Here is a 56575-nt window from a genome sequence, read left to right on the forward strand (position 1 = left end):
GAGAAGGGCAGACTTCGGCGCCCTCGCTGTTGACAGAGGCAGACTTAGTCACATTGATGGACAAGAATGGGATTGGTATGCAAGTGCTCGTCTGTGAAATTAATGTTATTGTAACTCGAGTATCCTTAGGAACTGATGCGACTATAGCTCAACACATTCAGACCATAGTCGACAGAGAATACGTCATCGAGCGCATGGAAGGTTCCACGAAACACCTCATCCCCTCAACCCTCGGAATTGGATTGATCGAAGGCTACAATCAAATTGGGTTCGACAGGAGCTTGAGCAAACCCCAGTTAAGGCGACAGGTGCATCTATGTCAACAATCACCAGACCAAATATGTCATACTTATGTTTATGATCTAACGTCAGACAGAGCGCAGTATGGCTCAGGTTTGCGAAGGAAATAAGTCGAAGGGCGACATGCTCGCTGAAAGTATCGATCAATATAAGGAGATGTTTATCACTGCGAAACGCGAGTTCGAGAAAGTTGTCGCGGTAAGTATTCATTATATGGCCAACTTCTGCGCATCCTCCTCATGAAAGCCTTGTAGAGTGTACGTAGGTACATAGAACGTAATGGTGCGCAAAATGCAGGTGGCGGTAACGGTGGTGTTGGTCCAGGCGGCGGAGGGCGAGGTGGCGGTGGCAATGGTGGGGGGAGGGGACGCGGTGGTGGTGGGCGAGGGCGAGGAAGTGGGAGCGGCAGGAGAAGCGGGGGTAATATTGATAATGATGACGACGATAGTCCAGACAGTGATGGGGATGGTGGAGAGGGTCAAAGAAGAGCCCCAAGGAGCGGAACAGGTCGAGGTAGTGTCATTTCCGCTACACGCGGCAGAGCGCGAGGAACTCGTGTGGCGTCTAATCCAGCCCCACACAGTGCTGCTTTGGACGGCGGTATGGATTATATTATTCTTTACTTAAGTCCTGCTAACAATCCTCGACTTCTAGTGGCTGACGATATAGTACATGTGCCCTCACATAGTAGCAACGCCCGAGTCCAGGATGGCAATGGACAGATGTGCTTCTGTGGTGTGCCAGCACTACGGAAAACAATGACGAATGGATCTTCCGTGAAAGGGAAGCAGTTCTTTGCATGTGGCAGAGGTGATACTTGTGGCTTTTTCCAGTGGACGGAAGATAATCCCTCTTCTGTCGTACCCACTAAGAGAACATTCTCCGATCGATCAGTGAGTATAAATGCATGGCGTGTATATGTCGTACTTGACCTGTATCACTAGGCGGTGACTGAAGCTAGACCTTCACCTCAATGTCGATGTAAGGAGGAGGCGGTCCGAAGAACTGTGACTAAGGAAGGCCCCAACAAAGGTCGGCCGTTTTTTGCTTGTTCGAAAGGCATAGACAACGGCTGCAATTTCTTTGAATGGGATGATGGAAAAGCCAGCTCCGGTAGCTCAGGACCTCAACCAAGTACTTCGGTCACTGATCAACGCGGTACACCATCTTCGAAGACATGTTTTAAGGTGTTTCAATAAATATTATGCTGGTTCTGTTATTGTGTTACTCACAGAACTTTTAGTGCGATCAAGAGGGTCACTGGGCAGCCGGTAAGTGGTGTTCTCGAACCATTATCGAAAGAAGGCCTAAGCTTTGAACAGATTGCCCTCAACCTGGTGGTTTCAAGCAAACTAAATCCATGGGAAGTGCATCAGGGACGTGCTATAGATGTGGTGAACCTGGGCACTACAGCACCGGTACGTCTTCAGCTTTTATATGAAGTTTTTGATATCACAATTCTCTCCAGCCTGTCCTAACGGGGCATCATCAGCAAAACCTAAACCAACCAAATCTACTTCTAGAACGAGAACAGCAAGTGGGAGAGGCGGTAGCACTCGAGGCAGAGGAAGTAAACGCGGGAAAAAAGGAGATAAAACCAAGAATAACACTTTCGGTGCCCCAGACGACTTTTAATGCCTGCTACCTTCATGGATTCGCAACACAGCTTGTATGATTGTCTTCGTGTTCTCAGTCTTCCCCATTATACTGTATTATGCATTACTCATTCCGCTGTAGACCTGTAAACTTATGCTGTATCACCATCGTTCGAATGCGCCGCGTGACATCGTGCGGCTCTGGGCAAAGAATATTGATCCTGCAAATCAAGCATCTGACCTTCAAGAATCCTTCTTAGCCTTTTTTACCTTACACATCTGACGGGAAGATAGCTACTAACATTGTGGCATTATCCAGCCCATTTACGAGCGAAATTTTGCCACTGGATGTCTGTTAGTGAGATAGCATATTCAAAGCGCTAGCATTATGCATCACATCGGCGGATCGCAGTAAAATCAGACACCGGGCCGCAATCTCCTTCTATCAAAGTATGTTGGTTCCGAATTCCTGAGTCTAAATGTCGGAAAAATCCGTTTAACCAGATCAGACCCTACGAATGTCTGTAACTTACCTGGGCCACCTGATGATCTGAGCCGTTGGTGATCAGAATCGGATCAGAAATAGAACAGACTATAATCAGGCGGATCAGCTGGGATAAGAAGATAAGAGACACAGATTGTGTCTGATGAGAAACATATCGGAACTGGGACAGAAAACGATCAGGCGGATTAGCTGGGGTAAGAGGGATACGAGCGACAGATATTCTCTGACCAGACATGACCAGATCAAAAGAGAGCATGTATGGGTTGAAATAGATGCCATCAGACAGACTTAGCTCAACGGTTCAAAATGTGACACCTGAGATTTTACTAGTGGTAGTTAACAATAAAAGCAGTCTAGTTGTCAGTTCCCGAAACGTAGGAACATATCACCATCAATCAAGTCATTTAAATAAAACCGGCCTTCCTTCAGATCAAAAGCCTCGATCATATGAGCTCCCCGAATCAGGGACTTAGCCATGACCAGCTTGAAATCTCTCGCTTCATCATACAAAAGTGCCCCCGACCATCTGGTCCTCGGAATTCCATTTGATGGCTTGAATATCTTGACCGACACAATATCAAACGAAGAGGACTGAAGGAAACATCGAAAGACGGTTTGGAGTTGAGCAGGAACTGGCTCCGATGTGTCTGTGTTAATGAGAACACAGTCGAAGCGTGATTCTTTATTGAAGTTGGGGTTGCAGCGAAGGATGTCCCGTCCTTCGCTCCAGTCTTCGTGTGATTGATACTTAAGATAAATGCATTGATATTTCCTGATCTGTGGAACATAGAACAATGTTAGAGCTGTAAAGTATATCTAATATCAGCTTACTGAGATGGGACCATCTCCAACGGCTACATTGCAACTTGAGACTAAAAAACTCCGCAGACGCTTGTCAAATCCTTTGAGGCCCTCGCAATGCTCCATGACTACCGAGCTTGTCAGGTTTGTGGGAGATCCTAGCATCCAGTGGTTATCGGGGGTAGGTTGTGTCGACCTCTGGTCATCATTTCTGCCAGCGTCATCTCCTAAGTCTTGGTCCTCAGTGTCGTTATGGTGGGCTTTATCATAGTTGTCGACGGTCATCCGTATGTGGGCGATGGCTTCTTGGTTCTCGTCAATGCGAGCCATCTGTGGAAACTGAACATCGGGCTTTTGGTACACATAAATATGTTTGCTTACCTGGCTGTCTGTATCTTTCCGGTTTGTCTGCTCGTAGGCTTCTTGCGCCTCTTGGTGAAAGCCCTCGCTGACTCGTGTGTCGTAGTTATCCGTTGCACCCTTCTGCCGGATTTCTGTGAGAATATGATTTATGGCGTGTTGCTTGCTAAAGTGGAAGTCCTTCTCGTAATTGTTTGAAATGTGCTGTATTATAAGAACCATTAGAAAACAATCAAGACACATGTAGAACCGTTACTCACTTCACAACATTGTTCATATTGAATAATATATTGTTTTAGCCGGTGTGTCCTCCCTTCGGTCATACAATTGAGGCCAATCATGAGCCGATATCTAGCATAGGCTCGGATACCATGTACTAATGTTGAGTTCCTAGGGAGAATTTGGACGATGCATGGGAGGATGCACTAGAAGAACAGAAAAGTCAGTGTATAGCGCTAATAAATAATGTATTAAGGACTATGCACCTTGAGTATATCATAAAACACTTGACCATCCGCATATTCGACTGTGGTGACGTTCATGAAGTGTTTGAGTCCAGGCCATCTTGATACATTCCGCATGCTATATATCCCGAGTTTTAGTGAGACGTCAAGTTTGACGTGTAGTTGAAACTTACTTTCTGGCCATATGGCCTTTGTTTCCGTTTTCTGCTAACACTGTGAGGAGGAGCGGCCAGATGTGCTTACCCCATTTTCCTAGATCATCGGAGTGTAATTTATCGTATGAAATGGAACAATATGGGTCTGAGTGGTCGAGTGACCAAAAAAAGTTCTGTAAAAAGCTAGTGAGTGGAAGATAAAAAAAATACGGGGAGAAAACCTTGGTTGCATGTAATCCGTGGGCTTGTAAGATTCGTTCAGCCTCCGTTTTATTTGATGCTGTGATTGAACGCTTGTACACCTTCTCCATGTTGTCAGTTGTGCGACACTGAAAATTTCCGCATAGTTTCGTTAAACTGTCATGGCAGACAAGACATTTCGGGCATGGAAATTTGGCCAGGGCCGCACGCGTAGCTGTTAGCGCACAGCTTTCTTCGCCATCAACAGACTTGACTGGTATTCCTGGATGTATCACTCTATCAATTTTGTCACCACAGGCCATTGCTTCTCCGAAGCGTGCAGGCCATCGTAGTGAGTGGAATATTACTTCGGCAACCTTGTGGTAAACTTCACGCTTGAAGCACTGCCATTTAATGGTATCAGCAGTGTTTCTGTCAGATGGGTCGGCCGGGTCCAAAGGCTGTAAAAACAATGCAATAAGAAGCCCCTGTGTAGCAGAAAAAACGCTTACAATGGGCATATACCCTACAAGAACACCTCCTCCATTTCCCGACGCATTTCTTACCCCCCGCGGCAAAAATAGCGGACGAATAATTATAGGGTGCTTCTTGACCCGCTTAGTGATGTTGCCTTTGTCAAGCCAGAGAGAGATCGGTAGAAAGCAATGCGGTGGTTCTTCTTGTGGAAAGGATTCCTGCATTCAAATTAATCCACATCAGAAAGCATGTAAATGTATATACTATATATTTACCTGTACGTCCCACCATTTGTTGGCTGAATTGAACTCGTCGTATATGCGTTCTTTCAAGACTATCCTACCATTTCGACGGCAATAATATTTGCGGCAAGGATGCCAAAGGATGAGAGGCGCTAATGTCTCATCCATAATCCAGTTGCGATAGATTTTCCACGGATCTCGGTACTGAAACTTGAAGTAATGAGTTTCTCCTAGATAACATGCAGAAACATTTCCTTCTTGAAACTGAAAGAAAGGTTAGAAGAATCGATTTTGAGGGTCGTCTTTGCCCACCTGGACATATTGCGCACGTGCTACTTGTAAAGTCTTCTCGATGTCTGCATAGTTCCGAAATGTAATGTTAGTATTATCTGCCCATCCATGATGTATCCCATATAACTGTGTGTTTACTATTGCTTTACTTAATAATCCCTTGACAGCTGTTTCCGCATATTCAAAGTCGGCACGATTGCGAAAGGGCGCCCACGGTTTGATCTCCAATGCAGAGCCAAGTCCAGCTTCGTGGTTGCCTTGATCAGCTGAAGGGATAACACTGTCAAGGGGAATTATGACTGGGTCGTGCTTCCCACTTTGAGGATGGTGGACAACTTGAATAAAAGTTGCACTTGATATCTGTTGGACATTGGTTTCGTCGTTACCAGATTCTGCTAAGTCAAGACTCAAGTCTGTCAGGCACAGTTGAAAGACAGAATGAAATGAAATATTCCCGCACCGCTGATTGGAGGACCCGCTTCAACCTCGTCATTGACTTGAGTCTGGTCTCCGTCAGCCTGATAAGATGCACAGAACTGTAAATTTAAGAAGTTGAAAAAGAGAGACGTTAACACCTCAACAGTTTTCTTTCTTTTTTGATTTGGCTCCTCGAGTGATCTCCCTAAGCACCGTTTCTCTGAATGGTTTTCTTGTCGTGCCGCTAGCTCTAATTGTTCCTGATTTCTGACCTTGCAGGACTTGATGTGCTTGTCAAAGCGCTGTGTGCTTCGGTGTTGTTGACAATATTTACACCATGGTCCTTTTTTTGCCTCGGTTGTCCTAGGAATATGAGACATAGTGTAGCTAGCTAGTATAGTTGAGCATGGAGACGTCGTTGTTGAGAAAATCATAGATCATGATGTTATCTACAAGTCACGGTTAGCCTGGTGTACGTAACAATTGAATCAGAGTCAGTAACAGATACTCCACACTGTTGCTCGTCTCCAACCAAAACAGTGCAGATGGAAAAAAAACAGAAACATATCAAAGACAAGAAGAAGAAGACCTCTACCAATCAAAAGGCTGCTCGTCAGACTGCTCAAGCTCCAGGAAGAAGAATAGCCTATGCAAAGAGCAGAGTTGTTTCACGCAGACAGGCGTCTAGTACCGAAATGGAGGGCAATAGTGAACGAGAGAGAGGTGGAGATGATTCAGAGGTATCAGACTCACCAGATAGTAACGAGCATCCAAGCTCTGCGCAGAAACCCATCAGTAACACGGAATCAGATAGTGATTTATCACAAATCAGTCTGCGAATGTCACCAGCATCACTGTATAAGGTAGAGACAGTTAGTTTCTTGTCCACAAAGATGTGCTGATGGTGTATATAGGCTGCCCGTAACGCTCAAATTGCAGCTAATGCTGCAAAGGAAGAAGCTAAAACTATGCGTCGTAAATACGACGATGCTATGAATGAGGTACATCAGGATGAGTCTGTTGAAAGGGGATCAAAGAAGGAAAAAAAAACCAAGAGCTCAAGAGATGATGACACGCACCACGAGCAAGTAATCAAGGGACTGGGGCATCAGTTTGAGATAACTCATGCTCTTTGGCTACATGAGCCTACCAAGACTTTTCAAACAACCATTGACGACGAGTATGATAAACTGGACCGTTTTGGCAGCACAGCTGCTAAAGTGCAAGGTCAGCTTCGTGATATTTTAGACATTGTTCCTGCCACATACCATGGTGACCTTCCGAATCACTGGTTAGGCCGTTCAGTGAGTGGTCCAGAATTTTGTAAGCAGTGTTCGAAACTCACCTGATTTTCAGTTCCGTGATGGAATGCAAGAACAGCGGTCAAACACAGCTACTCGTCTTCGATCTCGAGGTGCCACCATTTTTAATTGCACGGAGGAAGACTTGAGGATATCCCGCAAACGATGTGCAAAGTTTAGCGAAGATATTGGGCGGGTAGAAAATGCAAACGGTACCTCGACGTATCATCCATGGAACGTCAGTGTCCTTCATCGTAACTACAAGGGACGCTTCGACATCCAAACAGTTTTTTTGAATCCAATTCTTCAGAAAGTGAGTCAATAACAGCTGAAAAAAAATAAGAACTAAAAGCCAACCAAGCAGACAATGAGCTGTATCATACGAGGGCCTGCATCCGTAATTGCAATGAACGAAGGCGAATCTTCCCGTGCTGCAAGAAACAATGAAACGATGGATCTAACATGGGGATTAAACCATACAACGCCTGGCATGGTCGCAGCTTCTGCTGTCCTTGTGAGTACTTCTTGAGCTCATAGAGAAATCTGACTAACATACAGGGATTTATTTAGGCTCGTTGGGCCTTATCTCCAGACGAGTGCCTCAAGGAAAAGGGGAACGAATCTGGCATTCGTTGGCACGATGATTTTGACAACTACCTGGAGTACCTTTTAAGCGGCCTTCAAAAACAAAAAAAAAGTGTACTCAATATATTCCGAGAGTGGGATCAAGTCCTTTTCCCCAATACAAGCCATGGACTCGCAGGCCAACTGAGCAACACAGACAGGGATCAATTAATGCAAAGTGTGATGGCTGCATTGAATCATGATGAGGATGGATATGAACAGCCCGAAGGCCATAACAGCCATTCTGAACGAGGCTCTGGGGGACTCAACGAGGGTGGGAACAGCGAAGATGGAAGCGATAACTTCGAGGAGTGAAGGCACATGTGTATAGATAGTGCCTCTGTTATTAGATAAGATACAAATACTAGCGAATTGATGTTATCAATGGCCAGACCTTGAATGACTGATTGGCTTTGTAATCTTATCAATGATCAATCGATCAAGCTTCAATCAAGCTTCAATCAAGCTTAAATCTGGACGACTCAAACTGTAACTGAGGTGTCGATAACGCCAAGTCCAAACACGAGTTCAAGAAACTGTCCAAGACTATGGGAGACAAGTTGGACAAAGAGAAAGGCAGGTTCGTACAGTCTTTACTAACACAATCAACAATAATGATACAGCAGTGATTTGTACCCGCTCTACTTTGACACAAACTCATGGAGAACACCCTTCAGCACTTCAGTCTGCTCGCGGATCGCCCCTCCAACGTCTTCTTTCAACACTTTTCCCACCTCATCAAGATTCTTTTCGATGTTCCGCAATGTCTCTTCCAAATCTTGAGAGACTCGACTGTCTGGTGCTTCTGACCTTGCAACTCTCCTCCTTTTCCCTGGGTTAAGCGGTGAGAGCTCCATTTGTGATACGAGGAATTGACGCGCCCCACGACCGGTCCCAGGAGTCAATGGGGGAATAATATTGACCATCTGCTGAATGGTACCAACGGTGAGCCCAAATTACTGTGATCTCAATATGTGTACCTCATTGTCAATGGTATCTTGATCACCTATGTGACGCTTCAAAGGGACGGTGCCTTTTCCATCACTTTTTCCTGTTGTCTCGGCAACATTTACCACAGAGTTCTTTCAATCAAACTGGTAAGTCACAAAACATAATTCTTGTGTATTGAATTTCTTACCTCTTTGTTTGCCGCATTAAAAGAATTGACCAGGTTCACACCAGGCGTAGGAAGTTTATCAGCACTCGCTGTGTCATCTACCCGGGATTTAGTGGGTGTCGAAAAACTCGGGGTACTTTGCTGGTATCGTTCAAGCCGATTGTACTTATAACGCCCTTTTCTATCCACAGGACAACCCTGACCAAATCCACCACCATCATGGTATGATATCACACCGTCAGATGTGTGCGTGCTTGTGGAGCCCAATCTCAGCACTGGAGAGTCTTTGGTTGGCGGAGGCGGCGTAGGTGTACGAGGTGAGACCAGGGGACTTGTTGCAGCTACAAGCCCTGCATTATTTTCCTTCTGCTTTACTGAATATGTGTCTCCATGAATTTTCAGCCAGTGTTGCTCGAGTTTACTGGGACCTTCGGCAGCATGTGCAAGAACTGTGGGAGCAGCATTATTATAAGTAGATGACTTTGAGCTGTTTTCTGACGACGACGTCTCTTCAATACAAGGCGTGGAACTACGTCGTCGTCGCTTTCCTGTGTATGATGGCATGGGTTGTTGGATTATGGGTCCAAGTGTATTGTTGGGCTCCACTTCCAGTGAGCGAGGATACAGTATCTCTTGATAATTAACTAATCATGACGTTTCTAGCTCCACCAGCGCCACATGTTGTGTATAAGGAGGGCGAGGCTCCCGCCTGTCGTTCACATGCTTTCTCCCTTTTGAATACCACCAACACGAACACTTGATGTTGCAGGCCTTTGAGTCTTCAAACTTACAAGGTATGTCATCAGGCTACACGATGCACACTCATTTATTGATAACTCAAATATGCTTGCAGAGCCAATCAACCCTGATGTTTAAACGAGGAAGCCAGCAGCCAACAAAGAACACGGCTAGGAGCCGCACTACTCAGGTATGTATTATAATCTTTCTGACTTTGGCATCAGCCTCAATGTTGTCTTCCGCTATAGCAGCCATCAAGCAGTCAGTCTCGCTGGCTGTTTCTGCAACACTAGGAGCAAAATTTCCCCTTCCGATGCCTGGACCATCCCATATTAATGCTTGCATTATCACTCAACTTGCTACCCATCTGAGGAATGGGATGAGAATCATGAATCAACGTGTACGGTATTTACTGATACTAATGGCTTAGTAATATACAAATCTACCTCGGGGATATCACTTTAACAACTAGTAGATACTATTTACAACGAAATACTATGGCTTCTATTGTCTCTTTTTACTCTAAGCTTTAAAATTGAAAACCGGCAAAAAGCAAACAAAAGCATATATTAAAAACTCCGTATTAGGCCGAACCAGGCGCGATAGGACTGTTGAGCCTTACTGATACCAGGTCAGCGTTGTCCGTGTCCTCTGCCTGAATCGACGGATATCATTGATCACAGCACTCAGGCTGAATTGACAGGTCAGTCTGGTGAGCTCGATCAGCGTACTTCGGCACTTCAGCGCGATCAGCCGTGTCAGCACGATCAACCATGTCAGCGCGATCAACGTGGCTAGCGTATTCACACTCATCACGCGTATTATCCTTACAGGCATCTGATCGAACCTGTCCGCAGCGTTTTGTATCTAATATGTTATCCAAATTTCTTACAGCGTTATCAGGTCGCATTCGGCCAAATCATGAAAAACGGATTTTTGCGACAAACCTACTTCGAAGTCGAGTGCGATTGAGTAAATATGGATTGAACTGACCGCCTACTATAGCTGTAGCCAGTAGTAGGTGCAGTAGCTACTCGGTTCTGGTCGGTATCAGTTCTCATGACCTCACAGGCCTCACATCTGAGCGAGAATTTAACATTTGATTCCGCGCGCTGGTCAAGCGATATGGTCGGCAGGTACAGTGTTACGGATGTTGGCGGCCCCAAGTAACTTAGTAATTTAAAAGCCCCAACTTGAAGCCCTCCCAGCGACACTTGTGATTTGGTTTCGTTTCCCTTTTCAATGGCCAAGCTCCCGCCCGCATCCTTGTCCAACAACGCAATGGACGAAGATGGTGCATCCATTCAGGATAGCGAAAAGGACATCCCGATTGAACTGACCTCCCAGGAGCGTAGGCGGATATTGAGAAAGCTTGACTGGCACTTGCTGCCTTTCGTGTCTTTGCTCTATTTGCTGTCTTTTTTGTAAGTTTACAGCACGTTACAAGCATTCAAGTCCTAAACATAGCTTCAGGGATCGGAGTAATGTAGGCAAGTATTCTTAGTTGACTTGCTCGAATGGGTAACAAGATCTCGAAACGCCGATCATCCAGGTAATGCCAAGGTTGCTGGGATGGCGGCAGACTTGAATTTGGTGGGACTGAGATATAACACAGCGTCGGCCGTGTTCTATGTGAGTCACCTTCTAATTATGTTCATCATCAACTCGTTGATATTCTTGCTAGATTCTCTACTGTTTGGCTGAAGTACCCTCGTAAGGATGTAGCATAAGTTATACATCACAGATTTAATAACTGTGTTACAGGAATATCGCTCTCAAAGTGTTTCGCCCATCTCGATGGAGTATGTCTTCTAAACATGCTCTCTTTGTCTTGCTGACTGTCATAAAGTTCCTCTGATCATGGTGGCGTGGGGTCTGGTCATAACTTTAATGTGTCTTGTTAATAGCTATTCTTCTTTGATAGTGTACGTAGTCCTATTTTCTTTTCGGACTGTTGCAGCTAACTCGGTTCGCAGCTGTCGAATCTTCTTAGGTTTAACAGAGGCTGGACTGTTTCCTGGAGTGACCTATTATATTTCACTATGGTATCCCAGAGCAGAACAAGCAAAGCGAGTCGCAATATTCTTCTCGGCTGCTACTATTGCAGGTGGGTAGTTCTGTGATTGGTCGTATATGATCGGAAAGATTAAGTAGTTGCCTTTTGTCAGGTGCATTTGGAGGTCTTTTAGCGTGCGTACATTCTATTCTTACCACGTACTGTGTTGACATCTCGTGATTAAGTTTTGGAATTGAACGAATGGAAGGGTATGTCGCTTGAATTACCTAGGGTGTTAAGTGTCATGACATAAAGTCTAGAGTCGGGGGATTACACGGCTGGCAATGGATTGTGAGTGAAGATGTCTCTATCGGCTACAACATGCTCATTCCTATCGATCTTAGTTCTGCTTAGAAGGCCTAGGTAAGTCGGCCAGATACACCTACACGTAATTTTCAATATGTTGATGTCATAATAGCCACTATTATTATTGCAGTATTGTCGTTTTTCTTCATGCACGATGTAAGTGAAACCATGCTTCAAAATACCTTCGCTCATATATTGTCTCATTTCAGTACCCAGAAACTGCAGCGTTCTTGACTCATAAGGAGCGGATCACCGTTGTAGAAATGTTGAAGAAAGACTCTCGCTCCCTTGCAACCCATTACGACAAAAACTTTGTGTTCCAGGCCATAAAGGACTACAAAACGTATATGCATCTTGGAATATTCATCGGGTATTTTTCTTCCATTTTCTCATTTTCTCCCTGCATTCATGCGTGTTCTTTATGTTCTTTTCAGCATTTTAGTCCCAGTTTATTGCATTGCTTTGTTCATGCCCACGATCATCAACGAGCTTGGCTACTCCGCGGCGAACGCTCAACTTTTATCTGTCCCTCCCTTCGTTGCGGGTTGCATATTCACCATTGTCGTTGGCATCATATCTGATAAGCATCAATTGCGGGGACCATACATCATTGGCTGTGCGCTTGTGTCCCTTATAGGATTCATTATCTTGTACGTGGAAGATAGGCCTGGTCCATCTTACGCTGGTGCAATTCTAGCTGCCGTCGGCGTCTTTCCAACTGTGGCAGTCGAACTAGCTTGGGTTGCCAGTGGTGCAGGTGGCGACATGAAGCGAGGAGTTGCGATTGCTATGGTTATCGGTATTGGCAATCTTGGAGGGTGTGTTACAATTTCACCTTTTCTTGAACCTACATATAATGACAATAACTTTTCAAGCATATGCTCCTCATTTGTCTATATCGACCCTCCTCGTTTCCATATCGGACATGGAACGATGATGGGATTCCTCGGCCTCAGGTATGCGTATCCCAACTTCATGACACACGCGCTTGATTACACCTCCCTATATCCTCTAGTATAATTTTGAGCGCGTTAAAGATGTGGAACTATACCAGACTTAACAAAGAAAAAGAAGCTCTCTGTCTTGCCGAAAATATAAGCGATACGCAAGAAGACCAATTCAAGGACATGGGCGACGAGAGCCCGTTATTTAGGTATGACCAACGACGACGTCGTCATGGATTTGCTAACTATGTTGAAAACTAGATATATAATCTAAAAGGCCTCATTATCAATGGGTCTACATAGCACACTACGAGTAGCACCGTCAGTCTGCCGTCTCAGGACTAGAAAATATGTTACGATAATCCTTTAGCTTTTCTTCAGCACGAAATTTTCTCTTTTCTTATTTTTGCGGTTTCTCGCTCTCAAGGCAGGGCTGTGCGTAATGTACTTTTTGTCGATTTTTGTGATTTCCAAATATCTAGTGGCACGTCAGTGCCACATATCAAATACATGTCAACACTCTGCAAACCAAACCTTGCTCGCGCTAAACCACCTTCTTCCCAACTTTTCTTTTGTCCCCTCGAAATTCTGATTTCTTCTGCTCTGTGTGGGTCTTGAGTGATTCGCCACAAGTGGTCAGGATGCATTTGTACAATTTAACACTGCAACCTCCTTCTGCAGTGACCCAGGCTATTGTGGGCAACTTTTCTGGGGTCAGACAACAAGAAATCATCGTATCCCATGGAACTCGTCTTGAACTTCTACGACCAGATGTGCAAACCGGGAAGTTGTCTACCGTCATTGCCACGGACGTGTTTGGCTCCATCCGTTCTCTCGCTGCTTTTCGGTTGACGGGTGGTACGAAGGGTGAGCAATTGTACGTATGCGCTTCATCTTCGTGCATTTACGCTCTATTTTCTCAGACTACGCAATAGTAGGGTCAGACTCGGGCCGCATTGTTATTCTGGATTATGATCCACGTACTTCAAGTTTCGTTAAGCTTCACCAAGAAACTTTTGGAAAATCCGGTTCGCGGCGTATTGTTCCTGGTCAATATCTTGCTACGGACCCAAAGGGACGCAGTGTCATGATATCTGCGATGGAAAAAGCCAAGCTCGTGTACATCCTCAACCGAGATGCTGCTGCGAACTTAACGATTTCATCACCTCTCGAGGCGCACAAAAATGCAGCAATTATTCACCATATAGTTGGTCTTGACGTCGGATTTGAGAACCCCTTATTTGCTGCTCTGGAAGTTGATTACACTGAATCAGACCAGGATCCAACTGGTGAGGCTTTTAACAACGCCGAAAAAGTTAGTCATTTCGCGATTCATCTATTGAATCATCCTTACCTGTCTAAATTCCAGATGTTAACATATTACGAACTTGACCTGGGCCTTAATCATGTTGTTAGAAAGTGGAGTGAACCAACCGATCCCCGGGCTAACCTGCTTGTGCAAGTTCCTGGTGGACAGTTGGCATCTTCAGAGCGCTTTGATGGCCCTTCTGGCGTGTTGGTTTGTTGTGAAGACCATATTATATATAGACATATGGGTGTTCCTCAGCATCGCATTCCTATACCGCGACGACGACATCCGCTTGAAGATCCTGAACGAGGCATTATTATCGTAGCCGCTGTGATGCATAAAATGAAGGTTGGTCATGGGTTACTACGTATTTTTAATTTGGTCTCATTTCTTTCTTTCTATAGGGTGCTTTCTTCTTCCTTTTGCAAAGCGAAGACGGTGATCTGTACAAGGTGACCATCGAGCATGAAGATGATGAAGTGAAAGCATTAAAAATCAAGTATTTTGATACTGTACCTGTGGCATCCAGTCTTTGTATTCTCAAATCTGGTTTCCTTTTTGTTGCGTCTGAGTTCGGAAATCAGTAAGTCTGGTTTTGCTGACGACTCGCCTGAAAATGAATAACTGACTTCTGTTTTCCAGTTATCTTTACCAATTTCAAAAATTAGGTGATGATGACAACGAGCCAGAATTCAGTTCCACGTCTTACCCTTCGTTCGGCATGGCCGAACCTTCAATGCCCTTGCCTCATGCACATTTTCATCCTCGTGCTTTAGATAACCTTGCACTCGCTGACGAAATGGAATCATTAGATCCAATACTGGACTCGAAGGTCATGAATATTCTACCCAACTCGGATACTCCACAAATTTTTGCCGCCTGTGGGCGTGGGGCACGTAGCTCACTTCGAATGCTAAGGCATGGTCTCGATGTTGAAGAATCCGTTAGCTCTGAATTGCCAGGTATTCCCAATGCTGTCTGGACTACTAAACGGAAAGAGGACGGTAAGTTTGCGACCGCACCTATAAACTGTTAATTGCGCTCTAACGTATTTTTTAGATCCCTTCGACTCGTATATTATTCTCTCATTCGTGAACGGTACTCTCGTCTTGTCTATTGGCGAAACCATCGAGGAAGTTCAGGACACTGGTTTCCTTTCGTCTGCTCCGACATTGGCCGTTCAACAAATTGGTGCCGATGCCCTACTGCAGGTACATCCCCAGGGTATTCGTCACGTTTTGGCCGACCGACGCGTCAACGAATGGCGTGTTCCCCAAGGCAAGACTATAGTCAGTGCGGCAACCAATAAAAGGCAGGTCGTTGTTGCCCTAAGCTCCGCTGAGCTGGTTTACTTCGAGCTTGACTTGGATGGACAACTCAACGAGTACCAAGATCGCAAGGCAATGGGCTCCACTGTGTTGGCTTTAAGTGTTGGTGAGGTTCCTGAAGGCCGCCAGAGGACTCCTTATCTTGTATGTGGTTGGTTTCTCAGTATTTATATCTTGTTAACGTCTATTTACTATTCCAGGCTGTTGGGTGTGAGGACCAGACTGTCCGTATCATTTCTTTGGACCCTGAGAGTACCCTGGAAACCATTAGTTTACAAGCTTTAACCGCACCTCCTTCAGCCATTTGTATTGCCGATATGCTGGACGCGAGTATCAACAAAACGCAGCCAACTATGTTTGTGAATATCGGCTTACAAAATGGTGTGTTACTGCGCACGGTACTCGATCCAATCAATGGCCAGTTGACCGACACGAGGACTCGGTTCGTGCTTAAAGAAAACCTTATATACCCTTACTGATCTGTAAACAGCTTCTTAGGGACAAGGCCCATACGCTTGGTTCGCGTACAAATTCATGGGAATCCTGCCATCCTTGCACTTTCATCAAGATCCTGGCTTAACTATACACACCAAAATCTGATGCACTTCACACCACTAATTTTCGAGAACCTTGATTATGCATGGAGTTTTTCTGCAGAGCTCAGTCCAGAAGGGCTTATTGGTATCGCCGGTAGTGTATTACGGTGAGTATCTAACATTCATTAAGTTCACAAAGAAGAGGTTGTCCGAGATGTAAACAAGAGACCGTAAACCCTTATTGGGACGATGTCGAAGAACTTTTAATTTGTACCAATTGTTCCTACTGAGACAACCTTTTTTCTTTCTTGGATCGAATACTGTTTCTGCGGTGGTTCTGATCAATCGTATTCTTTTTTCTCTCCAGTATATTCCAGATTCCCAAGCTGGGTACAAAGCTGAAACAAGACACGATACCTCTTTCATACACTCCGCGCAAGTTCATATCACATCCAACAAACCGATATTTTTACCTCATTGAAGGTGATCACCGTGTTCTGGGGGAAGATGCGGCAGCTAAAAGATTGGATGAAATGGTATGTATAATTAAACCTCTATACCGGCATGTCAGTACTGACATAGGCCTGTTAGAGGCAGAGGGGTAAAATGGTAGACGATAATATGCTTGATTTGCCACCTGAAGTCTTTGGTCGACCAAAAGCTCCGGCTGGAACATGGGCATCTGCCATTCGGATCATTGACCCTGTTGAGGTATACTTTTTATTTCATCGCCCCAGTGATAGCTGTCTCTGATATATATGACGCAGGCCAAAACGCTCAGCATGATAACTCTAGATAGTAACGAGTGTGCTTTTTCTCTTGCTATTGTGCCATTTTCCGCTCGTGGAAACGAATTGCATCTGGTGGTTGGTACTGCAGCAGATACATTCCTTGCTCCTCGGTCATGTAGTAGTGGATTTTTGCGAACATACAAGTTTACAGAGGATGGTACGGGCTTAGAGTTGCTACATAAGGTCAGCCTTAGCCTTCTTACTTTACTATCGAATTATGCTTACAATGATGGCATAGACTGAAACAGATGATGTTCCTCTGGCATTAATGGCTTTCCAAGGTCGCCTGGTGGCCGGAGTAGGAAAGGCTCTTAGAATTTACGATATCGGGAAAAAGAAACTTCTACGAAAGGTTGAAAACAAGGCAAGAGCTGTTAGCTCATACATATTATTATTCATAGTAACACATATAGTAGACTTTTTCCACAGCTATCGTCACGTTGAACACTCAGGGCTCTCGAATAATCGTTGGCGATATGCAAGAGTCAATATCATTTGTCGCTTACAAAGCTCCTGAAAATCGTCTTTTAGTATTTGCGGACGATAACCAGCCTAGATGGATTACTGCGACGACGATGGTAGACTACACGACAATCGCTGCGGGTGACCGCTTTGGCAATATTTTTGTCAATAGGCTTGACCCGAAAGTGTCGGAGCAAGTCGACGACGATCCTACTGGTGCAGGCATCCTCCATGAAAAGGGATTACTTATGGGCGCACCTCACAAGACCAAGATGCTTGCTCATTTCCACATTGGTGATCTTGTTACTTCTATCAACAAGGTCTCGTTGGTTGCTGGTGGTCGCGAGGTACTGTTGTATACCGGACTGCACGGCACAATTGGTATTCTCGTCCCTTTCGTGTCGAAAGAAGACGTGGACTTTATTTCAACACTGGAGCAACACATGCGCACTGAGCAGGGAAGTTTAGTCGGGCGAGACCAGCTTAGTTGGCGAGGCTACTACACGCCAGTCAAGTCGGTGGTCGATGGTGATCTTTGCGAGACGTATGCGCGATTACCTGGCACAAAGCAGAGCGCTATTGCTGGTGAACTCGATCGGACGGTGGGTGAGGTGCTAAAAAAGCTTGAACAACTGCGCGTAACTGCCAGTGGGTTCTAGGTGTTCATGAATGTAGAATCAACTAACTCTGTATTTTATTATTTGTTGTCTGATGTTGCATATAATAATGTGATGTATGTCGTAGCATCACATATTCGATCTGTGATGACGTTTGTTGACCGATCTCCAGCCTGTCAGTGCGATCATATATATAGCCTGTAACGTATTCGCAGCCAAGGTACCGTTATTCCTTGTTGTCTTCCACTCATATTCCTTTCCAAACACCAAAAATCTATCATATCATCATGCTGAGTCGCAGCGCGCGTGGTTTGAATGTGTCGTGTGTTCGTGCAGCTCAAGCCTCGAGGCCTTTCGTAATGTCTCAAAGGACATTGATGACACTCAAACATCACAAAGTATATCTGAGCCTGTTTTACTTCATGTGAACCGCGTTTTCACTTTCTTTTTTACGTGACGCATATAGTACACTGCCCATGCTTCAGCAGCTGGTCAAGGGCGCAATGGGGAGGTCAAGTCCGACGATGACGACGGGTTGACACTGCGCCTTGCAATGCCCAAGTCATTGGGAGGGAAAGGTGACGGACAGAACCCCGAACAGCTTTTTGCCATGGGTTACGCATGTAAGTAATCCCTCTCGGGTCTCCTGCAGGCGCACGAGTCTAAAATATACATCCCCCTAAATATCTATGTCTATATCTGGGTGCAGCATGTTTTTTGGGTGCACTACAGATGATGGCCGGAAAAACGGGAAAGACGGATGCCGCAAAAAACGCGGTGATTTACACGAGCGTGCATCTCGGCGAGCCAGAAGAATTAGGCGGCTTTGGTATCGCCGTCGATATCAAAGTCGAAGGTGTAGAAGACGAAGAGCTCATCAAGGCTGGACATGAGGTGTGTGATTTTTCGATAGATCTCGCATAGCAAGCCCTATGCCGGCTATTGTTATATTTTTATGACTGACTTTTATATGCCTAGGCTTGTCCTTATAGTCGGGCGCTCAAGCACGGCGCGGTGGTTAACGTGTCCAAGGCGTAGACAGCGATCAGGGCTTTTGACATTGACTACATTAGGCACTCGACTGTTTTATGATAGGCAACTGCAACTTTGTTAGTTCATTTCTCGATAAGTGAGAAAAAGCCGCATGGCAAGCATACTGAAAAGGTGAATCAAAAGTTCAGCTTCAAAAAATATGATTACGATATTAACTTATGCGAATCCTGGATAGCTACAATACTAAGTGTACAAGTTACAGATGCGAGTCACCATCACAACACCCAGTAATCGTACACTAGAAGATGAGATGAGTACAGAACGAAAACATGCAAATACGATTTCCAAGAAGCAGCGTCCTTCTAGAGCGCGCTCCTTTGCCACTTTTCCTCGACACCATCTGCCATCGACAAGTATGGCATCAAGTCAGAAGTCAAAAATTCGCTCGGCCACTGCTGCCTGATCTGACTCTTCAGATACGACGTCGTTATCCTTAAGTCGCTTTCTTTAATGCCTGAAACAAGCTTCTTGATAGTTGGTGCTTGCTCAGTGATAACGCGATCAACATAATCCGTGGTTATCGGTTCTCCGGTATCCATACGTGAAGCGTAATGGACCCACTGCCATAGCTGCACGCGAGCAATCTCTGCAGTCGCAGCGTCTTCCATCAGGTAGTTCATGGGAATACAGCCATTGCCACCAATCCAGGCAGTTGTATAGCCAAGGCAAACAGCGACATTGGCACGCACACCCTCTTCAGTGATCTTGCCTGGGAAAGATGTGCTGAGTAGGTCTGCTGCTGCAACCCTCACGTCTTCGCGGCGGACATGGTACTGTAACAATAAAGTTCAGTGCGACGCCCTGAGAGTACCGAAAGTTAAGCGTACCTGGTTGGGACCTAACATGTTCTCATCGAAAATCTTGCGTGCAATCTCATTGATGAGAGGATGTGCGATCCAGGTACCGTCATGTCCATTTGTAACTTCGCGGTACTTGTCAGCCCGTACTTTCTCCATGGCTATCTCGTTGGCTTTGGGGTCATTCTTAACGGGGATTTGAGCGGACATGCCTCCAATAGCAGCCACTTTGCGTCTATGAAGACTATAAGCGATACTCTCAAAACAGAGTAGCAGATGATGCTTACCTATGACATGTTTGGATCAGGAGACGCACATAGGCGTCCATGAATGGAACAGTCATGGTGACATCCTTCCTATCAGGAAGTACGGCGCCCCTGTCAGCCCTGCGCTTCTTAATTGCGCTGAATATATAATCCCATCTAAAGTTATAGCGATTAGCAAGTGACCGCTCACATGAGTGCCATAGCACAAAAATACCTCATACCTGCCACAATTGAGTCCGGACGAATGATTCCTGAGCTCGAAAAGTATCTCCTCCATTTGGAACGCAGCCGGGAGAGTCTCAATCAACACGGTCGCTCGGATGGTGTTGTGGGCCATTCCGATATATGACTGGGAGAATAAGAAGACATCGTTCCAGAGACGAGCTTCGAGATAATGCTCCATCTTCGGTAGGTAAAAGTATGGTCCTGAACCACGCTTCACGAGTTCATGAGCATTGTGATAGAAATAGAGGGCAAAGTCGAAGAGCGACCCAGAAATAGGAGTGTTATCTACAGTCAACCTGGGCTCGTCAAGATGCCAACCGCGAGGACTAGATCACAAGAGTCAGCTTGTAAGGTGTGTAAGACGTTACATTTTTTTTTGACAAACCGAACAAGGAGGACACAGGGGTTTTCTGTCAACTTGTACTGCTTTCCTCCAGACTCGAAGTCGATCTCACGCTTTATAGCGTCGCGCAAGTTGACCTGGCCAACTATCATATTGGTAAAGGTAGGAGCGCTCGAGTCTTCGGCAGCATGTCAACACACGGTTCGAATGATGGATATTTTGCACGCTCACCTTCCAAATCAGCCATGAAGGTCTTCGCACCACTGTTGAGCGCGTTGATGACCATCTTACGGTCAGTTGGGCCAGTGATTTCAACCCGCCTGTCCTCTAGTCCTGGGCCAGGGGCAGCACAGTGCCATGAGGGTTCCGCACGAATATGAGCAGTCTCCGGGGCAAAGTCGAGGGGAGCCCCTGAGTCATACTTGCGCTGTGCAACATCGCGGGCGACGAGGAGGTTCTGCCTCGTACTTTCGAACGTTCTGTGGAGAGCTGCGAGAAAAGCCAAAGCTCCATCGGTCAATATCTCTGTCTGAGCCTTCTGAGCAACTTTTGTGTGGATTACAACGCCTGAGACCATGTTGATTGCTGTAAAGGGGAGAAGTGTGTAATGTGAAAGGTAGAACTGCAACTTGGTTATGTAGTTTTGGCGGGACTCCGAAATATCCGTCAGTTGGGTACCACATCCGGGATCCGAGCCGACGTCATTTCCGGGCGAGATATCATATGTTTATCCAAAACATTGTGAAACTCGCATCAAAGCTACAGTCGCATAAGATGGCAGTAAAAACACTCACCACCCCGACGGGCTACCGCAAGTACGTACCTGCTGTTAAAAAAAACGGTGTAAGCTAGACAAATATCAGCGTCTAGCCAATGGGTGAATGATCATCAGATGGCATAACCAAAAGAGGTCGCAATCAGCAGCCAGGACCAAACCATGGATACTTAAGTTGCATATCGAGGAAGCGGTACGTAATAACATGTACAGATATGGCTCGGGTATTACATGACAGTACCTGCCTATTTGTGTACACTTCTCTCAGCGAAGTGGAAGAACACGCGACAGTTCTTCACATGCACCGACCGACACATATTCTTGACACGGAATCCTTCGATACATATCTTTCACGTGCGTGCCCGCATTCTCATCGCACGGCGTCTGGGGCATTCTTCACTACGGGTCCGCGAAGCCTGATCACACGGATACCGACCATCACCATTCCGCACTTACCCTCCACGGCCTTCCGTATCTTTTCACCCAAATGGCGCATCACACAAATGGCATTCCGTCCTCAAACAATACCAATATTGTAATCCCGTACCGCCGGTTGTGCGAGCACTTCCAAAGAACCCTACAATATCATTATTTAACACCCGCGTAGCTGTCCTCCGTTTCACGACTTTTTCTTCTGCTCTGCGGAAGCCTTGGATTCCGTTTCCACAGCCACCGGTTCTGACAGTATCGCTGATGGTTCTGCGAGGACAAAAAAAGAATACAAGACCCATAATTAGGACGTAGGAATCTGTTTCAATGCGAAAGATGAACCGTACTAATCATATCTCGCACTGTGCGCTCTCCCACTTTAATCACCCTGCGACATGCCATTTGCCACACTCCAACACTCACTGAACCTGTCCATGGGCTGCTTGAGTAAAGCGGTTGAAAGCGGTTCAGTGCCAGCTTACCTTTGGGTGCAAAAGGCAAGGACATCCACCAAGTGATGGGGCCTAACCAGCCCGGTGGGAGATAAAATACAGCAGATTTTCTGTACCACCAGCCGACGACAAACTGCAGACCCGTTGTCAGAATCCAGAGCATGCTTTTGAACTTGAGGGAGAATGTGGTTTTATTCGAGGATAATTCTCCATCTGGGAAATTCAGGGTTTGTCAGTTCACACAGCAAGAGTCAGTGGCACAGACGAAGACACCCAGAACGTTGCAAGACTGTTACTCAACTGATCTTCTCCAATTCCGCAAGCCCCTTGTCAACGCTCCTTCGCAGTTTTGCCCACTTTGCAAATTGGTCCTGCGCGCTTGTACTGAGAAGCTCCTTCTTCGTTGTCAGAATTTCGGTTTTGAGTTCTCGCTGTCGCGAAACTGCAGAGGCGTAAAAGAGCCTTATGTAGAGGCCGTATGCCTGAATGTGTAGCACCGTAAGCTACTCTGAGCACAAAAAGTACCATGAACAACACGAACAAGATCGAGGAGAACGGATGTTCCTATCCATGATATGAGCTCTGTGACGAAAACGAGCATAAATATGAGGACGATGAGTGACATTTTGGGTGAGTCTTGAAGGTCACTTGGATAACAAACGATAAGAGTGCAAGGAATACGGGGAATTGTAACCTTGGTTGTATTTATGAATGAGTACTCTTCAGAGTCTTGAGCGCGGATGACACGTTCGCAAGTCGCCGCCACGGCGTGTCTTTTTGCTGGCTTGCTGTCATGCTGCAGAACTCACTGGCGAGCACTGCTCTAGTTCTATTGCGAAGCGCAAGTGTCATTTTATCAAGTCATAGACCCGTAATCTCAACTAAAATAATCATGAAGAATATTCAAGTTACGGACCACATATTCAAATCTGTATAATTCACAGTAAAAAAGATGAGATCGATCGTCAAGCGCGCAGAACAGTCAATTTAGTATCTCGAGGCAGTCAAACTCAAAAAATGATACGATGACGGAAGCCATGAGTACTTCGAGCTATTCTGATTCCACCCAAAGTCGAGAGTGATTTTGACCATGACAACATTATGGTGATCGAGTCCTACATGATCTTGCTGATAGTGCCTCCAAGTGCCGAGTGACATCGATGTAAGCCCTTGAAAACATCCTTTTCAACGACAAGAAGATTCAAGAAGAACATAAGTCATAGTGCATGTAGGTGATTTTATCTCATGCGAATAGCGGAGTGTTACATGCTGCATTGTGTGATACCTCTCTCTGAGGATAAACGAGCGCCTTCCACCTCTCCCCTCGCCATCGTGGTGCCAGAAACAATGATACAAAACGGAGCATTTAGATGTTAAGCTTGGTACGCCTCCAGTGACGACGCTTTGCGTTGTACTGCGTTTAAAAACAAAGTTAGCAAGTCATTCGACAAAATCGACACTATACAATGAGCGCACTTGGATTTTCGTGTCCGTTTTCAAACGGAACCACTGAGGAATGGGTCTGTGGTGCAAAAAGAGACTAGTTAGATCTGTAACTCTTGTGTGAGTCCTTGAGTACATACCGGTTCTGGCGCGAGGCCTTGGCGAGGATGCGTTTCGTCCTGAATGATTTTTGGGAAGGCTAGAAAAACACAAACATGGTTCAGCATTGAGTACATTTAATTTTGGCTGTAGAGCTCACCATTTCGATTAGTCTTGCAGAGGCCTTGGTGAACGATGTGTACGGTGTTGAAAAATAAGGTTAACGAGTACTTGCTCTGTACAGTTGCTGACTCAGCGTGCCACGGCCCCATTTGTTTTGACTTGTTTCTGCACGGCTGCCACCGAACAACGACCATGATGCAAATGTTGAAGTACTGTCTGACGCTGCTTCTGCTTGCTGTATGCGCTTTGGCTGCAGACCCCACCGAACTGCAGACTCAAGTCACATATTTGCCTGAAGAATGTTCTACAAAAGCGCAGACTGGAGACGCCATTAAAGTGCACTATGTAAGTGGTTATCTACCGTACTCTCGTGGCAAAGCATCAGGCTGAACTCCGGATGTGATCGCATAGACCGGTACACTGTTCGCCAACGGAAACAAATTTGACTCGAGGTGCGTTCTATAAAGTCGTTGCGGACTGTTTATTGAATTTACCACAGTCTCGATCGGGGTTCACCTTTGGCCATCAAACGTGAGTGTCTTTATAATTTAGTTGCATGACTTTATTCTAATTTTTCGTGTCCAGTCGGTGTTGGCCAAGTCATCAAGGGCTGGGACGAGGGCTTGCAAGGAATGTGTCTCAATGAGAAACGTGTGTTGACCATTCCAGCTAAGATGGCGTACGGTGAGTCTAGCCAAAACTGCTTTTGACAATCACATAATGATGGAATCTTGGTTTTCAGGTACACGTGGGTTTGGCTCAGTTATTCCTCCAAATTCTGCTCTCGTCTTCGACGTCGAGCTCGTTGGCCTGGAGAAGAAGCACGATGAACTCTAGATATCCCACGTACCGCTCGCTGTTTTTGCTCGTAATCTAGTGCACCGATTCTGCCAATGTCATCCTCTATTAACCATCGACCGTATCGCGTCCTGCATTCTTTCCTTCGCACCAAACTACTAGGTGCGCAGCGTAGGACGATGGTTACAGTAGCATAGTGTCCTTGGTGAGTTAAGCTGTCGAAACCACTGATTCGCGTGAACATGCGCGGGCTGATACCTCCCGACTTGTGTTGTGAAGCAGCAGGAGACTATGACACACGCTCAGCCATCTTTCGGGAAGTAGACTGAGTGCTGTCGTTGCGGGGAAGCTGACGATTTCCTGCTGTCTAGAGCTTGAGCCGTATAGCCAGGACAGAACTCTTCGAGGGGATACTTTTGGTATGTGCATTCCATCGTTGATGGTAGGTGGACTCCATATCTGACATAACTGTCGCGTGAATATTATTCTTGAGACTGATTGACATATAAGGATGAAGACCCAGAAAGTACAACGCTTGCGAAAGGACTATTCCCCGGTGTACAGCACGAGCCCTGGTTGTCAAATGTATTTCCCTCTTAAGATTCTTGGTGAGTAAACCCGGGTCCCACGGCGCCACACCCAGATGCTAGTCACGATTCGATACAGAGATGATTCAAATAACACCATCCCAGAAAATTAGGCTTGTTCATTTCCTCAGGTCTCCAACAGAATTCTTTTATTCCAACCGCATTATTCGAAAATTTCTGGGAATAAAGATCCAACTGTGAATAGTCGTTATCCCTTTGCGTTTCTTTGTCTTCTTACATCCGGTGAAATTTAAAAACGCCTCTCAGGGCAATTAGACGTCAGAAGGAACAATCCGCAGCGCTGTTGAATATCGATCCAGACTTCTACTAAACGGACTTAATTCACTGCCGCAAACCTCAAGAGTCGCCGACTGGATCAAAGTTACACATGTGCATCAGAACTTGACGCCAAGTCCGAGGCATTATTATACGGCCGCTGTACAATCAATTTCGTACGACACCTTCAAATCTCCGAGCCCTCGAATTCGAGTTCTGTCTTTACCAGCCAGCATGAATGCTTGTCAGTAATGCGTATATAATATAGAGCTATTTGTAGGAGTTATGTCTCTCCGTGTTGCATGGAGGCTCCAAGTGCCTGCATTACAAGCCAGTGCAAGATGAAACGAAAACAAGATGCGGATCGTGTCTTGCTGAGTCAGCTGCCGGGTTTCTACTTAATGAATGGCCAGAAAATGCAGTCAGGCGGTTAATACCTCAGAATCTTACACAAAACCATGCCTGGTACAACTGTTGTATCCTCGCCGGGCAAGGTCCTCGCAGCCGGAGGCTATCTTGTCCTCGACCCATCATATTCTGGAGTCGTAATTTCTACTTCGTCGCGATTCTATGCAGTCGTACAGGACGCCGGCTCTGCATATGGCGCCAATGTGGTAGTGGTAAGATCCCCTCAATTTGTCCAGGCCGAGTGGAGGTACTTTGTGCGCCTTGATAGAGCTCGTGTTGTAGTGGAAGAAATTCCCTGGTGAGTATATTCATCGTGATAAGTATATGCATGTGCATGGCCGCCCACCACTCACGATGATATCGGTCACAGTAACGTGGGCGCTCACGATAGCACCAGAGCAAACAAGTTTGTACACCTGGCCATACAGCACACCCTTTCGCTGGCCCTGGAGGTTAGAGGTGTGGAATCGCTCGAGAAGGACTTAGTGAATGGTCTGGATATCGCTATCGTGGGCGATAATGATTTCTATTCGCAGCGAGCCAAGGTCAGCTGGAGAACATCGTTCTGAGTTTCGTCCTAATGTTGTTCTGTCCTGTGTACACTTCTTCAGCTTGCTTCTATGAAACTCACACCGTCAACTGCTTCTCTCTCCCGAATCCCTCCCTTCTGCCACTGCAGAGTGTCAATCTCAGATGTTCACAAGACCGGACTTGGCTCCTCAGCAGCGCTTATCACATCCCTTGTATCCGCGCTCCTACTACACTTCTCCGTTGTATCTCCAGCAGAATTTCTTGAGGATTTGAGCGTAGACAGGCGTCTTGCTCACAATACTGCTCAGTTTGTGCATTGTTTAGCTCAAGGCAAAGTTGGTAGTGGATTCGACGTATCGGCTGCTGTCTTTGGTAGTCAGCTTTACACCCGCTTTGACCCAGTTGTGCTTCAACCACTGATGAATGATGAAATAGTAAGTATCGTGATATCGGTGATCACTGGCCTCTGATGTGTCCCGGCTCTATTGTTGTGAACAGATACATACCCAGTCTCTCTTGACAATACTCTCACCATCTAACAAGGCGTGGAATTACCGCGTAGAACCCTTCAAGCTTCCACCACTTATCAGACTTATGTTGGCCGATGTCGATGCTGGCAGCGACACCCCCTCTCTAGTTGGTCAGGTCTTAAAATGGCGACAGCAAAACCCATCAGAAGGTAATCCCTTTTCTCAGTTCAAAGTCCATAAGACTGAACCATAGGCCCTCGTAGCAACTGCGCTGTGGACTGCAATCAACAACTCGAATCAAAATCTGGCAAAGGCTCTTGCTATCCTATCTGATTTGCACTCTGAAGACCCTATCGCATATGAGCTAGCCGTCAGGTACATTTCATCTCTTCAGCCGGTCCAGGTAAATTGTATCTCCATGGGTCATAGTTGTGGCCATCTGATTGAAAGACGTAAATAATGCAGTGGCTAGCAAATCCAAGCATATCTCCGTCTGAAGAACGCCTGGTGCATGCCTTCTATGACGTTCATCAATTTACCCAAGTGAGAACATTTCACGAGTTGTTTACAATTGTTTTCTTATCAGGACCTAACTTCTATCTAGGATGTCCGGGCGAACATGCGGGAAATGGGTCAACTTGCAAACGTGCCGATTGAACCCCCTGAACAGACAAGTCTTCTAGACGCGTGCGTATATCAGGCAGGTGTTATCGGAGGCGGTGTTCCTGGCGGTGAGTTGCTTTCATATTTACCTGGAACCCAACAGTTCATTTTCGCTTTGTAGCCGGTGGATACGATGCGATCTGGTTATTAGTATGCGACGCACCCGACTCTTCGCTGCAACAACAGCCAGTACATCGTGTCGAACGAGTCTGGAACACGTTCACATCCCTCGATGTCTCGCCCCTTTCCGCAAGCGAAAGCATCGCAAAAGGGGCTCGCATTGAACAGCTAGAAAATATCCCTGGATTGAAGGAGACTGTGTTTCGACAGTAAATGAAAGTCCGTAAGCTATGACAAACCATCCGAATTACTCGACAATAGATCTAAATATGAGGTCCATCTTCACTTTCTTTACTATGTACTCAGAGACATATTTTTGCGTCGCCTTCATGCGTCCATGTTTTTCCTAATGCAAGGAAGAGAGATGTAATCATGACAATGATGCCAAAAGATAAGCATGCTGAGGCTGGAAGTTTTGTTCGAGAGTACCACGGTATGCGAGGTTCGCTTAGCTTGAGATAGCAGGCCGCAGGGAAGATGAAAGCTAAAGCAGTTGCTGAGACCCCGCCAGTGATTTCTAGCGTAACCCCCAGGTCGCATGTAAAGAGTGAGACTGCATTAAATATAAATCAGAATTTCACGATCGTCTATTCTTCAATGAACATACTCACGAAGCATAGATGAGAAGAGAATCACTGATGTGAAGAAGACATGTCGCTGCGGATTAAATGATTCGTGTGAGAAGAAATACTGCTCGATGACCTGTGACGTTGTGAGCCTATCAGTGCAAACTGAGGCGCGTAAGACACACCTCTCTGCATACGAAAAGTTCCAATGGTAGAGTGGTAAACATGTTGAGTCCAAAGCAAAACCGCGCAACGTTGATTATGGTATCACTCTACAGGGGCACAAACGCTTGAGAAGGATTCATCATACCAAAGACTGCTTGACGTACCCGTGAGAAATTGTTCAGTATGTTTCCTTGTGTTCGATCGGTGAATACCCAGAAAGCGGATATGGCCAACGTACAACAAGCAACAAGTGATATGGCCGTGGATATATGGGTCACCTTAGCGAACCGGTCAAGGGTGGGAGTACGCAGACTACCATATATCAAGAGAGAGTTGTGGTGGCAAACGAAGGCAAAGCTCATAACTCCAATGGCTTGAAATACCCCCGGTCCAACGAAACTAAGCCGCTTGGAGGGGTCACCCTTTAGATCTGGCCCAACGTGGGGCCCTTCTACAAGCACAGATGCCACAATTATGAGCATACCGATGAGAGCGAGTGCGGAGGCGCGTGATAATTTATGAATATCACGATAGAGAGATAATGGATAGGAAACACAGACAGTGCAGAAAGCAATAACGAATTGTCGATTTGTGAAAACAGAGAGGACGGGTATCGTATGTAGTGCGGGGAATAATGAACGTATGACGTGCGGTATTGTGTCTCCTGTAAAATGAAAGTAAGAAAAAGTTGGCTGGTTCTATCAACTAGTATTTACCAATAATGATGCCGAAGGCACACATTCCTAGATAATAAATAGTGAGCGAGGAACACAGTTAAACATTTGGGTGACACTCACCGCCAAAGGCAAATGAAAACTGGAAGACTGATACAGCCGCTCGACCACTTGAGCCGAAACAGCTGTTCATAATCTCGATGTAGGAGTTTCTACCACTTAATTTGGCATTAATGACAACTAGGCGTATTGTCCAATCTGTGATTAGACATAATACAACTAGTAGGATGATGCCTAGCACGAAGCCTGCTTGGCTAACTGCATATGGGAGACCTGCACCTGAAAGTCAGTAGGATAGCTACAGTTGAAATGGGTGATCTACTTGCCGATGATACCTGCAAAGTAAACTGAATTAGCAGAAATATAATGTTCGAACTTTATGCGACATCACCTGCGCCCAATATAGAGTTTGCCATATTCGCTACAGAATCAATCATTCCACCACCAGCCTTTTGCTTGGCAGCCAACTCATCCAGGTCAATATTTTCGTAGCGATTGGACTCTTGACCATTCCCATGGTACAGAGGTATAGAGTCCTGAGCATCTCGCCGGGCCGCCGACGAGTCCATTAATCCAACCAAAAGTGGTACAGTTCGCTCACGACGCCGGCTTGAACGAGAGCGAGCATTACGTTGTTCTCGCTCTATCTCGGCGAGCGACCTGTCGTCTAACTCATCCGAGTCCATCTCATACTCTTATTATATGTAATGTTTTAATGAATAGGCTCGTATTTGAAAAGAAAGTACTCACCTGCTTCTCGACTTTGCATAGTCGACCTCAAGGGAGGACCAATCACTTGAACTTCCTCCTGGAACCTAACGCTATGCTCAGCCCGACCTCCTATCGGTGAGTGGTATGATTCTGTATTCTCCGAGTCATCGTCGTCTTGAACTGAGAACAGAACATGTGATGGCTCTTCCGCAGCCAGGTCTTCTCGTGAATCGCTTAATAGCGGCTGTCTGACCTCGCCATCCACAGGTAAGCCCCGTTCCCTCGGTCGAGTGCTATTACCGAACATTTTCAATGTTTACCATGGGGTGAAGAAACTAGTTTTAGATAAGGAACGAAGAAAGGCCCGTGTAAGTGAAAGGTATAAGTTTGAACTGCGTTTCACAGGTGTGCAGCGCCCGTGCCACGTTCGCGTTGATTTCGATCACGTGATTAGAGCGCGTCGAGAGCCCCGCATATACTCATACGTATACAACACCGAAATCTTCCCCACCAAAGTGGTGTAGAGCGGCCTCCACAGGCTTCCACAGGTATAGCAGGTATTTTTACTACCTACAGTTCCATTTGTATCGTTGATACCTGTTGCAAACGTAAGCATAATCAGCAGCAGTAAGAGCTTCCGTCTCGAGGAAATTGTAGGCCAGTGCGCGATGTGTTCAGAACTACGGTTGCCTATCGTCAAATTGTACGCCTCGTCGTAACATACGTTTAGAGGAACTCGCCTTCGGAAGTTTGGTCCCACTGTCCGTAGATTATATGATCATCTGCTATCTCTCAGGCGCGGTTTTCGATCTTATCGGCGGCAACATATGCACCTGCTGCTATAGACCTATAAGGCATAAAATTCAACGGAGACAGCAGAAGGGGTTACCCAACCAAGTCCCAAGAACGACTTGTGGAATGCAAATGGACCTTCGCTGACTTTGCTGAGCTAACTTCCCCGTCAAGTATGATCCAGAGAGGCGAGCTCCAATTTTGTTGATAATTGGTATTACTTGTGGGGCTGGTGCAAAATATACTGTATAGTATAGCACACTGACCATGACAGAGGAGTGAAGTGAGGATGCAGACTAGTAGCTCTAGACCCAGTCGATATTCAAATATTTAAAGTCCGATCTCTCTATCCGCCTCAACCGTTGGCGATTCGGAGTCCAGTTCAAAAACATTGGGCGGGTCCCCGATTGCACAGTGCACTGTCCTTTACGCATTTGCTGCTATGTTGCCTTCCAGTATCATAGCGTCAATCGGGTTGTTATGGTTAAAATCTCTACCTGTTGTGACATCTGCGTTGACCCCAGCGGCTTCCCTGGCCACACAATATGCAATGACAACCAGCACAAGCATGTCATTCCCTACAGCAACACAAAGTGCTTCAGATGCTCTGTCATTTGTTACTTCACAGTGGTCTCTCAGCAAGGGGAATGTCCAAGATGGTGCAAACGACATTGCTTTTGTTAGCGATCCCTTCCCCAACTCACCTGTACCTGGTTCAACGGGCAATGAGACTGGCCCAGTGCTCCAGATAACATATCCTCAAGGAAGTTATTCGCATAACACAGGAGGCGCTCAGTGGTACTCCCTTTGGAACACCAGTGATGGATCAACTTTTGACAGCATGATTCTATCTTACGAAATCGCGTTCGACTCTAATTTTAACTGGGTGCAAGGCGGAAAACTCCCAGGACTTAGAGGGGGTCCTGATGTTTTTGATTGCTCAGGGGGCAATCAGCCGAATGGTTCGGATTGCTTCAGCGCTCGACTGATGTGGAGAAAGAATGGAGCGGGTGAAGGTATGCAACGTTATAACAAATGTCTTGGGTTACCTTGATGAACTAGCTCGCAGTCTATACATACATGCTTACACCAAATAATATATGCGGTGATGATAGCATCACTTGCAACTCGGACTTCGGTGTCAGCATTGATCGCGGTGCTTTTGGATTTGTGTCTGGACAGTGAGTGGACTAGGTGGGATACCGGAACAATTACTCACCAGATGCAGATGGAGCCGGGTAACACTTGTTGTCCAACTCAACAACCCTCCAAACGTAGCGAATGGGAACATCATGCTCTTGTAAGTTTCATAGTTCTGCCGATCCTTGCCGCGTCACTAACTATCATTCAGTTTCAATGATGTTCAGGGTATATCTCAAGGAAGCTTACAGCTCCGAGGTAGCACTGATATCAATATTGGTGGCCTTTATTTCTCGTAAGTTCATGTACCATAATATCCATCTCCCCTATCTGACTATGAAGCGTACTCGCTCGGTAGGACATTCTTTGGAGGTGAGAACTCCTTTCCGCTAATTTACCGGCTTATTTGATGATCTCGCACGCAGGCAGTGACAGTAGCTGGGCAACTCCACAGACAACCCATACCTATTTCCGCAATTTCCAAATGTGGGGCAGCTCGTCGCCATCAAATCTTACAGGACAAAAGGTCAGTGGTGCGTCACATAATTTAGTAGAAGGATGTAGTTGGACGTTTGTATGGTTTTTCGCATTGGGTTTGATGTTGTTATTTGGACTATAATTCGTACTCTATTTCTACTACCATACATTATAATGAGGACCATTGTTGAGAAAGAATGACTGCCTTCCTTCGAATTTTTTGGACTGGACTAAGTACACGTCCAATAACGTGAGATATCATCACAATATAAATTAGCAAAATCATGCGACTGATGTTAATGCGATGTCGGGCCCTTGCTTTCCGCATTCCTATGACTCGTGTTTCCAATATTCGCAAATCCGATGTCACCGATCATTGCTAAATGAAACAAACCACTGATCCACCTACGATCTGATCGGAATGTCAATCATGTGTCCGTTGCATAATCTCTGGACTAGCTCTGGCACCTACATCATAGTCATGTACTGCGAGATATTCAGTTTATATCTGAACGCCACACTTGTATTACATCTGAGCACCACATGAAAATTATGTAGACCTTGCGCATAGCAATTATATCTGAGTGCGACAAGAACAATATATCCAGTGCAACATCAAAAATATATCCAAGTGCAACATCAAAACTATGTAGGAGGAAGTACATGAGGATTATATCTAATACATACCATTGTCTTAATAAATCTATGTGAAACTCAGCCGCTGCCCAAGAGGCTATAGAAACGACTATATTATTTACCTATGTGAAACTACAATTGATGTTAGTTTAAGGTGATCTCTAATAAATGTAATGTAACATACCTCAGCCGCTTATCACAACACAATGGGATCCGCACCCGTGTACAGTGATTCTGGACCTTCTGGGCATGCAACCAATCAGTATGCTTTCCAAGTACACCTTGGTAGCTTAGTTGGTAAAGCACCAGACCATGAAAGCTGGAGTCCCAGGTTCAAGCCCTGGCCAATGCATGTTTTCTCATACTATAAACAAATGTCATAATTTGTCACATTGCACTCAAGTCAAGATTGAGCTCGTTCTTGACCTTGCGACAAACATCCCAAGGGAGAGCGGGAATAAGGGAGGGAGAGAAAATTTCCTCAGGGGAAATACAGTTGTAGTCACTTGTGTCAAGTAAAAACACTCGAAGGCAGCGGCGCTAAACAACCCGTGAATACATGATATGCATAGGAGAAATGAAAGATACCTTACCAGAAAAGCAAAGCGAGTCCAATGTGCCAAGTCAACCTCCATCCCGTTGCTTACCAGTGATTTGAGCACATCAACAACATTGGTTTTTTGCACAAGGGATTTGATTAACTGTTGACGGTCTCAGCTCCCCAGTTTAATTCATAGATTGTGACTTACCGCTGCTTTGAATATACCACAGATAGTTGCAAGCATTCTAGTAACCATCTTACCCAACTTTCTCCGTAATTGTAAATCCTGGAAAAGTTTGGGGGACAGTTTGAAAATATCACACTGGTCTTCAATCAGCATCTGAAATTGACAGTCAGAAACATACATAAAAGTAAGCAATGACATTACCAATATATGTGCTTGTGTTTCAAACAGGTAGGCTTTGATGTCGGGCGAAAGCATGCATCCGGTTAGATGAATCTTCATGATGATCTTCACATGGTAAGTCAGACCTTTTTGCCAACAAATCAGGCTTGTTCTTACTTCACAGTCTTTCGATCCAAGCTGCTTTTCCATTTCGTCAACTTTTGACTCCGCCATCACACTGTCCTTCTGGAGGTGATTTGCTTTGAGATCGAGAAGCATGACAAACAAATCACCGGACTACAATGCAATCCATCAGCATAAAGTAAGCTTTAAAAATATTTAAAAAAAATACCTCTATAAAATCGCAAAGTTTTTTTCTCTGCAACGCCATACTCTGCCGCAAGTTTTTTGGCAACCAACTTGAGCCGCTTTGCGTGGTGGGGAGTCAGCTGCATGGATGTGCACTCATCGTCCTGATCCCTTTCTTTGTGAATACCGGTTGTTGAAGAATGACTGGAACTTGTTTGTTGCAGAGGCTGAGGTGAAACACCGGTGGTTGAATAGTGGCTGAAACATGTTTGTTGCAGGGGCTGGGGTAAAACACCAGTGGTCGAAGAGCGACTAGAAGAGCTTGTAAGTTGGGGTACATTGGCATGTAATCTCAATGAGGTTGTTTCTGAGGGGCCATTGGAAGGTGTCCTCCTGTGGACGGACAAGTTAGCACTTATAACTTGGTCCAACTTTTCACAAATGGTGTTTGGAGGCCTGCTTCTAGCATTTGGTGCAGGTAATACTCGACCTTTGCCTTTGGAGTTGGAGCTCATTGGGTTCTTTGATATAGGATTTTCTGAGCTCTGTTTCAGCATCTCTTTTTGGTGAGTGTCAGATAAACAGATGAAAAGATGAAAAGTCGAACAAAAGGCAGTGAAAAAGCAGCAGGGTACCTGATACAAATCATATTTAATACTCCGAAATTCGGCACACACTCCAGAAATCGGCACATGAGAAGTGAACCCTTCAGAAGAGTTGTAGTTAGCAGTACTGAGTTATAGAGGATGACCATGCACAGGTGAATACTGAGATAGATAAGATGCATAATCCTGATTTTGAATCAGTTCTGGAAAAGATGAGGGCCAAGACAAGGGTTGGTATGACACTGTCGATGATGAGAACTGCTGTTAGAAAACCACACACAAAAACAAACTAACAAACAATCCTCCCAGATTCCACGGAACTTGTTTATGGGCTTTGCCTCCTAGAACAGTGGGTGCTCTGGTTGTTCGTGGGGTGGTATGTATGAAGATCCTTCAAAGTAAAACCCAGAGATGTATGAGTGTGGGTTTTAAGGAGGAGGGATAGTTGAATTGGTAGAAGATAGGTGCTTAGTGATGAGTATATATGAGCACTACCTTGCTAATTGTAGCACAAGGTAGGTTTGAGAACAACAAGGATGACGAGGTGACGAGGTTCCCAGTGATAGCAGGCTCCTGACGCACAAACTGTAGTGCTCAGAAGGACTCTAATTGAAAGGGATAACAATGACTTCAAATGTGGGAAGTGACGTGACAGCAATTAACAGTGGTAGCAGTGGGAAGTGTTGTGACCACACTGGATCACAAGTAGCAGAGAGTAGTGAACTTGAGAGTAGAGAAGAAGTCTGGATTGGAGTTCTTGTTGTTTTTACAAGGTAAAATACAGGGGTTTATATAGTGAAAGAAAAGTAGGCTATGCACAGTATAGCTGTGCAAAAAGAATGAGAAAGAACATGAAGGAAGGAATGTATGCTGACGAATCCTGCGTAGGTAGTACAGGATAAGATTGTCAAAAAAAGGAAAAGAAAGAGATAGAACAATGAATGCTGTGAGTAATGTCACAGGTTTGTACAGCCATAAAGTAAAGTCCAATAGCAAAAAGAGAGCAGGAAAATCATGATGTCATGGGAAGATGCAGTAAATAAAGGGCAAGGCAAAACACTATCAGTATTAACACAGTTCCTTTATTGTCAGTCAGGCATTCTAAAAAATATGTGTCTATAAAAATGATTCAAAAATCAAAAATAATTGCACTGTAAATGAATGTTCTGCTGAAGAAAAAGAAACTGGAGCCACTGGTCCACCACCTAGTCCAAATCCGACAGTTCCATGGCCTTACCAATGGACTGGTTGTGTTGGACCACCTGATCAAACGAGGGAGGGAGAGGAGTAGTTCCAATTTGGAACAAGTGAGTCCCAGGCAGCGTGTGGTAGGTGTAGCTGTAGCGAAGACGATGGACAAAAGATAAGTGTACCCAAGTGAATGGGACAGCGATGAACATGGGCGACGCAAGGGGATGAACCTTCTCCAGCTCAAAAACTACCCACCCACGCTCCAACCAGGCAAGACGAGCGACCGATGTTTTGATAGTATATGATGGCAGATCGACGTCATGAAGATGGACCTGTTGCCCTATTTGAACCGGCCGCCAGGGCTTTGCTGATATTAGCAGTGGCACGTGGTAGTCAACGGATCGGCGACGGAAGCGGATAGGAAGTGGTGACATCAGAAATGGTGGGGGTGCAAATAAGATGAGGAGGAGGAGGGTGGAGGTGACGGAAAAGTGGATTAGAATGGGGATCCAGAAACGACCGTCAGGTGAGAATAAAAAGGAGAGGAAGGGGCCCATGGTGGGGCTAGGCAAAGGAAGGGGAGTAAGGGAAATGACAAAAGCGAGGGCGCAATGCAATGTGTAGCCAGTGGCGACGCGAAAATTTGCCGAAATGCCGAAACACGGAAAGTACCGGATGGAAAAGCAAAGGTGAGCGTGACTGGATTGCCTAATAGAGGTGGTGCTGATCAGCCACAAGTTCGAAAAGGGCAATATTAATTACTATTCCACGTGGCACTGTGCCTGTGTGGCGCAAAGGTGAGTCTTTTGAATATCGCTTCATTATTGACACCTGTCCATGCTACCAATCAACTTTGGTGCATGACACCGTACCTATCAAATTGGCGGAGCACACTCTACGGACCTATTTGAGCAGTTAAAGGACTCCATAAATGCAGGAGAGACATTTTTCACCCCACACCTTGCTCCCTTGGCTGATGAGATTGGCCTTCAAGAACATTTTGAAGATGATTTCGGAATTGAAATGCCAAGTGAGTGTGTATTTTGTTCAGACTGCTCTTACTAACTGTTGTATTCCAGCTGAGACGTCCAATGAATGTCATTTGCAGCTAAACGCAAAAGTACCTACAGGCTCATTGTACTATCCATGGCAATCAAAGGCTGTAAGTTGAACTATTTCACCACCATTGCAAAAACTTAATTAACCCTCTCTATCAAGCATTTCCTCACTGCTATTTTGTTTGGGTCAGCACGTGTACCGTTTTCCGAACAGCAGAAGTCGGCAGTTCTTTCGCGGGCCAAGAAGCTAGGAGCTCAAGATGTACCTGTTATGAATGCAGTCAAGACTACTAGGGAGTGTGTATGCGAGTTGGTTGGAAATCCAACCGAAAAAACAACGTCAATTTCAGGTGATGTGTTCTACATAAATAATATAGGCAGCGCTATTGCGAAGGTTAGTCTGGTTTTAATTCTAATCTGTTTATCTGTCTTATTTTTGCTCTAGGATTATTCCAATCCCCTCATTTGTTATTGGATGCAAGATTTTCCTGAAGATGCTGGCGAGGGAATGTCAGAAACATGGCATGGTGATAAGTCTTTGAAAGAGGGTCGCTCACCACCAGCAGCTCGTGTAGGAGACAATGTATACTTTATGAATGAGATTTTACAGCTGTCTTCAGGTCACTATTACATCCCACAGCACTTTTTTATGGGGTCCTATTCTTTAGCAAAGGATGGACTAAAACACAATCCTGCCAAGGCTAAAGAACTCTATGCACTCGGACGTGCGGTTGAAAAAACAGAGGCTGGCTTTATCGTAAATGATGAATAAGAAATTGTTCCTGTATCAACATTTTATCGTTCATTCCAAGATATATCTCCGTACCCAGGTGAACTGGACTGTGGACTTACAGGTGTGTGATGAACACAAGCATATTAACACTAGTAGACTAATCCCGTGGCAGAGTCCTCTAAAAAATATGCAACACTTGCTCCGCATCCACTTTGCAAGAAAGCAGATGACCGCATGGTATATATGGTACCTCTCATTGTATTCATGGACGATGTATCAGGGAACATCTCAAAACAGTGGCCTCTTCCCCACATGCAGCACCCATGGAACTGATGCGAGCCATGAAACAATCAATTGTGTGAGTCCCGTCAAGTTTTACTCTCAAGTTTCCTGTCTCAAACAAAAATTCAATAGCCAAGCTGCAAAAACTGGCATTGCTGCCTGGGACTGTAAAACTGACAAAGAAGTGCTACTTATACCCAATAAACTCTTTATTGCAGGTGACAATCCCATGCAAGCAGAGGAATGTAGCCATGCAGGACTCTGCTGTAATTACTTTTGAAGAACATGTCATGTTGGCAGGACAAAAGAGTATAAAGAATCTGAAGTAGGATATAATAGCATTTTTGTGGTAAGTGGTCTCATCATCAATTTATGATTGCTAATCGGCACTACAGTCAGGAGAAGCACGCACTCCTGAGCATACGGCTGCAGAAATCAGCAAACAATTTGAACTGGCATTCAAGCCAGGTGCTACAGAGAAGATCAAGGCCGCAACAGCATCTACTGGTATAAGCGACAAGACCACGGTGAAAATCATCGATACATTGGTTGAACTAGGAAAGAAGCTCTGCAAACATCCCCCAGGTAGTTCTGCAATGTCTGAGTCTGACATACGGGCTGCACAGGAAAAACTACTTGGGGAAATGCTACCTGGCGCTGATTTTGGGGCCATTATCAACCCACTTTTAGGAATGGATAGTAGGTTGTATCTTAATATGAATGCTTATGAATGCTTATTTTTTGTAGATTTGAATATCCACCTGGATACTCCGACAGAGATCCTCCATACAGTGCTACTGGGCGTTGTCAAATACTTCTGGGGCCAGACAATTTTCTTACTCGACAAAGCAAAAACACTTGATACATTCCACCGCCGTCTTGACTCTTTTGACAAAGAAGGTTTGAATGTGCCATCCATGAGTGCTGACTACATCTGTTAGTATAATGGCGGGTTAATAGGCAAGCATTTCAAAAGTCTAGCACAGGTTATGCCATTTCTCATTCACAATCTGGTCCCACAGAGTGTTCTTGATGCCTGGACATTAATCGGAGAACTTGTGGTCCTCCTCTGGCACACAGAAATTGACAATACTGAGGTGTATTTAGCCAAGTTAATGCGGACTATCAATGACTTCCTTAATATCACTGCTCAGTGCGCTGTCATGCACCAAAGTTGATTGGTAGCATGGACAGGTGTCAATAACGAAGCGAATATTCAAAAAGACTCGCCTTTGCGCCACACAGGCACAGTGCCACATGGAATAGTAATTAATATTGCCCTTTTCGAACTTGTGGCTGATCAGCACCACCTCTATTAGGCAATCCAGTCACGCTCACCTTTGCTTTTCCATCCGGTACTTTCCGTGTTTCGGCATTTCGGCAAATTTTCGCGTCGCCACTGGCTACACATTGCATTGCGCCCTCGCTTTTGTCATTTCCCTTACTCCCCTTCCTTTGCCTAGCCCCACCATGGGCCCCTTCCTCTCCTTTTTATTCTCACCTGACGGTCGTTTCTGGATCCCCATTCTAATCCACTTTTCCGTCACCTCCACCCTCCTCCTCCTCATCTTATTTGCACCCCCACCATTTCTGATGTCACCACTTCCTATCCGCTTCCGTCGCCGATCCGTTGACTACCACGTGCCACTGCTAATATCAGCAAAGCCCTGGCGGCCGGTTCAAATAGGGCAACAGGTCCATCTTCATGACGTCGATCTGCCATCATATACTATCAAAACATCGGTCGCTCGTCTTGCCTGGTTGGAGCGTGGGTGGGTAGTTTTTGAGCTGGAGAAGGTTCATCCCCTTGCGTCGCCCATGTTCATCGCTGTCCCATTCACTTGGGTACACTTATCTTTTGTCCATCGTCTTCGCTACAGCTACACCTACCACACGCTGCCTGGGACTCACTTGTTCCAAATTGGAACTACTCCTCTCCCTCCCTCGTTTGATCAGGTGGTCCAACACAACCAGTCCATTGGTAAGGCCATGGAACTGTCGGATTTGGACTAGGTGGTGGACCAGTGGCTCCAGTTTCTTTTTCTTCAGCAGAACATTCATTTACAGTGCAATTATTTTTGATTTTTGAATCATTTTTATAGACACATATTTTTTAGAATGCCTGACTGACAATAAAGGAACTGTGTTAATACTGATAGTGTTTTGCCTTGCCCTTTATTTACTGCATCTTCCCATGACATCATGATTTTCCTGCTCTCTTTTTGCTATTGGACTTTACTTTATGGCTGTACAAACCTGTGACATTACTCACAGCATTCATTGTTCTATCTCTTTCTTTTCCTTTTTTTGACAATCTTATCCTGTACTACCTACGCAGGATTCGTCAGCATACATTCCTTCCTTCATGTTCTTTCTCATTCTTTTTGCACAGCTATACTGTGCATAGCCTACTTTTCTTTCACTATATAAACCCCTGTATTTTACCTTGTAAAAAAACAAGAACTCCAATCCAGACTTCTTCTCTACTCTCAAGTTCACTACTCTGCTACTTGTGATCCAGTGTGGTCACAACACTTACCACTTCTACCACTGTTAACTGCTATCATCGTCACTCGTCACTTTTGAAAAGTGATTGTCATCCCCTTTGATTAGAGTCCTTCTGAGCACTACAATTTGTGCGTCAGGAGCCTGCTATCACTGGGAACCTCGTCACCTCGTCATCCTTGTTGTTCTCAAACCTACCTTGTGCTACAATTAGCAAGGTAGTGCTCGTCTATACTCGCCACAAAGCCCCTATCTTTCTATAAATTCAACTATCCCTCCTCCTCAAAACCCACACTCATACACCTCTGGGTTTTACTTTGAAGGATCTTTATACGTACCACCCCACGAACAACCAGACCACTCCACTGTTCTAGGAGGCAAAGCCCATAAACAAGTTCCGTGGAATCTGGGAGGATTGTTTGTTAGTTTGTCTTTGTGTGTGGTTTTCTAACAACAGTTCTCATCATCGACACCGGGTGTTCTACCAAGGCATCTTGTTGATGGTGGCATTGTAAGTATCTAGACTTCCCTTCATTGCCTTTTTGTTGATTAATCCTGTGCATTATCTTATAGGCCATTCAACTTTCTGTAACTCTAGCAGAAGAATACAAATCACTTGCAACCCCAGTTGTTCAAGCGGTCTCCTGGAATTATTCTAGGTCAGAGCAGTCACTGCATTCTGGTGATGTGAGCATTTCCCTCTTTTTATTTAAACCATATATATTCTTATATAGCTTTGGGAATGCGATAAGAAAAATCGATTCCTCACACATGCAGGTCTATTTTTCCCTCACGCTGTTGTATCTTTGACTTAAAATATGTATTTGAGCTCTGCTGTAAGGACCGTTTTATTATTTTCTTCTTATCCTCATTATGTCTTGGCTCTCGAACACTTTTCCCGTTACACCTCTGGCTCTAGGGCTAGAGGTATCCTTTGCCACCTTACTTCTCATAGCCCTCACAGGCTTTCTTAACCATCGCTACCACTTTATATCACAGATCAGAGACTGGGCATCGCTCCCAGCTAGCCAGCACACTGGGTAGGGACTGGTAGTAGGCATCTCGCCAACCAGCTCCAAGCCCCAGTAAAGCCTGGTGATACTAATAACGCCTTATCTAGAATCGTACCTCATCATGAGGATACGGTTCCTGACCACGCGTGACAATCTCCTATTATTAGTACAAGTCTCTCACCTGCTGATTAATCAAGCCAGAAGTCGTACGATAGTTACTCTCCCTTTTTCTTATTGGTTGATTAATTCCTCAGACCACTTTTCGTATATTCTCCTTTCGGTCTGAGGAACGGACAGTTCCCTATATAAAGACGTACCTATTCATGTATAGCTCCTTAGCTTTCTATTACTGAATTTACCCGCTTTACTCCTCAACAAGAACCTTTGAAGCTTACCTCTCCAAAAGTCCTCTACTCGCTATATTTGATAGCGTCTGTCGACCTCAAGCTCATTGGACCCTTACTCCCTGCAAGTGCAGAAGGAGATAGGTTTAGTTTTTGTTATAGTTTAGCGTTGCCTCACATCTGCGCCTTTATTTAATGGATCACACTTGCACATAAATATGTTGTTTATCACTACAAATTTATGTATTGTATTTTGGTGGACAATAAGCTGTGTTACTCGCTCGTTCTTACATTCAGACGCAAGGATTTGAGATAGTGAGAACAGATATTAGATTATAATCAGATTTATCGACTGGGTGTCTAGACGATATTACACGCTTATAGGGCAGATGTGTGGTCTCATATGTCTGTCCTACATCTAGCTACGAGAGCGCCTATGTGTCTAGTAGCATATATCTGTTGAACATCCTTACTACATCCCTACGATACCTGAACACTGTACCTCAAATAACTACGTAAAACCTCATCCCGGTATCCTTGGACTGACCTCGATCATATAAAAACAGCTTTTTATTGTACGCATGTCCTACCTAGGTTAGGCGCAACTCAATAATGTGTCACTAATATCCTTTCGGCATTATATTTTTCTAGTATATTCCATTACTATTGTTGGACACCGGATGCAACCAGTAAGAGATATGCACTTGGGCCTCCAGAGGCTCAACGATCACTGTACAGGTAGCTAGAAAATTATCAGATGTAGAATATAGTATAGAGAATATAATTGTGAAAGAATTTAGTGAATAGCTTATCTGTAGCAACAACGACAGACCTGACACTATGCTCTTGAACTCCAGAAGTGTGAATTTTGAGGGAAAGATGGCCAGATTTGACCAGATCTCGTGCTGGGAATATTGCAATATCTTTCTAGAAAACGTCAATAGGTAGGCCCCTACAATGCCAGATACTTACTGAGCTGATCAAGGCCTCAAAGCGTCTGGAGAAACGAAAACAATGATGGAGTCGTGACTAGGCGACCGAAACAGGCAATCACACACCAAGGTAATCAATCAAGGACCGCTAGCTCCGCTTCGGTACGTACCGCACATACCACCAGCGTCAGGACTTGGTGTGACCTGGCGGAATTTGACTTGTAAGCTCCGCCTGATTTGGTCTGTGAGTGCCGCTGTGACCCAGTGTGACCAGAAATTGCAGAACCATTCCAAAACATGTGTCGTCTTTCCGGTTTTGTTCCGCTGCTCCAATGCTTCAAGTTCTTGCTTATTTTTCTACATAGGCAGCTAGAAAACTAAAAATTATATCTACTGGTCAAGTTCCGACAGTCTAAAGCTCAACGACTGGTGAGTTATTCAACTTCTCCCCGGACCAATTGCACCTATTGTCCAACGATAGTATTGGACGTGTACGGGAGACTGCTATGGCATACGGCCCGAAATGCCGGGAACGATTTGTCAGGTCCAATCTAAATCATCTTTGTCACTTCCGAGCAGACCTCCGAATACCAGAGTCCACTTACTTCATTACGATCCACCACTTGCAATTCAGCAAGTTTCAGAGCCAGGCGTATCAGAATGGCATTTTCTGGTGCACTCGTAAGCCTAAGCGAGGAGTTCACAATATATTGTGCTTATGGGTATACTTCTGTAGACGCTCACCGATCTGAACGATTTCATTACCCCGTCTCAAGCCTGCATCAAGCCAGTGGAACAAGTGAACGTTCCAGAAGAGGTTGAAGAGCCAGGAGCAGCATCTGTGCGTTCGTTTAAAATAGCTGTAGGCAATAGCTCATCCACATCTTCAGACTGAAATCAAGATTGATTCCACGGGGTCGTACTACGAAGTCTCTACACATGAAATATCACAGAACTTGGCACCTCAGAATACGCAGAAAAAGCTACAACAAGCTCAAATCAGTCTTAACGATTGTCTTGCATGTAGGTTCGTCGTACTATACTACTCATCGATTGTCAACTTTTTCCTGACTGGATCCGAAAGTGGGTGCATAACGTCGGCCGAATCTGTTCTGATCACAATGCAGTCACATACGGAGGTTCTGAACTTCCTAGAAGTGAATCCCCCCTCTTCTTCGCCTTCGCACAAGGTCCCCGTGCTTTCGATCGCACCGCAAAGCCTAGCATCACTCTTGGCGTCCGTCTCTTCCACCTCCAGTTCGCCAGTGAATCTACAGCAAATTCTACGCCGCGTACAAGTGTTTTGTAAGCAGGTTCTGGGTTTTGAGCATGTATATGACACCACATTTGCAAGACATGTTGCTTTGCTCGAACACACGCAAGAGTTCTTAGAGAGGAAACGAGGTGAAGGGAAGCTCCCTATGCTTGCGAGTGCATGTCCCGGGTGGATCTGTTATGCTGAGAAAGCGCATTCCGAGATGTTGCCGTTTATTGCTCGTACCAAGAGTCCCCAACAGATCATGGGCACATTGGTCAAGTCTTGGATAGGGAACCAATGGGGGAAACGGTACGTCACACGGATCAAATCGCATAACAAAATGGTTCTTCGTTTACTCAACCATTACCTCTGAAGGCCTGATGAGATTTATCATGTCTCTGTTATGCCTTGTTATGACAAGAAGCTGGAGGCCTCGCGCCAGGATTTCTATAATGAAATGTATTCGACAAGGGACGTTGATTGTGTCATCACAACGGGAGAACTTGAACTCATGATGCGAGAAAAGGGCTGGGATTTATCCGTTCCTGTAGACAGCGAGGATGCGCCGCCTTTTACCCCTAGCTCTCCAAGCCATGAGGAGCAGTTCCTTCCGGAACTCCTGTCTCACCCTGGAACGAGTTCCGGATCATACTTACACTCGTTGATATCAGCGATGAGTCGTGTTTCCGATGGACCTACCAGCCTTTCTTTCAAGACCGTGCGAACCTCAGACTATGAGGAATATACACTACGAAATCAGGAGACGGGCGAGGTCGTATTTAAAGGCGCCAAATGTTATGGATTCCGGAACCTCCAGAATGTCGTCCGTAAAGTGGGCCGTGAGGCTGGCGTACAGGTTGGGAAAGGTGCCGCAGGACGCATGGCAGGGGGCATCCGCGCTAGGCTGAAGAAGAACGCCGATGGCGAAGCAGACAGAGGATACGACTATGTGGAGGTGATGGCATGTCCTGGAGGGTGCGTCAATGGAGGTGGGCAACTCAAGCCCATCGCACTCGCCTCAACAAAAACGCAAGACGAAGAAGGTTACCCTAGAAACTGGGGGGAGAACGGTGTGCAGTTACCTGGAGCCGAGTCTGGAGACGATCCGACGGCCACGATGTTGCAAGGACCAAAGTGGGGCAGTAAGGAGTGGACGAAAGTGGTGGAGAAGTCATACTGGCACGATTTACCTACGCCACCTCCATCGCCAGGTCCGCAAGGTTCCTCAAATCCGAAGACATCGATAGCTCGTGCGGATCGCCTAGCCGCTCAAGTAAAAATGGATCTGTGTGCCCCTCGAGTCACTGGGATACCATCAGAGTGGGCAGTTCCTATGGACGTGGAGGCTGAATCAAGGCGTAGACATTTTTTTAGAACCGAATATCGGGCAGTAGAGAGCGAGGTAGTAGGGTTGGCCGTCAAATGGTGATATTTCATCCGTTTAGCATATTACAATCGGTGTTTTCAAGGGACATGCACTTTAGATGACAGTAGTGTACTTACCAAACGGTTACTTCCTTAGATTACTCACCAGAAATTGCATATGACTTACACTAGATACGCATGGTACGTTGGGGAGAATATGACGAGGTTGAGTTCAAGCTGCAGCTCGTATATTTTGCAAATGAGTGGAGCTGAACCACGCTGGATGTCCAAAACTATAATAACAAACGAGCATTCATACCAGGCCAAATGGTGGCTGCAACGTAGTGGTACCCTCGATTTTGTCTCAGCCCACTGCATCGACAATATCCGGTCTTTCGGGCTAGGAGGAACAGAAAGTGAATGCTAAGATGAGCAACTGTGGTGCGACCTCAGTAGGTGTGGGGCCTGTCGGCGTTTCACAGACGTCATCGTTCTTTACTGCTCCCGGTCTTTTCTGATTGAAACGGAATTTGTCTCGAGGAACGTCAGGAAAAACATAGCGGGGTTGAATCACACCCGCTGGGGCATTCACCCAGCGACGAACATGTGTTGTTCATCTTCGTCCCTCGTGATGTGAACGAGGCAAATGATAAGAAAACACACGATTTGGGGCATGCAACGTGAATATTAATAGGTTAATTAACATGCATATGGATCATCATGATATGGGTGACATAGGTCTGTGATGAGAGACAAAACTATGAATTATAATACACAGAGCAAAAAATATGGCAGAGCGACATGCAAGAATAGCAGCTGTATGATAGTGAAGACGAGGACTGTAGAGATTAAATACACGTGGAATAGGGGAGCAGACTCTTAGCCGGGGAGAGTAATGGCGCCAACGCTATCGACGTTGTTGCGCGCCGCCTTTGAACCAGTACTGACAAGATGTGCAGTATTCTTTGGTAGTGAGAGTGATCGTCTCTTTTGCATCCGGACCGAAAAACTAAGGAAATTGCGAATTGAGTGCTGGCGAGAACGGTATACGAAGGTGCTTACTCGGTCACAGTGGCAGTCTGGACAATAACTTGGGTGCCGAGACGAATGGATGCAGTAAGGACTCATGCAGTCTAGCTTCCTCACTTTCTTCGTCTTATACGGTGGTCAAAAGGGTGAATAATATATTGAGTTGGAGTGAATACACACCACTTTGTAATGCTGGAGAGGCGCGGGGTTGTGAGTGGGGATTCGAAGATCACAGGAGAAGTCACTTACCCCGCAGCCATATTTTGTTCCTTCGCTGTGAAAAAACGTGCACAGTCAGCAGCGACCAGAATAGGAACGGCCAATAGGAACTGACGTTTCTAGGTTGCACATCCCAAAATATGTGTGTGGCGGACAGCTATAGGCTGGCGGAAAGGGGGACAGTGATTACTTTTGGAAGGCCGGAAGAGGGTAAGACAATGAAGATACCGACGGTGAAGATGTGGGAATGTAAATGCGGGGAGAGAGAAAGAAAGGACGGCGAGGAAAGTAAAGTGGGGGGAATGTGTTGGTGTCAAGGAGGGAGGGGGTTTTATAGTGAAAATTAGATGAGGGACCGGATATAGAGTAAATAAGAGAAGGATTTGTAGAGGTTAATTGATGGGCAAAGACTGGAGGAGAGTCACAAGACCATGAAGAGAGATCAGACACGATGTGACAGGACAGAAGCGGGAAAGAGAGACAGTATAGGGATTCGGTGTAGTATGTTCGGAAACGGACGTGTCTAAGTGGTATTTTAGTAGAAATGCGGGGTCACAGGAACGAGACAACACCGTCTGCAGCGCACGGATCCAAAGCTCCGATCACCCGGGATTGGCTATCCACACATCCCCCAGCAACTGAATTCTCGGCTAGTCTCCACATCCACCATCACCGCACCTCCGCGCTCACAGAAATACCTCCAGATGCACTGCAAAAAGGCCGTGGACAATAAAACCTTGACGGAAGAACAGCACACGGGAATGCAGTCACGGCATGCCGACATCTGCCGGACCGCTTTGTCTCTGTTTGCTACAATGAAACTTCCTGCAAACAACGACACACAGCGTCACGCCACAGTCCATGTAGCTTGAATGTCGACCGCACCCTCGTCCTCGTCCTCCTCACCGTCCCCCACGACGCGCTCAAGGACACTTCTTTTCATCTCATATAGAGACTCACGAGCACGCTCATCCCACTTCTCTCGCCCCCAGCTCTCTTACGATGATCCGTATACCGGCACAGACGAAAGCGAAGGCCTTATAAACGCCAACTCAAGACACGTTGCAATTGACGCAGACTTGCCTCCAAAATGGTGGGATCTAAACGTGTTTTTGATGCGCTTCTTGGATTCTCTGACATCTTTAATTCCTGTCTCGTGTCTATGCAGGGTTGATATATCCGAACAGGTCGAGGAGATTCTAGCCAGCACTCAAGTTAAGAGTATGTCTCACACGTCCTGGTCCTTTCTACCCGAGTTGATGTTCTGGTCACTTACCTCTAGTAACCGCGCTCGACAAGCTCCATGCACGACATGTACTACCCGGTTTTGCGGACCGGAGTGCTGAGGAGAAGGAGATAGAGACGGCAACGACCGACATTACCAAAGTAAATTCATCAACCTGCCTGCTTGACCCATTCTTACTTCTGGTTCCCATTTTACCTTTCATGATTAGGATTTTCGCCGGTGTCATACTTTCATTCAACGGATAGGCCCAGGACAGACTCACACTTTCCCTCCATCCTCTCACGCCGTCCCAAGCAATCAACACGAGCTTCTAGCCGCAAAAAATGTGCAACGAGGTCTTGCTGCAAGAGTGCAGGCTTTGAGTTCGACATTTCGAAAGAAGCAACGTGTTTACATGGAAAGTACGTGCCCACTCCATCGGGCTTCTCTAACTCAGCTGGACTAAACGGTTTTGACATCCTTATCCTCGGTTTGTTTTAGATTTGCAAGGGCATGCGATCAAAAATCAAGATCTGCTTATTGCATCAGGAACAATCACTTCCCGTGGTTTAGAAGGCATGACCGCAGTTGACGAAGATGTGGAAGCCGCTGTAAGTTATACCATCTTCATCCACAATCTCGGCTCATCAGTTTCCCCTTTTTACTCAAATTTGTAGTACCAAAGTCAGGCTCAAGTGCTGGACAACAGATTGGCTGACGATATCCGGCTGCGTGATCGCGAACTCACGGAAATTGCCAATTCGATAGCTTCTCTGGCGGAGCTTTTTAAAGATTTATCAGTTCTGGTCATTGATCAAGGCACCCTTCTTGATAGTGTGGAGTACAACGTTGAACAGACCTCGGTGCAGGTCGCTGAGGCCGTTAAAGAGTTGGATGTTGCAACACGGTACGGTGAATGTGTAGATGTGACTCGAAAGCAATTTCTTACTAGCGTTCCCCCCTGTCATCGGAATACAGGTACCAAAAGAATACAGGTCGACGGAAGTGTATATTTCTCCTGCTCTTGATCATATTCGGTTTGATCATCGTGTTGATTTTCAAACCTCGCAGAGGATCTTCTCCACCCCCACCTCCCCCGCCGCCTATTTCTTCCGCAGACCCATTTGTACCTGTATACTTCCATAGACGGACACTCACATGACCGAAACGCAAGGACATTCTTTAGCAGGATTGGTTTTACCCGATGTTAATTCGACGCTAGCAGTATGTGGACAAGGAAGGAATTTTCAAATCCTCTATTCAACGATAATGCGAATCATATAATTATGGCATGTAATGCGGTACGATTGTTCACGTCTTTACTTATGCCAAGGTTATGTTGCATCTCGGCGCTGCATAATGAAGTTAGATCATTCACGTGTTGAATTTCTATTGCAGACCATGCTGTGCTGTGCTACATCCACTCGTTCAATCTGACCTCCATTAAGCACTTTCAGTTAATCGATGACTATCAGCAACTATTTGGTAGGTATGCAGTGCGTTTTTCTTCCACGTTTTACGGTGATAAATAACCTTGAAGCTTGAAAAAGGGAAAGCTTTACGGTCAGATGGTAACAGTGAATACATGCATCAGCTATGAAATACTGTGACCGGTATTCTTCGATATATGCAAGAGGGAAGAGTTGCCCATGAGTTTGGACGTGAAGGCACGATGCATAGTTTCAAGCCACGCCACCGAAACTTGACTGATCTTGGGTCCCTGCATGAACATATCACTTAAATGCCCTGGAGTTAGTGTGCTTTGAGAGACAACAACGAGGAAAGTGATTGTAGTTTCGGTGCTAGCCCTAAACCCGTTTGGGATATCTAGGGCTAATCAAGTCGTTTCGTGAGATAGAGCATTAAGGTATGTCCAATGACCTGTCCAGCCGTATTGCCAACCATCGAAGGAATCGAAAAACCCTCTTCCCTGACCATTATACACGTCAGTATCCGTCCAGTTCCACCCCAGCGCTCCCCCACCAAGATCGTCGTTCTCTGAAATGAGGAATCCCCCTTTCCTGAAGTCTAATTTCTTCACAAGCTCTCTCATCGCTAACTGTGCCAGACCTCTTCTTCTGAATTTGGAATCTACGTAGAGAGTTCCGATACTTCCATCCGCATGCATCAGTACCCACGCAACTGGCGTTCCACTACTGTTTCCTTCACTAGGTTGATCCCTGATGCACACGGAGCAGGGAGAACGTGACAGCAGATACTCCTTCGAGCGTGGAATGTGCGAGGTCCCGCGCACAGTTTCGATATCGGATTCTTGGAGTTGGGAAATGAGCCAGTCAGAAGATGAATCGCTCGACTCTTCATTTGCAAGTATAGGCGGTAAAATGTATCGCATGCACGGGTTTTGGCTGGCTGAGAGAGGACGCAAGCACGACGCCCATTTCTCATGTACAGCACCTATCAGAGCCATGCCAGGCTCATCCTCGTTCCTCTCTGTCGGAGCTGCCATTGTAGTCGTCTTCGATGGCTGCAGGTCTGAATAGTATTTTGGGGCCTCCACGAGGGAGAGCTGCAAGACTGATCGGATCACGTTCAACACATGCGTCTCTTCTCCCTCTGTCGGAGAACTGGGGGACGATTCTGCTGAACAGAAATAACGAAACTGATGACTGATGGGATTGAATACCAGTACGGAATAGAGGTCCGATGGCGAGATGCTGGTCAAGGGTTGGGACGTCCATGCTAGCACCTTGGAAGGGTCCACAGCGCTTATGGTGCTGCTGCGAGGGTGCGAATTGACTGAATTCAGAACACTTCCGAGCACGGTCAGGGAATATGGCGTGTGTGCCGACAAGAGATGAACGAGTGCTGGGAATTCCTCTGGTGAACTCACGTCCACCGGGAAAAGTGACAGGGAGATATTCATTTTGGGATCAATGGGTATGTCGTTTTTTTTTCCCCTTGTCAAGCTACGACTGTGGCTAAGGTGTATCACAGAGACTACCAAAAGTGCATCACAATAAATATTCCATCCCACTCCCGCTCTTGTTGTGACTCGAAAGCTGGCTTACGTAAATGTTATAAGACCTCGGAGTCCGACATACGGTCACTATGATACCCAAGTTGCAGAAGATGCAGTGCGCTCGGTATATGGACCTTTAGAAGCTCCATGGCATTCACGAACACTCTGCGTGATGAAGGGCATGTTATTATAGCATGGCTAAGAACAGGTGCATGGAATCGATGGATAGCTGGAATCCCGAGCGGCGCTCATCAAGTAAAAGAATGTGCATGATGGAACGTGTTCACACCTGTTCGTGCCAGCTTCGAGTGTCTATACCTGGCAATGAAGTGATATACAAGTCGACTTATCAGGGATACAAGCACCCGCGCCAAGATAAGATAGGCTGTCTTGCTCATATCAATTAGCTTCCGATCGACGGTGTCGTTATCGTTCGTTCGAGGTGGCGTTACGTCTTACAAGAAGACTTGATCGAGCGCGAACTTTCAAAATATCGAACTCAACTTTGTTTATAGATATGATCATGCATTGTCAAGATCTGACATATCAGCACTGAACAAGCAATGGGGAAGGTCTGGATCGACTGAAGTGGTACCATACAATCTACAGATAACATCGATATAGGTTCATAAATAGGACCACAACGTGTCATCCCATTACACGTAGCTGAAATCAGCTCATTTTGCTTGTCCATGATTTTCTTTCTGTCATTGATTTCCAAATGCCCTATAACACACAGATCGCTCGAGAACCCGCGGACATGAATTGAGAGTGGTTGAAGCAGAAGGTCCTAGATACGTTCAGAAGTAAAGTCCCACCCATCCCTGCGGAGACCTGATCTTCAAGCTATCTCCACCATCTTTATTGCCAACCCAAGGCAGTTCGCTATTCGGGCGGCCAGGTGCTGCAGAAATCATACCCTGGACCCCATGACCAGTGAAGGATTGTGACTTGAGATCGATTTGGCCGTTGAATTCCGCTTCTTTGTATGTGAGGTACATGTCGCCTTTCCGTTCGCACGTGTGTGTGCTTGAAATAACGCGATGCAAGCGACTAGGATCGCTCTCGTAGAATACGTCCGTACGACCCGCACCGGAGATGGTTTCCAAGTAAGCGACATCGGACGATTGAGGATCCGGGTGTACATGGACGTTGGTCACACCATCGCCATTCCTAGTCTGAATGGTGGTAGAGTTGACAATCGAGATATCTCCAACGACCCAACCGCGCCAGACCTCAAGGGACATCCGCGTAGCCTGGATATTTGTGTTGGGAAGGAGCAGGTTGAGATTATCGTTCGAAGCATAGAGGGTTACAGACATGTCGTCGAGCACGACGTTTCCTTCTGTAGCGAATTTGAGTTGGGTGGTGGAGCGAGATGCAAGCTGGAGTTTCTTCAGGTTGCGAGGGATGTAGACAGTCATATCGTACCGCATGCAGAAGGATCCTGAAACCGGGGTCTGTAGGACAAATTGGCCCTCCTGGGTCGAGCCAACTGAGGTATCGTCAAAAGAATCACTGTCATCTCTGCGGAGAATCAACTCGTAGACTATTTCGGTGGCATCTGACGCTCCTTCAGCCACGACCAAAGTACCAGAAGCTATTCCGCTGATTTCCAGAGAATGTTCGGATTCGGTGCCGACGGGAACAGTAAAGTTTGTTTTGGATCCCATGTAGATGTGGGATGCAGAGGGGCACCCTAACGAGGCACCATAAGCAGGTAAACCTTCCAGACCAGTGGGAGAAGGCTAGTGAACGGGAACAATTTACTGGGTCAGCTACTTGGAACATCAAAGTGTCACGTACGGTCACAAGCCATTTGCCAAATTTCAAGCCATTCCACACAATCGTTATGAGAAGGACAATGCCGAAGGCCTTCCAGAACAAGCCGCAGCTGATGACCCCCCTTAGTGCTGGGAAATGCAAGAATTTACACTCAAGACACTTACTCTAAACCACAGCAGATACACCACTTCTTGCTGCGTTTTCTCTTAGGCGCTGTTACTTGAGGTATCTCTGTAGAGAGGAAGCCATTTGAGGTAGCACTGTTGTTTAATCCGATGTTGTCTTCCTCATCCATATAAGCAGGATCTACTGGACTGTGCAACGCTAACCGTCCTTCATCGCCGGGGATAGCTCTATCTAGGATCGCGATTTAGGTCGATAACTCTTACACGATGCATAATATTGCATGAAAATCGAGCTCACAATCGTCCCAGCGTTCTTTGAGCTTTAACCCGGCCGTGACGGCGGCGACCATCGTAAAGAAACCGAGGCCTCCGTTATTGTTGTTGTTGGTATTCCTGCGAGGAAAAGGCATGCTTTAAACGAACGAAAAGATACTGTAAAAAACGAGTACTAGAGTCTGGAAAAAAGAATGTCTGGAAAAAAGGATAAAATGAATTTGCCCCATGCTGAGTACATAGTGTCTTTTAAGGGATGATAAAGACGCGAACTGACCTGGGCGTCAATTGAGAATTTGATGTGTCTTCTTTTTCTTAGGCGCTGTGAAAGCGTTTCCCCAGAATGTGATTTGTTGTCTGTCATTCTGACTTGAGCAGGACCTGCAATTGGCGGAGAAATGTCGAGAACAACAGGGCTGAGACAGACGAGGCAAGGCACGTCCGCGCGTGTCGGAATACAAAAGCATCTAGATAGATTTTGATAAGTTTTTTGTTGCATACGGTTCAGGGGGGTCGGAATGTTCATCCCGCTGCGTACCTGGAAGCGCAAAACGAGGCTCGAGAGTGATCCATAACCCGCGTTGGGATATCCTGCTCTGCTCACCGTACTCATTACAATGGGCGATGCTGGTGCCAAGCCCGTAGATGTCGGTCCTTCTGGTAACTACCAGACTACCAGGTTGCACAGATCCACCCACATGCCAATCTAGAAGTTAGGAGAAACATGCGGTTAGCGCCGGCGGGTGATCCCTTCAAGTAATCGGTGGCCTGGTAGCGCCAGCCCGAGAATATCTTACAAGCACGCTCTTGCGACGAAAATTTTAGGCAAGTCAATTAGCACCTTTCAGACATTTCTCCACAAAACGGTTTAATGAACGGCTGCAAAATATATAGCACAACGAAAAGTATACAAAATAGTACACTCAACAACAAACGATTAAAAGTCCCGCCAACGAAAACATACAGCTAAAATGCTGCATCAAGCATACCGTCTACATGAGTAAGGGGATCGACCATCGGTCACGCAAGAGCACCCTAGTCAAGCGATCCCCATTTAGCAGTTGAACAAAGCGGATTCATCGATCTCGGAAACGTACCATAGGATCCCAGGGGGGTAGCACCACTGCATGTCCGTCCTCTATCACCTTGACGAGCTCTTTGGGCGCAAGCGACTTGTGGACGACGACTTGGTACACATACCTGCACATGTACAACCTGAGTTCTGACTCGAAAGATGTATCTGAAAGAAAACTCACTGGTCGAACCACTTCTCGCTCATCACGTTGAATCCCTTCTCTCCGGATGTCTCACCCCAGGAGTTCTCCACCTTGAACCGCACGGGTCGACCGTTCTCGTCGATGTGAACACCAGAAATGACCATGGCGTGTGTCATAGCAGATTCATTCATTTGCAATCTTTCGGCCTTCGTGAGGGAGAGACTGATGTTGAATGCATCCTAAGGAGAAAAGGTGAGCAGAGGGGCGACCTAGGAAGGTAATACTTTGATACCTCGTACTCGAAGAGGTCAGTATCCATAATTCCTACACCACCGCTCGAGTCGGAAGACTGGCCAACATCACATCCAAAGAATACAGCCTGGCCAGCCTTGATGGACTATATACAATGTTAGCCCGATACACGTGATTCATAAAGGGATAGAACATACTCTAACCACAGCGGCCTTCAGGTTCTCTATCTCGGTGTTGACGTCTGCGAGATAATCAGTGTTGAGCAGCTAGGGTGAGTGTCTTGTCCACTTACACAGAACTGGGCGTCCACCCCATATGTTACCAAGCTTGCTCACAGTGTACAGCTTAGAGTATTCGTTCCTCGGGTCATTAATAAGGGAGAAGCTGTCCATAGGCTAGAAATGGTCATGAGCAGCTGGAAAGCCATAACATATAGCTAAGTGCTCACGGAGTACTTTCCAACAAATGCCTTAAAGAACTCAGTTGGGGTGCCCTCCCACTTTCCTGCTTTACCGCTCTCGTCATAATAATCCCAGGTGAACGGCTCGTCAGGCTTCGGAGGCACGCCTAATGTCGCGCTCATGATGGTATAAATCTCTTGCATGAGCTTCTCCTTCTTCGCACGTAGCGTCGCAAGGATAGTTTCTGCAGTGAGCGAGGAATCTGCATGTAGGGAGCTGCTGAGTGAGCGTAGGGTGATGGCGTGTTCACGGAGCTTCTTCATTAAAAGTGAATTCATAGGACCGGAAAGCGAAGAGTGGAAGGATTCCGGGTAAACTTGTAGGGGAACAACACCATAGTGCTACAGAAACAAGGTGAATTGGTGTAAATAACAACTACGACGAGACCCTTACCTCGAGAAGATTGACGACCATGTCCCACTGACCACCATCGCTGATAAGGTCATCAGAAAGGAAGTTCACAAGTCGATCGTCAATTGGGAGATCAGCAGTCTCGATGGAGAGCTCAAGATAATAGTTGGACTTGTTGAGCTTGTCCCAGAAGAAAAGATAGGACTGTTGACACGTCAGACTCGGTACAGAACCGTTTGCTATTCGGCCGCGCATACCTGAGATAGCTGGAACTCCTTCAGCTTCAACTTCTTCATGATATCATACCGAAGGATATTCGTGGTAGCGAACAACCAGCACCGACCACTTGACTTTTGGTTGGTGACTGGGCCAGTCTTGAAGTCGACCTCTGTGTTGAACACGTGAGCGTTGGCTATATGCGCGGACCGCGAAGACAGGGCAGAACGAATGTCAGTGTGAGAGAGGATAGTGCGAGCAAGCTGAAGCTTTGGGTCCGCTGCAGCTGACGATTCCCATGCAGCGACATTAGACAAAGATATGGACCCGTCAGCTGAAGATGGAGAGGTGACGATGGATGGTGGTGTATCCTGAAGGACGTCTTTCTCGTTGATAGACTCTGCCTTTGACGAACGTACGACAGATGGGGAGGGTTTCGACGGTGAGGCACCCATGATTGTAGACTGTGAGCTGGGGATAAGGAACGAAGGGGTAGCACCGCTTACAGTTGAGTACCATTATATATTAGGACGGTCTCTATCGCGAGACGCGCAATGCACGATAACACAACGCTTGTGATTGGTCACAAGCTCTTTCACCGCATGTACCTTCTTCGGATTAAAGTGCGACTCGCTCGCAGTGTGCGCTATCCTTCACGACACCGGACCATACCAACATGTTATCAACCCCACCGGCTATCACAAAGGTGAAATCAAAACATTAGAGCTAGCTCTCACCGAGTCGTGGATGTGATGCCCCACCCATTGACATGGTCATAGTGGGAAGTGTTCAAAGAGTTGTGTCGCGGTGGCGAACAGCTCGGCGCACTGTAGGTAAACGTTAACGTTGTTCAGATTATCGTAAGACCTCCAACGACACTTTCCATCCACGATGAGGGTATTCATTAAAGATATGGTATATGATTTTCAAGTTCAGCTTCAATTTCTTCAACAGAGTCCATCTAT

The 56575-nt window shown here is 45.9% G+C and overlaps 23 protein-coding genes across 23 annotated transcripts; 12 read left to right on the plus strand and 11 right to left on the minus strand.

The window, feature by feature from the left end:
• Positions 1 to 1637: 1637 nt before the first annotated feature.
• On the plus strand, positions 1638 to 2119 carry SERLADRAFT_465305 (uncharacterized protein; the record flags this gene model as incomplete). Its single annotated transcript, XM_007317386.1, has 2 exons — positions 1638 to 1673; positions 1703 to 2119. The coding sequence occupies 2 exons, from the start codon at positions 1661 to 1663 to the stop codon at positions 1933 to 1935; spliced, it is 246 nt and encodes an 81-aa protein (XP_007317448.1).
• A 641-nt stretch (positions 2120 to 2760) lies between these two features.
• On the minus strand, positions 2761 to 6167 carry SERLADRAFT_437083 (uncharacterized protein; the record flags this gene model as incomplete). The annotated part of the gene is made up of 11 exons (XM_007317387.1): positions 2761 to 3177; positions 3232 to 3531; positions 3583 to 3765; positions 3822 to 3986; positions 4047 to 4143; positions 4199 to 4353; positions 4402 to 4821; positions 4873 to 5055; positions 5113 to 5343; positions 5392 to 5765; positions 5831 to 6167. 11 exons carry the CDS (start codon positions 6165 to 6167, stop codon positions 2761 to 2763), a joined length of 2862 nt encoding a protein of 953 aa, XP_007317449.1.
• Positions 6168 to 6482: 315 nt separating this feature from the next.
• On the plus strand, positions 6483 to 8027 carry SERLADRAFT_407760 (uncharacterized protein; the record flags this gene model as incomplete). Its single annotated transcript, XM_007317388.1, has 5 exons — positions 6483 to 6659; positions 6702 to 7091; positions 7144 to 7401; positions 7441 to 7602; positions 7659 to 8027. 5 exons carry the CDS (start codon positions 6483 to 6485, stop codon positions 8025 to 8027), a joined length of 1356 nt encoding a protein of 451 aa, XP_007317450.1.
• A 160-nt stretch (positions 8028 to 8187) lies between these two features.
• On the minus strand, positions 8188 to 9393 carry SERLADRAFT_414962 (uncharacterized protein; the record flags this gene model as incomplete). Its single annotated transcript, XM_007317389.1, has 3 exons — positions 8188 to 8638; positions 8693 to 8794; positions 8851 to 9393. The coding sequence occupies 3 exons, from the start codon at positions 9391 to 9393 to the stop codon at positions 8354 to 8356; spliced, it is 930 nt and encodes a 309-aa protein (XP_007317451.1).
• Positions 9394 to 10848: 1455 nt separating this feature from the next.
• On the plus strand, positions 10849 to 13190 carry SERLADRAFT_368727 (uncharacterized protein; the record flags this gene model as incomplete). Its single annotated transcript, XM_007317390.1, has 17 exons — positions 10849 to 10991; positions 11041 to 11057; positions 11120 to 11199; positions 11252 to 11280; positions 11332 to 11369; positions 11417 to 11492; positions 11544 to 11674; positions 11736 to 11757; positions 11809 to 11832; positions 11884 to 11914; positions 11968 to 11986; positions 12042 to 12085; positions 12139 to 12299; positions 12364 to 12747; positions 12805 to 12885; positions 12945 to 13082; positions 13151 to 13190. The coding sequence occupies 17 exons, from the start codon at positions 10849 to 10851 to the stop codon at positions 13188 to 13190; spliced, it is 1458 nt and encodes a 485-aa protein (XP_007317452.1).
• A 274-nt stretch (positions 13191 to 13464) lies between these two features.
• Positions 13465 to 18082, plus strand: SERLADRAFT_355643 (uncharacterized protein; the record flags this gene model as incomplete). The annotated part of the gene is made up of 13 exons (XM_007317391.1): positions 13465 to 13740; positions 13797 to 14188; positions 14243 to 14530; positions 14587 to 14765; positions 14825 to 15186; positions 15242 to 15654; positions 15711 to 15952; positions 16001 to 16213; positions 16414 to 16582; positions 16638 to 16757; positions 16814 to 17020; positions 17076 to 17210; positions 17254 to 18082. The coding sequence occupies 13 exons, from the start codon at positions 13515 to 13517 to the stop codon at positions 17956 to 17958; spliced, it is 3651 nt and encodes a 1216-aa protein (XP_007317453.1).
• Positions 18081 to 19034, plus strand: SERLADRAFT_465319 (uncharacterized protein; the record flags this gene model as incomplete). The annotated part of the gene is made up of 4 exons (XM_007317392.1): positions 18081 to 18314; positions 18383 to 18539; positions 18626 to 18810; positions 18895 to 19034. 4 exons carry the CDS (start codon positions 18204 to 18206, stop codon positions 18952 to 18954), a joined length of 513 nt encoding a protein of 170 aa, XP_007317454.1.
• A 47-nt stretch (positions 19035 to 19081) lies between these two features.
• On the minus strand, positions 19082 to 21508 carry SERLADRAFT_465320 (uncharacterized protein; the record flags this gene model as incomplete). Its single annotated transcript, XM_007317393.1, has 7 exons — positions 19082 to 19742; positions 19797 to 20001; positions 20054 to 20188; positions 20254 to 20583; positions 20643 to 20778; positions 20832 to 21332; positions 21395 to 21508. 6 exons carry the CDS (start codon positions 21175 to 21177, stop codon positions 19272 to 19274), a joined length of 1623 nt encoding a protein of 540 aa, XP_007317455.1.
• A 368-nt stretch (positions 21509 to 21876) lies between these two features.
• On the minus strand, positions 21877 to 23023 carry SERLADRAFT_465325 (uncharacterized protein; the record flags this gene model as incomplete). The annotated part of the gene is made up of 5 exons (XM_007317394.1): positions 21877 to 22074; positions 22152 to 22232; positions 22287 to 22469; positions 22558 to 22738; positions 22798 to 23023. 5 exons carry the CDS (start codon positions 22879 to 22881, stop codon positions 21995 to 21997), a joined length of 609 nt encoding a protein of 202 aa, XP_007317456.1.
• Positions 23024 to 23473: 450 nt separating this feature from the next.
• On the minus strand, positions 23474 to 24030 carry SERLADRAFT_387091 (uncharacterized protein; the record flags this gene model as incomplete). The annotated part of the gene is made up of 4 exons (XM_007317395.1): positions 23474 to 23670; positions 23733 to 23778; positions 23840 to 23898; positions 23959 to 24030. The coding sequence occupies 4 exons, from the start codon at positions 23959 to 23961 to the stop codon at positions 23623 to 23625; spliced, it is 156 nt and encodes a 51-aa protein (XP_007317457.1).
• A 92-nt stretch (positions 24031 to 24122) lies between these two features.
• Positions 24123 to 24758, plus strand: SERLADRAFT_348593 (uncharacterized protein; the record flags this gene model as incomplete). Its single annotated transcript, XM_007317396.1, has 5 exons — positions 24123 to 24266; positions 24333 to 24373; positions 24421 to 24452; positions 24507 to 24605; positions 24664 to 24758. 5 exons carry the CDS (start codon positions 24123 to 24125, stop codon positions 24756 to 24758), a joined length of 411 nt encoding a protein of 136 aa, XP_007317458.1.
• Positions 24759 to 24778: 20 nt separating this feature from the next.
• On the minus strand, positions 24779 to 25350 carry SERLADRAFT_387097 (uncharacterized protein; the record flags this gene model as incomplete). The annotated part of the gene is made up of 3 exons (XM_007317397.1): positions 24779 to 24924; positions 25002 to 25138; positions 25194 to 25350. Coding segments are annotated over 3 exons (265 nt in total), but the record flags the coding sequence as incomplete, so codon positions are not given.
• Positions 25351 to 26040: 690 nt separating this feature from the next.
• Positions 26041 to 27987, plus strand: SERLADRAFT_407765 (uncharacterized protein; the record flags this gene model as incomplete). The annotated part of the gene is made up of 8 exons (XM_007317398.1): positions 26041 to 26288; positions 26361 to 26535; positions 26602 to 26955; positions 27020 to 27200; positions 27255 to 27394; positions 27457 to 27534; positions 27596 to 27722; positions 27776 to 27987. 8 exons carry the CDS (start codon positions 26041 to 26043, stop codon positions 27985 to 27987), a joined length of 1515 nt encoding a protein of 504 aa, XP_007317460.1.
• An 89-nt stretch (positions 27988 to 28076) lies between these two features.
• SERLADRAFT_368734 (uncharacterized protein) lies at positions 28077 to 29808 on the minus strand (the record flags this gene model as incomplete). The annotated part of the gene is made up of 7 exons (XM_007317399.1): positions 28077 to 28327; positions 28386 to 28476; positions 28526 to 28612; positions 28670 to 29169; positions 29222 to 29248; positions 29303 to 29518; positions 29631 to 29808. The coding sequence occupies 7 exons, from the start codon at positions 29806 to 29808 to the stop codon at positions 28077 to 28079; spliced, it is 1350 nt and encodes a 449-aa protein (XP_007317461.1).
• A 1305-nt stretch (positions 29809 to 31113) lies between these two features.
• Positions 31114 to 32515, plus strand: SERLADRAFT_465343 (polysaccharide lyase family 14 protein; the record flags this gene model as incomplete). The annotated part of the gene is made up of 6 exons (XM_007317400.1): positions 31114 to 31758; positions 31812 to 31923; positions 31971 to 32042; positions 32094 to 32177; positions 32241 to 32254; positions 32308 to 32515. 6 exons carry the CDS (start codon positions 31185 to 31187, stop codon positions 32499 to 32501), a joined length of 1050 nt encoding a protein of 349 aa, XP_007317462.1.
• Positions 32516 to 37010: 4495 nt separating this feature from the next.
• On the plus strand, positions 37011 to 39001 carry SERLADRAFT_407768 (uncharacterized protein; the record flags this gene model as incomplete). The annotated part of the gene is made up of 13 exons (XM_007317401.1): positions 37011 to 37017; positions 37067 to 37149; positions 37206 to 37342; positions 37427 to 37439; positions 37491 to 37628; positions 37686 to 37802; positions 37876 to 37899; positions 37935 to 38015; positions 38059 to 38136; positions 38193 to 38227; positions 38361 to 38409; positions 38456 to 38759; positions 38808 to 39001. The coding sequence occupies 13 exons, from the start codon at positions 37011 to 37013 to the stop codon at positions 38999 to 39001; spliced, it is 1260 nt and encodes a 419-aa protein (XP_007317463.1).
• Positions 39002 to 41416: 2415 nt separating this feature from the next.
• SERLADRAFT_387106 (uncharacterized protein) lies at positions 41417 to 41930 on the plus strand (the record flags this gene model as incomplete). The annotated part of the gene is made up of 1 exon (XM_007317402.1): positions 41417 to 41930. The coding sequence occupies one exon, from the start codon at positions 41439 to 41441 to the stop codon at positions 41607 to 41609; it is 171 nt and encodes a 56-aa protein (XP_007317464.1).
• A 2325-nt stretch (positions 41931 to 44255) lies between these two features.
• On the plus strand, positions 44256 to 45711 carry SERLADRAFT_465344 (uncharacterized protein; the record flags this gene model as incomplete). The annotated part of the gene is made up of 2 exons (XM_007317403.1): positions 44256 to 44421; positions 44488 to 45711. 2 exons carry the CDS (start codon positions 44276 to 44278, stop codon positions 45539 to 45541), a joined length of 1200 nt encoding a protein of 399 aa, XP_007317465.1.
• Positions 45712 to 46145: 434 nt separating this feature from the next.
• Positions 46146 to 47449, minus strand: SERLADRAFT_465347 (uncharacterized protein; the record flags this gene model as incomplete). Its single annotated transcript, XM_007317404.1, has 6 exons — positions 46146 to 46486; positions 46540 to 46632; positions 46687 to 46698; positions 46756 to 46780; positions 46841 to 46889; positions 46958 to 47449. 5 exons carry the CDS (start codon positions 46855 to 46857, stop codon positions 46385 to 46387), a joined length of 249 nt encoding a protein of 82 aa, XP_007317466.1.
• A 148-nt stretch (positions 47450 to 47597) lies between these two features.
• On the plus strand, positions 47598 to 49112 carry SERLADRAFT_437096 (uncharacterized protein; the record flags this gene model as incomplete). The annotated part of the gene is made up of 7 exons (XM_007317405.1): positions 47598 to 47818; positions 47894 to 47946; positions 48008 to 48111; positions 48180 to 48372; positions 48452 to 48561; positions 48628 to 48857; positions 48929 to 49112. The coding sequence occupies 7 exons, from the start codon at positions 47598 to 47600 to the stop codon at positions 49110 to 49112; spliced, it is 1095 nt and encodes a 364-aa protein (XP_007317467.1).
• A 382-nt stretch (positions 49113 to 49494) lies between these two features.
• On the minus strand, positions 49495 to 50926 carry SERLADRAFT_465353 (uncharacterized protein; the record flags this gene model as incomplete). Its single annotated transcript, XM_007317406.1, has 1 exon — positions 49495 to 50926. One exon carries the CDS (start codon positions 50832 to 50834, stop codon positions 49788 to 49790), a length of 1047 nt encoding a protein of 348 aa, XP_007317468.1.
• A 220-nt stretch (positions 50927 to 51146) lies between these two features.
• SERLADRAFT_465355 (uncharacterized protein) lies at positions 51147 to 53449 on the minus strand (the record flags this gene model as incomplete). Its single annotated transcript, XM_007317407.1, has 5 exons — positions 51147 to 52678; positions 52737 to 52824; positions 52880 to 53072; positions 53139 to 53311; positions 53391 to 53449. The coding sequence occupies 4 exons, from the start codon at positions 53248 to 53250 to the stop codon at positions 51731 to 51733; spliced, it is 1341 nt and encodes a 446-aa protein (XP_007317469.1).
• A 740-nt stretch (positions 53450 to 54189) lies between these two features.
• On the minus strand, positions 54190 to 56065 carry SERLADRAFT_348280 (uncharacterized protein; the record flags this gene model as incomplete). Its single annotated transcript, XM_007317408.1, has 8 exons — positions 54190 to 54313; positions 54370 to 54569; positions 54623 to 54727; positions 54780 to 54823; positions 54875 to 54977; positions 55031 to 55384; positions 55437 to 55598; positions 55652 to 56065. The coding sequence occupies 8 exons, from the start codon at positions 56063 to 56065 to the stop codon at positions 54190 to 54192; spliced, it is 1506 nt and encodes a 501-aa protein (XP_007317470.1).
• Between the last annotated feature and the right edge of the window lie 510 nt (positions 56066 to 56575).

Source organism: Serpula lacrymans (genome assembly GCF_000218685.1).
Source record: "Serpula lacrymans var. lacrymans S7.9 unplaced genomic scaffold SERLAscaffold_6, whole genome shotgun sequence".
Classification (NCBI taxonomy): Eukaryota; Fungi; Basidiomycota; class Agaricomycetes; order Boletales; family Serpulaceae; genus Serpula; species Serpula lacrymans.